The sequence below is a fragment of the Oncorhynchus clarkii genome, chromosome 32, assembly GCF_045791955.1.
Source record: "Oncorhynchus clarkii lewisi isolate Uvic-CL-2024 chromosome 32, UVic_Ocla_1.0, whole genome shotgun sequence".
NCBI lineage: Eukaryota > Metazoa > Chordata > Actinopteri > Salmoniformes > Salmonidae > Oncorhynchus > Oncorhynchus clarkii.
In genome coordinates this window covers 29,190,862-29,262,950 of record NC_092178.1, presented here as the reverse complement: position 1 = coordinate 29,262,950, position 72,089 = coordinate 29,190,862, and the positions used below count along the sequence as shown (strand labels likewise).

At 42.4% G+C, this 72,089-nt stretch overlaps 1 protein-coding gene across 1 annotated transcript; it reads right to left on the bottom strand.

The window, feature by feature from the left end:
* Positions 1–30,806: 30,806 nt before the first annotated feature.
* Positions 30,807–63,950, bottom strand: LOC139392377 (teashirt homolog 1-like). The gene is made up of 2 exons (XM_071140330.1): positions 62,983–63,950; positions 30,807–34,511 (listed from the first exon to the last, which is right to left on the bottom strand). Exons 1-2 carry the CDS (start codon positions 63,020–63,022, stop codon positions 31,072–31,074), a joined length of 3,480 nt encoding a protein of 1,159 aa, XP_070996431.1. The 5' UTR covers positions 63,023–63,950; the 3' UTR covers positions 30,807–31,071.
* Between the last annotated feature and the right edge of the window lie 8,139 nt (positions 63,951–72,089).

Sequence of the window (72,089 nt, the reverse complement as noted above, 5' to 3'; positions counted from 1 at the left end):
GGGAAAGTGGCTATTGAACATATTTACCTTGGACTCGTCAAAGGTCAAGGTTTCTAATTGTCAATGCAATCGGAGTCGTGTTCATTAGGCACCGTAATGGAAAACATCTTGCAACGGAAAACTAAAATGAGCCTTTCTTATTGGATCAGTTACTTTCTCCTTGTTTCAGTCCGTTTGGTGCCTAATGAACATGACCCAGGTCTCTTCAAGCAATAGGGCATTACCAAAGATAAAATGCAGCATGTCTGTTAATTATAACCTCAGTTAAAGGCCCCAGAGGTTTTCCTGGTCAAGGTCATGTACAGTAGTCATGAGAAAACCCTGGCCTTATATGCTGTAAGCCAAGGATCATCAACTAGATTCAGCTGCGGGACAATTTTTTTCTGGAGTGGATGGTCGGAGGGCCGGAACATGATTGCAAATTGGCCCAAACAAATATGTTTGACTAAAACATAAGCATTTCAAACGTTGCTTACATTTGTATACAATCATGTGTCTGTCTATTATGCGTGGGAATACTTGGGAACAGATTTCTCAAATTAAAATAACTTGGGGCTGGCTGATTTCCTGGTGTTTTTACAGTCTTTTATGTCCAACAATGAAAATTCCACACAAAAAAAGTTCATTTTTCTTGCTCAGAAAATAAAACCGAATTCGGCCCACGGGCCTCCAGCTGGGGATGTATGGGGATATTAAGATGTCTCTCAATAAGCAACATGTTATACATTCATTTATGGACATAACTCTAAATATACACGTCAGCCATAATGCCATCTTGGGGTATAGAGGATATTCTCTCACTGAGGTACAATGCAGAATAACAAGGTTTGTGCCCAAGCTGTGACATCAGACAGTAATTTAAAGCCGGAACACAACATGACAGCGTCCTCTTAGGCGCCCAGCACAAACGGTAAAACCCCTTCTACAGGACATGTAAAAAAAACTTCTACAGGACATGTAAAAAATAAACTTCTACAGGACATGTAAAAAAAACTTCTACTGGACATGTAAAAAACCCTTGTACAGGACATGTAAAAAAAAACTTATACAGGACATGTAAAAACCCCTTCTACAGGACATGTAAAAACGGTAAAAAAGCCTTCTACAGGACATGTAAAAAAACCTTCTACAGGACATGTAAAAACCCCTTCTACAGGACATGTAAAAAACCCTTCTACAGGACATGAAAAAAAAACTTCTTCAGCACATGGAAAAAAACCTTCTACAGGACATGTAAAAACCCCTTCTACAGGACATGTAAAAAAAACTTCTACTGGACATGTAAAAACGGTTAAAAAAAAACGTCTACAGGACATGTAAAAACCCCTCCTACAGGACATGTAAAAAAAACTTATACAGGACATGTAAAAACGGTAAAAAAAAAAAAAACTTCTACTGGACATGTAAAAAAACCTTCTACAGGACATGTAAAAAAAAAAATTCTACAGGACATGTAAAAACCCCTTCTACAGGACATGTAAAAAAAACTTCTACTGGACATGTAAAAAGCCCTTCTACAGGACATGTAAAAAAAAAACTTCTACAGGACATGTAAAAAACCCTTCTTACAGGACATGTAAAAACCTCTTCTACAGGACATGTAAAAAAAAAAAACTTCTACAGGACATGTAAAAATCCCTTCTACAGGACATGTAAAAACTGTAAAAATAAAAAAAACTTCTACAGGACATGTAAAAACCGCTTCTACAGGACATGTAAAAAAAACCTTCTACAGGACATGTAAAAAAAAAACTTCTACAGCACATGTAAAAAACCCTTCTACAGGACATGTAAAAACCCCTTCTACAGGACATGTAAAAAAAACTTCTACTGGACATGTAAAAACGGCAACAAAAAAAAACTTCTACAGGACATGTAAAAAACCCTTCTACAGGACATGTAAAAACTGTAAAAAAAAATGTACTGGACATGTAAAAACACCTTCTGCAGAACATGTAAAAACTGTAAAAAAAAAAACTTCTGCAGGACATGTAAAAACCCCTTCTACTGGACATGTAAAAAAAAATCTACTGGACATGTAAAAAACGCTTCTACAGGATATGTAAAAAAAACTTCTACAGGACATGTAAAAAAACTTATACAGGACATGTAAAAACCCTTCTACAGGACATGTAAAAACTGTAAAAAAAAAAAATGTACTGGACATGTAAAAACACCTTCTGCAGAACATGTAAAAACTGTAAAAAAAAAAAAACTTCTACAGGACATGTAAAAACCCCTTCTACTGGACATGTAAAAACTGTAAAAAAAAAACAAACTTCTACAGGACATGTAAAAAACACTTCAACTGGACATGTAAAAACGGTAACAAAAAAAAAAAACTTCTACAGGACATGTAAAAACCCCTTCTACAGGACATGAAAAAAACCCTTCTACAGGACATGTAAAAACTGTAAAAAAAAAAAAAAAATGTACTGGACATGTAAAAACACCTTCTGCAGAACATGTAAAAACTGAAGAAGAAAAAAAATTCTACAGGACATGTAAAAAACCCTTCTACAGGACATGTAAAAACTGTAAAAATACCTTCTACAGGACATGTAAAAAAAACTTATACAGGACATGTAAAAAACCCTTCTACAGGACATGTAAAAAGAGCTTCTACTGGACATGTAAAAAACCCTTCTACAGGACATGTAAAAAAAAAACTTCTACAGCACATATAAAAAAAACTTTAAAAAAATATATATAATGGACATGTAAAAACCGCTTATACAGGACATGTAAAAAAAACTTCTACAGGACATGTAAAAACAAAAAATCTACAGGACATGTAAAAAACCCTTCTACAGGACATGTAAAAACCCCTTCTACTGGACATGTAAAAAAAAAAATCTACTGGACATGTAAAAACCGCTTCTACAGGATATGTAAAAAAAACTTCTACAGGACATGTAAAAAAAACTTATACAGGACATGTAAAAACCCTTTCTACAGGACATGTAAAAAAACTTCCACAGGACATGTAAAAGCCCCTTCTACAGGACATGTAAAAACCCCTTCTACAGGACATGTAAAAAAAACATCTACTGGACATGTAAAAAACCCTTCTACAAGACATGTAAAAAACCCTTCTACAGCACATATAAAAACAACTTCTACAGGACATGTCAAAACCCCTTCTACAGTACATGTAAAAAAACCTTCTACTGGACATGTAAAAGCGGTAAAACCCCCTTCTACAGGACATGTAAAAACCCCTTCTACAGGACATGTAAAAAAAAACTTCTACAGGACAAAAAAACCCTTCTACAGGACATGAAAAAAAAAATTCCACAGGACATGTAAAAAACCCTTCTACAGGACATTTAAAAAGCCTTCTACAGGACATGACATGTAAAAAAAACATCTACTGGACATGTAAAAAACCCTTCTACAGGACATGTAAAAAACCCTTCTACAGGACATGTAAAAACCCCTTCTACAGGACATGTAAAAAACCCTTCTACAGGACATGTAAAAACTCCTTCTACATGACATGTAAAAAAAACTTCTACTGGACATGTAAAAAAAACCTTCTACAGGACATGTAAAAAAAACTTCTACTGGACATGTAAAAAAAAACTTCTACAGGACATGTAAAAAACCCTTCTACAGGACATGAAAAAAAAAATTCCACAGGACATGTAAAAAACCCTTCTACAGGACATTTAAAAAGCCTTCTACAGGACATGTAAAAACCCCTTCTACAGGACATGTAAAAAAAACATCTACTGGACATGTAAAAAACCCTTCTACAGGACATGTAAAAAACCCTTCTACAGCACATATAAAAAAAACTTCTACAGGACATGTAAAAACCCCTTCTACAGGACATGTAAAAAACCTTTCTACTGGACATGTAAAAACGGTAAAACCCCCTTCTACAGGACATGTAAAAACCCCTTCTACAGGACATGTAAAAAAACCTTCTACATGACATGTAAAAAAACTTCTACTGGACATGTAAAAAAAAACCTTCTACAGGACATGTAAAAAAACCTTCTACTGGACATGTAAAAAAACCTTCTACAGGACATGTAAAAAACCCTTCTACAGGACATGTAAAAAACCCTTCTACTGGACATGTAAAAACGGTAAAACCCCCTTCTACAGGACATGTAAAAACCCCTTCTACAGGACATGTAAAAAAAACTTCTACAGGACATGTAAAAAATGTAAAAATAAAAACTTCTACAGGACATGTAAAAAACCCTTCTACAGGACATGTAAAAAAAACTTCTACTGGACATGTAAAAACGGTAAAACCCCCTTCTACAGGACATGTAAAAACCCCTTCTACAGGACATGTAAAAAAAACTTCTACAGGACATGTAAAAACTGTAAAAATAAAAACTTCTACAGGACATGTAAAAAATCCTCCTACAGGACATGTAAAAAACCCTTCTACTGGACATGTAAAAAACCCTTCTACAGGACATCTAAAAAAAACCTTCTACAGCACATATAAAAAAAACTTTAAAAAAATAAATATATATAATGGACATGTAAAACCGCTTATACAGGACATGTAAAAAAACTTCTACAGGACATGTAAAAACAAAAAATCTACAGGACATGTAAAAAAACATTCTACAGGACATGTAAAAACCCCTTCTACTGGACATGTAAAAAAAAAATCTACTGGACATGTAAAAACCGCTTCTACAGGAAATGTAAAAAAAACTTCTACAGGACATGTAAAAACCCTTTCTACAGGACATGTAAAAAAAAACTTCCACAGGACATGTAAAAACCCCTTCTACAGGACATGTAATAAACCCTTCTACAGGACATGTAAAAACCCCTTCTACAGGACATGTAAAAAAAAACATCTACTGGACATGTAAAAAACCCTTCTACAGGACATGTAAAAAACCCTTCTACAGCACATATAAAAAAAACTTCTACAGGACATGTAAAAACCCCTTCTACAGGACATGTAAAAAACCCTTCTACTGGACATGTAAAAACGGTAAAACCCCCTTCTACAGGACATGTAAAAACCCCTTCTACAGGACATGTAAAAAACCCTTCTACAGGACATGTAAAATCCCTTCTACATGACATGTAAAAAAACTTCTACTGGACATGTAAAAAAACATTCTACAGGACATGTAAAAAAACCTTCTACTGGACATGTTAAAAAAAATTCTACTGGACATGTAAAAAACCCTTCTACAGGACATGTAAAAAAACTTCCACAGGACATGTAAAAACCCCTTCTACAGGACATGTAAAAAAAAAATCTACTGGACATGTAAAAACCGCTTCTACAGGATATGTAAAAAAAACTTCTACAGGACATGTAAAAACCCCTTCTACAGGACATGTAAAAAACCCTTCTACAGGACATGTAAAAAAAACATCTACAGGACATGTAAAAAAAAACTTCTACAGGACATGTAAAAAAAACTTCCACAGGACATGTAAAAACCCCTTCTACAGGACATGTAAAAAACCCTTCTACAGGACATGTAAAAAAAACATCTACAGGACATGTAAAAAAAACCTTCTACAGCACATATAAAAAAAACTTCTACAGGACATGTAAAACCCCTTCTACAGGACATGTAAAAAACCCTTCTACTGGACATGTAAAAACGGTAAAACCCCCTTCTACAGGACATGTAAAAACCCCTTCTACAGGACATGTAAAAAACCCTTCTACAGGACATGTAAAATCCCTTCTACATGACATGTAAAAAAACTTCTACTGGACATGTAAAAAAACATTCTACAGGACATGTAAAAAAACCTTCTACTGGACATGTAAAAAAAAATTCTACTGGACATGTAAAAAACCCTTCTACAGGACATGTAAAATCCATGTAAAAAAAACTTCTACATGTAAAACCCCTTCTACAGGACATGTAAAAAACCCTTCTACTGGACATGTAAAAACGGTAAAACCCCCTTCTACAGGACATGTAAAAACCCCTTCTACAGGACATGTAAAAAACCCTTCTACCTGTAAAATCCCTTCTACATGACATGACTTCTATGGACATGTAAAAAAAAATTCTACTGGACATGTAAAAAACCCTTCTACAGGACATGTAAGAAAACTTCCACAGGACATGTAAAAACCCCTTCTACAGGACATGTAAAAAAAACTTCTACAGGACATGTAAAAACTGTAAAAATAAAAACTTCTACAGGACATGTAAAAAATCCTTCTACAGGACATGTAAAAAACCCTTCTACAGGACATGTAAAAAACCTTCTACAGGACATGTACAAAACCCTTCTACAGGACATGTGAAAACCCCTTCTACAGGACATGTAAAAAAAAAACTTCTACAGGACATGTAAAAACAACTTCTAAAGGACATGTATTTTTTTTTTTATATAGGACATGTAAAAAAACTTCTACAGGACATTTAAAAACCCTTCTACAGGACATGTAAAAAAAAAAAAAACTTCTACAGGACATGTAAAAAACCCTTCCACAGGACATGTAAAGAAAACTTCTACAGGACATGTAAAAAACCCTTCTACAGGACATGTAAAAAAAACTTCTACAGGACATGTAAAAAACACTTCTACAGGACATATAAAAAAAAACTTCTACAGGACATGTAAAAAAAACTTCTAAAGGACATGTATTTTTTTTTATATAGGACATGTAAAAAAAACTTCTACAGGACATGTAAAAACCCTTCTACAGTAGATGTAAAAAAAAAAACTTCTACAGGACATGTAAAAAACCTTTCTACAGGACATATAAAAAAAAACTTCAACAGGACATGTAAAAACCCATAGACTGTCAGTCAGGTGAGAGGCCACCGACTCTCCCCAAGACAATACATTGTGATATTTTTAAAGAGGGGTGGCTATCACCAGGGCTTTCTCAGCTTCCCAAATGTTTGATCTGTGGAGACTCATTGCTTAGCCCTTCCTTCTTTCACCCACCCCTTTGCACCCCACTGCGTCCACCCATCTTCTCCAAATCATGATATGTCCTCGTCTACTCCAACCACCCAGGGCAAAGACATCGGACAGACAACAATTAACTATAGGCTCGAAATGAAGCTTTCTGCTTAGTTGACTGAATACTGTTCCAGGGAGGTTGAGCAGCATTCCCCTGACTAACTAGGGCTGTTACAGTGAGGGGTGGGGATAAAACATTAAACTGACACCTCCATTATCCCTGGGTGTAAGTTAATTCATTTTTGTATTTTTTATTTGTTTTGTTAAGTGTGTTGAGACGTTTTATAAATACACTAGCTAAGGATGCTAACACTGCTGTGTTAGCTATGCTATCACCACAGTGTTAGATAAGTGGATCATTTTGCATTGTCATGTCATCAGGTTTTTCATTTATGATTCAAATTTGGGGGATTTTTTCCTCAAGCTGTACAGTCTTAGTGGCTTGGCACTGGCCATAAAACAATTCAACCTTGACCCCCTGGCACTCAATGACAAAACGGGCTTTAATGGTGAATTCTGTCTGAGCGATAATCATCCCTCCGTTTAATACCTCTTCAAACTTGTGGCAGCCTTTTTTCATAAGCCTTTTTTTCACCATTTCAATTAATGAGTCCATTTTTTGGCAGACAACATTAAGGATATATACTGAACAAAAATATAAACCCAATATGTAAAGTGTTGGTCCCATGTTTCATGAGCTGAAATAAAAAAAAGTGTATTTCTTATAAAATTTGTGCCCAAATTTGATTACATCCCTGTTAGTGACCATTTCTTCTTTGCCAAAATAATCCATCCACGTGACAGGTGTGGCATATCAAGAAGCTGATTAAACAGCATGATCATTACACAGGTGCACCTTGTACTGGGGACAATAAAAGGCTTGAGGGACCGTGCAATTGGCATGCTGACTGCAGGAATGTCCACCAAAGCTGTTGCCAGAGAATTTAATACCCATCTGTCAGGGATGTAACCTTCTAACCCCATCCCTTGCTTTCAAGTCTCCTCTCAACACCCTAAAAAACAGCAGAAACAAGATACAGAAGAATATTTTTGATCGAGAGAGATACTTAACAACCTTATTACTAGTGGCAGTGGCCTTGCACTGTACTGTAAACCCAAACAGACAGAGTCAGGTGCGGTGCAGCAACCACGACCTGTCGGATCCGTCCACCATCCATAGTCAGGGTATTCACTCTGCCTTTGAGTGAGAAAGATTATATTAGCAGAGTTGATTTATGGACAACAGAAAGCTTGTGTGTGTGTGAGTGTGTGTGATTCCGCTGTGATTCCAAGCGTTCCCAGTCATTCCCAGACGCAAAGCCTCTTGATACTCTGTTAGCCCTGAGGTGTAACGTTTAATAATATACTGCTTCTGTCACTGCTCTCTCTTTTTTCTCGCTCTCTGTGCAAATACATTACATTCAGCTACAACTTTCCAATATTTATGTGAGTGGAAGGATAGAAAGGAGAGAGAGAATGAGAGAGAGAGAGAATGAGAGAGAGAGAGAGAGAGAGAGAGAGAGAGAGAGAGAGAGAGAGGGAAACTATACATTGATTAAAAGCCTCAGATAGTCCATCCAATATTGCCCTGAAGAACATCAGTTATTTTGCATTCTGACACAGCGATTGATAACTGGTAAATGTGTGCGGGAATGACAAATGCAGATAGAAACAGGCTTTGACAAAAATGATAACAGCATCGGTCTCGGGGGGCGACGGAGGTATGAGCGGAGGCTGTTTAAAATATTTAATCATTTTATGAAGGCTGCAAGATGTTGTTTGACCCTGGAGGAGTGTGAATGTCATGCGGATCATAAATTGCCAAGACTTTGAAGTAAAACAGATCATGGGGGGGGGGGTGTATTACAATTTTATAGATGGTACATTACAATTTTCATCTATTATTTTGTCTGGACCCCTGTCTTGAGGATATAGAAAATAATCTATTCACAGGCAAGATGCGGAAAGGGCATGATATGAAAGCTATTTGCACTGGTGCTATCGTTATCAAATATTAAGAACAGAGTCAATACAAGGTTGTTGTCCGCTTTCTAGCCAATAGGCAAGATGGTAAGAAAAAGACACAATATATATGTATTTGTGACAAACTACAAAGCAATCTGAAAATGTTAACAAAACAGGAGGAATTTCATTCCACTGGGGTGACATAATTACTTACAATATTGAACTTCCAGACATGTCAAGCCATATGGCACATGGCGGAACCCTGCAAATGAAAACAGTGGGAAATATTAAAGAATTCCAATCCCCCTTCCTCCCCACCTCCCCAATTCCAAAGACCCCTATAAGTGAACAGGGTCATGTTCATTGAGGTTTGCATAGGAAAACATTTTGCAACGTGAAATGAAAATGAGCGTTTCTTATTAGACAAGTCCAGGAAATCCTTCCCTGTTTCAGGCAGTTTTTTTCCCATTTGGTGCCAAATGGACATGATCCTGATCTTTATCTTGTCTAGCATGGTATTTGGGGAAATTAGCCCCCGAAACATCGTCCATTACAATCCTCTTATCAAAGTCTGATGTCTGAGAAGCAACAGACAATTAAGAGGTGGCCACTAATGAAGGAGATTAAGGACTCATATTAAAAACATTAAGGAGTGAAGGAGTTCTGTACCTTGGGTACAGACAAAGGAGATAATACATACATTTGCCAAGTGTTGACATGGCAAAATGATGTACCTGTTTTCGACAATGAATTAGACCGTCCAGTAAATCATACATTGATGACAATGTAATTACGTACTTGGATTCCAGACTTTATGATTTGTGTGGAGAGAGAGAGAGAGAAGGGTAGACGCAGGAAAACCTGGCTCCCTGTAGAGGAAAGGCTCTGCAACCACTGCACAACAGCAGAACCTGAGACGGAGCTGCATTTCCTGACAAAATGTCAAAAATATAAAACAATTAGAGACTGGCATTTTCCCAAATTTGAAACCCTTATTCAAAGACCTCTCTGATGAGGATAGGCTACCCGTCCTGTTGGGGGAGGACACAGAGAGCTGTGGGTTGGCAGCGCACTACATTGCTGCTTGCCATAAGTTGAGGGACAGTGTCTGAACGGACCAATCAACCTGCACATGTACTCTACTGTATGCTTATTGTTATTGTTGAATGTATGGTTATTTTGACCCTCATTTTTATGTATTTATATTGTACATATCCAAAATAAGCGTTTGGCAATATGTACATTGTTACGTCATGCCAATAGAGCAAATTGAATTGAGAGAGAGAGAGAGAGAGAGAGAGAGAGAGAGAGGGGGAGAGAGAGAGAGAGAGAGAGAGAGAGAGAGAGAAGGAGAGAGAGAGAGAGAGAGAGAGAGAGAGAGAGAGAGGGGGGGGGGGGGGGAGAGAGAGAGACAGAGAGAGAGAGAGGGGGAGAGAGAGAGAGAGAGAGAGAGAGAGAGAGAGAGGGGGGGGGAGAGAGGGGAGAGAGAGAGGGGGAGAGAGAGAGAGAGATAGAGAGAGGGGGAGAGAGAGAGAGAGAGAGAGAGAGAGAAAGAGAGAGAGAGGGGGAGAGAGAGAGAGAGACATTAATAAAGACAGTTAAACTGGAAGGTGCGTCTGAAAGGCATGTCACCACATACAGCACCGCAAATATTAAAGAGGACTCAACGTCTTGAGCCGGGTTCAGGAGACACTTTACAAGGATTTGGCTTAGCCTCTTAAGAACTTAATTGACAACTGAGACCCAAACAAACACTTCCACAATAGTTACCCGTCAACTGTTCAGGACACCATCATTGCAAGTTAGGTATTATTTAAGTTTAGGAAGGAACATTTTAATGGACTATTTAAGTCTACTTTTCCTTCATCTTAATTTAATCCTGTCCAGTTTGTAGCAGTATTTGGGTGAGCACACACAGAACATTTCTAATTAATTTCAAACATCAATTGCAAATGTAATGAATGGCATACATAATTGCAAATGCAATGGCATATATAATTGTTTAATCTTGTAAACCAGGGTTTGGTCCCAATTCCATTTAATTGCAGGAAGTAAACTGGAATTTGATCAACTGAATTGACTCAATTGAAATGGAATTGACCCCAATCTATTTATCATCATTGTTGTCTCTCCTCTGTACCATCCTTTTTCCAAGACACGGGAACATTCCCCGGTGCCAATACTCTCTGTTTCTCGCCAGCAGCCCAGTTTTGTAGCACTTGCTGTGCCAGTTGGTGGCGTTTGTTGGCCCTTCTAGGTGCGTACACACATACTGTGTCCTTGAAAACGTTGTGCTCTTTCCACTCACACCTGCAAAAGCTGTCATGCTGGCTCTTGTCACATGTCTCCTAATGTTACTACACATGCTGTGGAAGGTCACCGAAGAGGAGAGGCAGACAAGACAGTCGGTCGTACACCAAACCTATTTACAGGATGAATCAGACCAGGTTTTAATATGGTATGTGTTTTCTTTCAAATACTTTAGCTGTGCTTTATTGAGCTTGCCTGGTGCAATGGAAATACTGGAATAGTACAGAAAATGCCAATCAATCTTTATAATCTATGCTATGGCAATGGGTGGTGAATTGGTATGGTGTTTGCGAAATCAATTAGATTTCTGATTCAATGACCCAAATCAAAAATACTGTAGACAACTTAATATGAACTTCTAGGTAATACTATTGAGCAAGACAAAGGGTAATTTATTAATTTTCAGTTCAATCTTTACACTACTGTTTGTATTAGACAGTTTCGGTTCAGTATTCCTCTTTGAATTCAGCACATTAGGGCCATAAAGCCAAAGCAAATTGTTCCAATAACTATAATCCAACACTGGTAGTAAAGTATTGCCTGTCAGTTTTTCATCATCTTAACTCTAATTTGATACACCCCAAAGTAATCTCCAATTTAAGCTATTTCGAGACTGCAGAGCTTCTTCTGAGAGAGAGAGAGAGAGAGAGAGAGAGAGAGAGAGAGAGAGAGAGAGAGAGTACACACAATCAAAAGTTCAAAATGTACTCCAGGCATCTTCAGTATGACGCACATTGCATTTTTAGAACTCCATCACTTACAGTAGGAGGACAACTCTACAACTTCACAGCCAATCCCTCACCCTTTTCTCTATTACCTTTCTTTCTTTCCTCTCATTCCATCTCCATCTACGCTTCACACCTTCACACGTCTCAACCTTTGTGCTGATACTCCATGGATCGACAGCAAGACACATGTATAGCATAGCTAGCTGACAGAAACATACTAGATGGGTGTTTTAGAGGGAAAAATAACCCCATGCACTCCACGACCAAGTGCCTTTAACCAGTCAGTAACACAGCCGGGTGCCATGGCAGCCCCATGCCCTTAATAGCGGCAGCTGTCAACGCAGACAAGGTTGCTGAACTCGAGACAAGCCTGTCAAGAACTCTGGGGCTGTGACTAGCAGAACCACTATTGAATGTAAACATGAGTAGCCATTTGTACAAGCTGGGTGGGTTTGGCTGAGAAACGACCATCTTTCTTTCAAAGCTGGCTCGAAGCCAGACCATAGTGCGGTTTACTTATTGACATGTCTAGGACTTGGTCGGCTTGTCTTAGTTGTAATTTACTGTTCTGAATCGGTCTGACTGAAAAATGTGTTACACTAGTCAAATGAGTGACATCAGGGGTTTGTTAAGAAGGTTCAAATATCCAAAACAATGCAGGTAGAAATCCTACGTCTATTCTATCTGAATGGTCTGTGACGTGGCACTCTTGAATTAGCCCCGTGTTTTAGACGGTTGTTCCTATGTGCTATCACAATGACTTTAGTCTTGTATAAAGAGCTAAACCATTGGTGGAAGTGACTGGTGTCTTTGCTTTGTTTCATTGTCCAGGGACAGCTTTCTACAGTTGTATTGCCTACACATACAAGCGCCACCTTGTTTTTACGGTGTACTGAACGTAACAATTTCAAATATTTTACTTTTACAGTTCATATGAGGAAATCAGTCATTTGAAATAAATGTATAACGCCCTAATCTATGGATTTCACTCGACTGGGAATACAGATCTGCATCTGTGGGTTACAGATACCTTATTAAACAAATAAATCTGCCTCACAATGGGTATTTTGTGCATTCAACTTACCAATCCACAAAATGCAATTGTGTTCGTTGTCCGTAGTTTATGCCTGCCCATATCATAACCCCATCGCCAGCATGGGGCACTCTGTTCACAATGTTGACGTCAGGAAACTGCTCTGCCACACGACGCCATACACATGGTTTCGGTACATACAGTAGTATCTGACATACCTTAATGTGGAATGGCAACCCTAAAACACCAATGACAACATGACGGTAAGATACTTCATATTAATTCCACAAAAAACATAAATTGTTTGCTATCAGTGTCTTCCCAGGGACAGGCGTTAAGCACAGTGACGCAGACAAAGGAAAGGAGACGTTAAATTAACGGGAATTGAGGCACAAAGATAAGTGAGAAGGGTATCAAATAAAAAAAAGGGTAAATAAAAATGCATGAAAATTGATTTGAAGTGGTGTTAGTTCCAATACAGAAAACCTAAAAAAAATGGGCTCACAAAAACGCCTCAGCAAAGCAAAATGGTACCATTAACAATATAATAGGATTATAGTTTATGTTTGTTTGTTATGGTGGATAAAGGAAATCGGGGTTAAGAGAAAAAAGCTTAACTCCACTCTGTTATCACTGCCTTGGAAAATTAGCGGCAGACAGAGATCATTTGCATATTCATTTATTGTTTTCGGAATTCACCTCTTTAATTAGACCTAGCATAGCGAACTAGCTATTGCCACCTATTTCAGCCAAACAGGCTGTAATAAACACGTACAAAAATCTGCTGCTTCTGGGGTGTCACTTCTAAATACAATTTATCATCAAACGTTTATGAATTTGCACGCCAATGATCAGAACTTGAGTAATGTGTGAGTGGGAGGTGATTTCTTCATGAATAACATCAAAGTTGAAGTGTGGACACTTAACACAACGTGGTTAAAAGAGGCATTATCTTTGAGTGTGTGTGTGTGTGTGTGTGTGTGTTTGTGCTCATGTGTTAATGCGCATCTTAAGTGGATAATTAAAAAGCCAAGTGGAATTGTCATTTGATTTTAATTATCGTGTACAACTTCTGACAGTCCTCGATACAACGTTACCAAAAAAGGCATATGGCTGAATACAAGAGGATAATGTGACAGGCTGTTAATTACAGACTTGGGTTATCATCATTCTCTGGGGATAAACATGGTTTACACCACTACACACCTACAGTAAATAGAGGCTGAGGACACACAGGCCGGAATTCAATTGTAGCAAAGGGAGTTTCAAAACACAGCGAAAGTAGACAAGAAGTAGATGCCTATACATGCCACAGCACGCAAAATGGCCAGAATGAACGCAAGTTGGTCAGGCTTGTCTTACATATTCAAGCCCCACCAATGCAACTAACTCAAAAACATTAGTCAAGTCGTTTTCAGATTCGCCATCTCCCTATTCAGCTGCACTTACTGTACAAATCCACACAAATTGTATGCCTACTGATGAGCTTTAAAGGTACCCAGGGCTCAGGGTAGATTCATCCTCTTGGAAACTGCAGATTCCATTGCTCAGATCCATTTGCATCCTTCGACCCCTTCGTTACACATCGCTGCTGGTCTAACTTGCTAGCGCTCTGTGGAGCTGCTATCAGAGGATATGACGGTCATTGATCTCAGTCTCTGGTGGCTAACCCGTTCTCCATTAGTGCTCCCCTCACCCGTTCTCCATTTGGGCTCCACTCACCATGTCGACTTTCCCCCACCATGGTTCGTCAATGTAATGACCTCTCTGGGCTCGTTTAGGAAAAAGCTGTGTTATCGAACATGACCGCATTTTCTCAGGTTTAAAATACAGACCTTGGTGAAAATGTAACCCCCCACACCCACCCAGCACCCCCAAGGCTTCCCCTGAAAGAGAACGATGAAGAGGGGCCTGGAGAAAAGAGAACGAAAAGAGGGGGGAGGTGAAAAAAAAAAACAGAGTGAGGCCGGCTAGACATCAGAAGATGGATATGATGGCAGGCGGTTTTGGCCTGTGCGTCACTCCACATCGCCTTGGCTACTGATCTGTTCTCCCGACACTGCCCGCCGAGCACATTTCCATCAAACTGATCAAAAAGCTCATCTGATGGCTCCAGGCACTGCTTGCTGTTAGGGCTTCATATTAACCATCTCCCAGACAACTAGGGTGGTGTAACACAGTCCTTTGAGTGTCCATGTATTATCAGAGAGTGAGATTATTGTTCTGGTGTGTGTGTGTGTGTGTGTGTGTGTGTGTGTGTGTGTGTGTGTGTGTGTGTGTGTGTGTGTGTGTGTGTGTGTGTGTGTGCGTGCGTGCGTGCGTGCATATACACCAGCGTTATTGTTGTTTGGATCTGAGTGTGTCATATTGAAAGCAATTAGTACAGCGAACAGGCCCCAAGGTGCGTTCAACCCGTCTCTTATCTCTCTCTCTCTCTCTCACACACACACACACACACACACACACACACACACACACACACACACACACACACACACACACACACACTCACTCACTCACACACACAACACTCTGTCTCCAGCAGACGAGGCTATGTGTGCTCCTGATGATAATGGTAATATTACAAGGCCCCAAGCAGAGGATTGGAATGGGCCTTGGTAATGACCCATTAAAGGAGAAGGAGAGTGGCAGCCATCTCTACACACTCAGTGAGCCATCATCATACTGTACACCTGGCATTAGATTGCAGTACCCTTACATAGCATACCACTGCTGTTTTAAAGGGGAGGGTTATGAGTACTAGTTGTACTGTAGGCTGATACGAACACTGATTTTGTTTGTTTTACCACTACAGAGTCAAATGGACGCACTATAGGGGTTTCGCTCTCTGATGACAGACCCTACATCCCAACAACCACGCACACATACACAAGCACATACACAAGCAGGCCGACACGCACACTCACACACACACACAATCACAAAGGACTACATTGAAATAACACAATAATCGCAACTCCATAGCAGCAGACAATAAGGTTCATGTTAAATCGATAGTTGCATGAATCAAAGGTAATGTTTTTAGCCTGTAAACGAAAAGGTGTTTAGCTGGCATCAGCTGGTAAACTTGCAGTAGCACGGATCAGTAAATTAATGGGGCCAGTACTTCCTCTATGACATCATAGAGTAATCAACTAAATTCATAGGTTACAACTCCGTCAAGCGGTCACGTCATTGTCACGTCATTGTTATGAACGTTCTTAAACCGCCCTCTGCCAGCGGCGCCATAGTGGTTCCCAAAAGTCTTGATTAACCCAATCATTCTGGACGGAGGCTAACTACTGTTTCATCTATACTGTACAAACATATAAACGCAACATGTAAAGTTTTGGTCCCATGTAATACAGTAATACATGACAGAAGACTGAAATAAAACAAAATCATTTGACATAGAAGAAATACATACATATATATTTTTATAATGTTTATTAATTATAAAATAATGGAAAAATGTTACTAACATTCCACCGATGAGGCCAGTAGGTCATTTGAATGCAGGAACGGGCTACATGAGCCATCCTCGATCTGAAACACGTCTTGTAGTCTTAAACACACCAGAAATCCTAAGTGAGGAAGCAAGGCCAAAAAGAGCTGGTTCAAAGATCCGTCTCATTTGCAAACGACTCATCACTAGAGTGTCAGCTATTGGCAGAGTGCAAGGTCAGTGCACTGTCCACATTCCCAACACATACTCCCGCACATGTAAAAGGGACATTCAGCTAGTTTTCTGAACTTTACACTGGATTTCTTAGTTTAAGTTGCTAGTAGACCACGGGGCAATTCGATAGCTTCCAATCAAGTTTTCAGGAAATGTTTTAACTCATAACAATTAAGTAAAATATAACATCCCATTACTTACATACACATACCATTTTTTTTCCCCCGATACATTGGCCCATAGAACTGATTTCAAAATGTAGGCTTTTTCGCAATGGTGTTGTGTGGCACTTCGTGACATATTTGATTTGTTGGCTCTCCGAAATGTGGCGTGTGTGTATATAAATAACAGAAGTGACTCGCCTATCAGTGATGTGTGTGTGTGTGTGTGTTTGGGGGTTGTGGATTTTTCCTCTGCATTGCTGTCTCGTTCCCCGCGTTCCCGCTGACATGTCTGATCAGAAAGTGATGACAGCCTATGATTGTCAAACAGCCTGTCGCTGAGTGACAGGTTGGCTTTGGCATACGCTAATGCTCTCCCTCTTTCCCCTCTTCCGCCTGTTTTTTGACACATCTCCTGGCAGTCGGGGTTTGGCTTAACTCGGAGTGAAAGTTATAAAACACAACAACAACAGACACACAGGCAGTGAGTGCACCACCAGTTGAACTCAATCGCTGTGTGTTGTTGTGCTGGGGGGAGTCGCATTCAATGTCGCACGTCAAAGTTCCCACTGTTAGGTGAAATGGAAGCCAGCGAAGATAGTGACACTGTGGAAGTCGCAGCCTGGGCTGGAGACAGAAAGACGGGTTTGGCGAGTGTCTTGCTCAACTCAAAATATGGCCTATACCCATCAAACTCAATGACTGGACAGCTAGGATACGTGCAGCACTTTCTAATAGTCAGTACAGAGTGTATTCCTGGATTGTGCACCTCCAGAGATGTCCACCATAACAAATATTATAAAAAGTGACAATGCTTGTGAATAATAACTGCCATCACTCGTTTCATTATTTAGTGTACCGCCCTACAGTCAAACAACCCTGTGTGCAGTATGTCAATGTCAACAACAATATGTGGTTAAAATCTGCTATGCTAATACAGGGGGCTTAACTTAGTCAATTGTGCTAGTCTTTGCTTTATATAGAACTGGCCATTGCATTGCTTCTAGTTATAACCAGGGCACAGTAGCTTCACTATCCAACCAGCTACAAGGAGGAGGATGCATAAATTAGAGTGTATCCTTCAGAAGGACTTAAGCCCCTCCCCTAACCCTAACACGGACGATGGAAGAATGTTTTTTTTTATAGAGGAATCCCAAAATATAAGTGGTAAAAAGAAATATAGCTGGTTGTGCCAGAAGATAAGTAGCTGGTTGTTTTTAAATGCGTGCACGCTTTTCTCCTGTGGGAAAACAACAGCTGATTCAAAGGGGGTGTTGTGGATTTCAAAACGGTTCCACGAAAGGGAGCCAATAGGACACACAAGGTTCCTTATTAGGAGGAGGCTATCGAGTCAAGGAGGACACTCCACTGTTTGCCAATTAACTTATTGACACTTTCCTCGACCACTCAACCGCTTATCGGTTTCCGGGTCACGGAGGAGAGAAGGACGGAGTAGTCGAGGAGAGAACCTATTTTTGCCCAATTGAGAATCTCAGCATCTCAGCATCTACGGGAGTAAGTCACGCCCACCACCCTTCTGATTGGTCCTCTGGTCAGCTGGGACTCTATGGTCAGAAGTGGTTTACTCTACTCATCTCCTCTCCTCACCTCCTCCCCTTCATCTTCACTGATCTGAAAACTAAGATTTGTTGTCTGCTCTTTAATGTCAGTACACATGAAAAAGCACAACGAACGTCATTGAAAGACATATTTTTTTATAAAGCACTTCCAAACGGGGACTTAAAATCAGCCGGCTATTTGCAGGGGAGCATCCCTGCATTTGATTAATCCATTCTGCTGTAATTGTGTTCAAGCTAACAACAACCTGATCACCTGGGAATCTAATTGACATGAAAAGTAGGTGTGACAACGTATTCTCAAAGTGTGACAAACTATAGGCCTCTGTCCCCTGCAAACTTTGTTGAAGTCAGCTCTGCTGCTGCCGTCGCAAGATCTGGGACACAGCAAACTCTCGGTGGAAATGTTAGGTAAGACAAAAGTGACAAGCCAGCATCCATCCCCTCTTCAACATGTCTATTTATATTTATATTCATATTCATGAGCTATCGGACCATCGTGTAGCCATGCATTTAGTGTTATTGCTAGTGGTGAACTTCAGCCTCTCCCCTGCCACCTGACAGAGAACGACGACTCTAGCTGAGTGACAAAGGACCAGCAGTTCCGTGTGCTAAATCATCGACCCTGATGTAGGTGCGGCAGAAGGGAAGGAATTTCATCTGGGGGATTCTCCCCTTCACTTTGGGCATTAAGTGGATTGTTTGTTCCCCTATTAATAGATATCTTAAAGACATACAGAGCCTTCAGAATGTATTCACACCCCTTTACTTTTTCCACATTTTGTTGTGTTACAGCCTGAATAAAACAAATATTTAATTGAGGTTTTGTGTCACTGATCTACACACAATACCCCCATAATGTAAAAAGGTAATTATGTGTGCGGAACATTTTCTAAATTAATAAAAAATGTCATGTCTTGAGTCAATAAGTATTCAACCCCTTTGCTATGGCAAGCCTAAATAAGTGCAGGAGTAAAAATATGCTTAACAAATCACATAAGTTGCATGGAGTCATTCTGTGTTCAATAATAGTGGTTAACATGATTTTTGAATGACTACCCCATCTCTGTACCCCACACATACAATTATATGTAAGGTCCTTCAATCTAGTAGTGAATTTCAAGCACAGATTCAACCACAAAGACCATGGAGGTTTTCCAATGCCTCGCAAAGAAGGGCATATAATGTATATTTTGTAAAGGAGATGTTGGATATCCCTTTGAGCATGGTGAAGTTATTGATTAGGCTTTGGATGGTGTATCAATATACCCAGTCACTACAAAGATACAGGCATCCTTCCTAACTCAGTTGATGGAGAGGAATGAAACTGCTCAAGGACTTCACTGTGAGGCCAATAGAGATTTTAAAACAGTTAAGAGTTTAATTAATGGTTGTGATATGAGAAAACTGAGGATGGATCAACAACATTGTAGATACTAACCTAAATGACAGAGTGAAAAGAAGGAAGCTTGTACATAATACATAATTGTACAAAAGATTCATCCTGTTCGCAACAAGGCACTTAAGCAATTCTGCCAAAGTTGTTGCAAAAAAAATAAAAGTGTTATGTTCAGGGCAAATCCAGCACAACACATCACTGACTACCACTTCATATTTTCAAGCATGGTGGTGCCTGCATCATGTTATGGGAATGCTTGTCATCGGCAAGGTCTAGCGAGTTTTTTAGGATGAAAAGGAACAGAATACAGCTAAGCACAGGCAACATCCTAGAAGAAAATCTGGTTCAGTCTTCTTTCCAATAGACACTGGGAGACAAATTTAACTTTCAGCAGGACAATAACTCAAAACACAAGGACAAATCTACACTGGAGTTGCTTACCAAGATTACATTAAATGCTCCTGAGTGGCCTAGTTACAACTTTTAAAATCTTTGGCAAGGCTTTCTAGCAATGATCAACAACCAACTTGACAGAGCTTGAAGAATTTTAAAAACAATAATGGGAAAATATTGTACAATCCAGGTGTGCAAAGCTCTTAGAGACTTACCCAGAAAGACTCAGCTGTAATCGATGCCAAAGGGGATTCTAACATGTATTGTCTCAAAGGGTGAATACCCATCTAATCAAGATATAGTAGTTGTATTTTTCATAACTGTTTAAAATAAATGTTAGAATATGTCTTCCACTTTGACATTACAGAGTATTTTCTGTAGATTGTTGACCAAAAATGACAATTCAATCAATTTTAATCCCACTATGTAACACAACAAAATGTGTAAAAAGTGATGGGGTGTGAATATTTTCTGAAGGAACTGTATGTGTCTGATAGTTGCCGTCAAACTGTCGGCCGAGTTCCGCAGTTGTGCCGGTTAATTTACGGCCTCCCATTTGAACTCACCTCGTGACCCTGCAAAAAGAAATGAGCATTGGGTCTGTGTGGAGAAGTCGTGAGCTGTAAGATACAGTTTGCTTAACTAAATCACTAACATTTTCCTTAATATGGGAAAGCACAATATCGAGGAATTTGCACTTACCTTCATTTCGGTTCAAAGGTCACCCTCTGAATTGTAATGATGATCTCAGTTCTCATCATACACTCGTCTTGTTACCCTTGATGAGGTCATAAGGAAGCCTCTCCAGTCCCCACAAAATGACCCTTCCCCCTCTAGAGTCTTGTTACTACATCAGAGAGAGGAGAGCCAACCATGTACATGACCCCAAAAACCATGTACATGACCCCAGGTATACATTATGCATAGATAGACTGATGGATGAGGATGGAGAAGAAACAGTGTACCTTCAAAGTGACATGACGGCCGACAATGTCAATGATGTCGGCAGCACCAGCAGCAGTGATAGATATAAACGTTTCTGAATCAATTTCAAATCGATAGGACATGTCTGTACATGCTGTGAGTGCATCCGGCTGGACGCAAGTGAGGTTTAGTCTGCTTCTCAGCATGGATGCATGACAATGAATCACTATTATCGTTGACTTTTGTTTTGTGTGTGATGGATATTGTATGAATATTTTAATGTTGCGATTGTCGCTCTCATGACAAGTGAATGTTATGAACATGAGACCGACTGGGACTGCAGAGGTAGAAGTCATGACCATTGCTGTTCCGATAGGGAAACATACTGTAAATTTGATCAGTCAGTGTTGTTGTTGACTTTGAGTTGTTGTTGACTACCAATAAGGACACTGCAGTTATGGAAAGTGTGTATGACTACCTATCTAGACCTTTGAAGTAGAAATCTCTATCCCCCATCTCCTCCCATCATCCCTCTGGAGTCCCTTCCCTGCGAGAATCCACCTGACAGCGCTGCTGTACATAGAAACGCCTTCACCTCTCAACATTATGCGGATGCATCGTCCGTGGGTCGAGTGAGCCTCCTCCGACATGTGTCAGCAGCTCGCAGGTTTTTGGCTAATGATGCCGCACTGGCTAGACCGCTGCCCCTCCGTAGGCTCCCGCAACCAGGAAACAGCCGTCTTGCTGATTAAAAACAACCCCCCCCCCCCCCCCCAAAAAAAAAAGCAGGAGAGAACATGAACCACTGTCAAGTCGGACTTGATGAGGACACAAGATCTGTGTCACCTGAATTCACAGGCATAATTATGACAGCCAAGTTGTGATCGCCTGTCTGGGACGTGTCACTTTTTGGAGTTTGCGCTTATTCTCATGCAAATGTCAGGAATCAGGATTGGACAGAATGTGAATGAGACTCCACACGTTACGGGACCCACCACAATGTCCAAGGCTTATATACCAACCATGTGACAGTGGTTTCTCTTGTACCTCGGGGGGTTGGGAAACACATTGACATTAAAATCGGCAACCTGTGCCAGGAATAGTCTCAGGTAACAAGGGAATGTCGACAGAACCTCGGGCTTCGAGAAAGAGCGAGCCATCTCTCTTCCTCAGGCCCTAAAGGACAAATCTACATGTTCCTATACACAAAAGGGGAAAGAGCTATCTCTGTTATTACTAATGTACACAGGTGACTTTTTTCCTTCTCTTATCAATTTAACATTTGATTGCTAGAGGAATCCCACTGCAGCAGTAGTAGCTTTTGTTGCCCATGGAGGCCCTATGCAATTACAGACTGAAGAAATATCATTCAGCCTTGGTGCAATTCAATCATTTAGTCTCGAATGCATGGAAATGTATACTAATCTTACCACAATGCATGTGGACTGAGGGAAAAATACATAAATTAGACATAAAATGTATTTCTTCTCATTGTTTGTACATGATATGGTATATCCCTATCCGTGAGATGGTATATATCTCATCAGTCAGAAAGGATATAATGGCTTATTGAGTCATTTCAAGGTAAATTATAAGGAACAAAAATATAAACGCAACATGAAACAATTTCAAAGATTTTACTGAGTTACAGTTCATATAAGGAAATCAGTCAATTGAAATAAATGAATTGGGCCCTAAACTATGGATTTCACATGACTGGGAATACAGATATGCATGCCTCTGTTGGTCAAAGATACCTTAAAAAACTTAGGGGTGTGGATCAGAAAACCTGTCAGTATCTGGTGTGACCACCATTTACCTCATGCAGCGTGACACATCTCCTTTGCATAGAGTTGATCAGGCTGTTGATTGTGGCCTGTGGAATGTTGTCCCACTCCTCTTCAATGGCTCTGCGAAGTTGCTGGATATTGGCTGGAACTGGAACATGCTGACGGACACGTCGATCCAGAGCATCCCAAACATGCTCAATGGGTGACATGTTTGGTAAGTATCCAGGCCATGGAAGAACTGGGACATTTTCAGCTTCCAGGAAATGTGTACAGATCCTTGCGACATGGGGGAGTGCATTGTCATGCTGAAACATGAGGTGATTGCGGGGGATGATAGGCGCGACAATGAGCCTCAGGATCTTGTCACAGTATCTCTGTGCATTCAAATTGCCATTGATAAAATGCAATTGTGTTTGTTGTCCACAGCTTATGCCTGCCCATACCATAACCCCATCACCACCATGGCGTACACTGTTCACAGCGTTGACATAAGCAAACTGCTCGCCCACATGACGCCCTCCACGTGGTCTGTGGTCGTGAGACTGGTTGGACGTACTGCCAAATTCTCTAAAATGACATTGAAGGTGGCTTATGGTAGAGAAATGAACATTCAATTCTCTGGCAAAAGCTCTAGTGAACATTCCTGCAGTCAAAACTTGACACATCTGTGGCAGTGTGCTGTGTGACAAAACTGCACATTTTAGAGTGGTCGTTTATTGTGCCCAGCACAAGGTGCACCTGTGTAATGATTATGCTGTTTAATCGGCTTCTTGATATGCCACACCTGTCAAGTGGATGGATTATCTTGTCAAAGGATAAATGCTCACTAACAGGGATATAAACAAATGCACATAATTTGAGAGAAATACGATTTTTTGCACATATGGAACATTTCTGGGATATTCTATTTCAGCTCATGACACATGGGACCAACATATGTTGCGTTTATATTTTTGTTCAGTGTACAACAGCATTTAGACAAAATAAAGGTAAAATAAAAAGTTAAGCTATTCAACAATGAAGAGGTATGCTTTCAGTTACTTCCAACAGTGACTGATGCCAAAGCGAAGATGCTATAGCCTGTCATCACCACACACCTGCGGGCATCATCAAGAAAAAGTGTTTGATAGATTCAAAAACACAGTTTGGCAGCCATCATTATTCTCCAAAGAGAAGCTTTTGTCACATCTCCATTCTTCAGGAGCGTTAGCCTGATGAATAGCGGCTGAGCTCTATCTCTGAACACAGTTTACTTCTGACAGGGACACGACACTTTACAAGATGGCTCTATTTCTAGCAATGGAAGGAACACTGTCCGACATTAACTTTTTTGTTTTTGTTTTGAGACTTCATTTCCTATCTTCAGGCCTGAAGGCCAGGAAATGGAAAAGGATAGATCAGCATTACTCAACAGGCGAACTGTGGTGTGAATTCGAACCCAGAAGAGGCTCGCTCATAAGAGAGGCACAGGTCCTGACAAAAAAATAAAATAAAAAAGGTGGTGATTTGTTACTACTGTACGCCAATAAATGACAATATCCACGGAACCTTTGCCACAGGAAATGTGTGGGACCGGACCTTCTCAAATGGTAGTTGAGTACCCCTGGGATAGATGATGGAAGTTAGCAACTAATAGTCTACAGTATGATTGGATCATAGCAGCAATGCAGTGTACAGTTTAGGACATCCCTACTCCCTATGACGTACAGTAAGTCCCTACTGAGATATAGGTGAAGTACATGTCGTTCAAGGATTGTAATTCTTATGTACTTTTACTTGCACTCTTGCAGGTGTCTTGAGTGGAACAGAGAAATATAAGATGAGTGACACGGGGTTGTTTATATTATTTCCACAGTTTCCCTTTGTATTAATTTTGTGAGGAGGAAATGAACGTACAACGATATGTCTGCCACAAGTCGCAAGACTTTACATTCACTCACCATGTTTCCAGCCACAGTTTTTATGCAAGTAAAGGAATGCCATGTAAAGAAAATCAACAGCTGTGATGGAAACCGGATGTTTCGGTACAAGGTTATAAATCCCTACAGATCATTTGTTCGTTCGACACATTGGTGGGACCTTTTATGTGTCTGTAAAATTCATAATGCGAGATATTAAGGTGGAAATGCCTTTACGCGCAAATATTGATATAATAACCATCATATCGATGACATGGTGTGTGGTGCTCCGACTAGGACCTAGAAAACCATACAGTTTGTTAGGCTACAGATTAAAGAAATTGTGATGAACTTCGCAGGGTGATGAGTTTAATGCTCCTTTACAATAAGTATCGAGGGTCTTATTCTGGTGACATAATGATCGATGCTTGACTGCAGTTTGACAAATACAAATATTCTTATCCATAATAATCTCATCATGTAGACTAGCCTACCTGCACAGCCTACCTGCACTGTAGGCTATCTGCGAGCTGTTGGGTAGAGCACATGTACTAAGACCAGAGGAGGCACATTTGCTATTTAAAGCAACAGTTCTTGTGACAAAACTATCGGTAGAGTCGATAATTTCAATGGAAACATATTTCACTTTTTATTTTGTATTCGATACATGAAAACTGAAGGAAAAGCTTTCTGTTTTGTGTGCACTACTTCATCATCACACCCTACTGGTGGGAAATTGCGCATATTTTTTTGATGCATATTTTTATTTTTATTTGCATGAAAATCTGTCACCAATTGGATGGAAACATAGCTACTTTCTCCAATTGTCTGGCCACCAAATACATCATGGAATGATATTTTCAAAAATAGGCAAATTCATTTGCAGTACACTGCAGCACTCTGACTCAGGGCTTTTCCTTTCAATTATTATAAATCGTAAACAAATAGAATTCATCATGAGGCCGTTTGCTGTAAACACCCTTTTGCTTAACATCATATGTATGCCACTGCCTGTGTGTGTGTGTTTTGTCGGGTACTATTGGTGACATCTAGCCAATTAATTTTTCTGGTTATCTTTAAAGCAAAGAAAGAGGAATCGCAAGAGAACAAACAAAACATTGGCTGACTGATTGAGGGGCTGTGTTTTTGTGATGACAGCTCCTTTACAAAACGGGCAAATGAAATCCAGAAAAACATATATTCATATTTCCCGTGGTTGAAAGCAATGCTGGTCCATGTTAAAACTTAATTCTGTGATTGGGCTTTTCTGTCACGTGTAATGCCTTCAGAAGGTATTCACACCCCTTGACTTTTACCACATTTTGTTGTGCTACCACATTAATTTAAAATGGATTAAATGTAGATTGTGTGTCAATGGCCTACACACCTATAAGGTCAATGTGGAATTAGGTTTTTAGAAATGTTGCGTGCTTATGTGCTTAACAAGTCACATAAGTTGCATGGACTCAACCTGTGCAATAAAAGCATTCAACACATTTTGTTTTTATGACTACCTCATCTCTATACGCCACACATGCAATTATCTTGTAACGTCGGCTTCCAGCTCACACCCTCAAACATGTTGGTCCCCTGAACGCAGTTTACTCTCCTGATCCCAATCACCTGAATTCTAATCACCTGTTCAATTCTTTGCACCGGCATCACTGTGAGGTATTGTTTGTTTTGTGACACACGTCTTTCTGAGTTCCCCCCCCCCCCCACCCCCTTGATTTTACTCCTCCCGTGTATGATAGTTTTTGCCTGCCTCGCTAATGATGCCTTTAGCCTATTGGATTTCCTGTTATCTACCCATTGCCTGGACTACGTTACTAGCCTTTTCCCTGCCTGTACTGTTGTCCTTTTGGACCCTCTGTGTATGACCAACTGCCTGCTCCTAGACCCAGCTACCTGCCTCCTCCTGTTGTCCTTTGCAATAAACACCTGCTGCGCCATGCGCATGAAACCAGCTCTCTGTCTCCCCTTGTGTTCATTACATATCTGTAAGGTCCTTCAGTCAAACAGTGAATTTCAAACACAGATTTAACCACAAAGACCAGGGAGGTTTTCTAATGTCTTGCAAATAAGGGCACCTATTGGTAGTTGGCTAAAAAAAAAGCACATATTGAATATCATTTTGAGCATGGTGAAGTTATTAATTACACTTTGGATGGTGTATCAATACACCCAGACTCTACAAAGATAGTCATCCTACCTAACATCCTACATAACTCTTTTGCTGGAGAGGAAGGAAACTGCTTAGGGATTTGATGAGGTCAATGGTGGCTTTAAAACAGTTACAGAGTTGAATGGCTGTTATAAGAGAAAACTGAGAATAGATCAACAACATTGTAGTTACTCCACAATATTAACCTAAATGACAGCGTGAAAAGAAGGACGCCTGTACAGAATAAAAATATTCCTAAACATGCAACCTGTTTGTAAAAAGGCACTAAAGTAACTGCAAAAAATGTGGCAAAGAAATTAACTTCATGTTCTGAATACAAAGTGTTATGTTTGTGGCAAATTCAACACAACACATCACTGAGTACTACTATTCATATTTTCAAGCATGGTGGTGGCAGCATCATGTTATGGGTATGCTTGTCATCGGCAAGGACTAGGAAGTTTTTGGGGATAAAAATAAACGGAATAGAGCTAAGCACAGGCAAAATCCTAGAGGAAATCCTCATTCAGTCGGCTTTCCAACAGTTACTGGAAGACAAGTTCAACTTTCAGCAGAACAATAACCTTAAACACAAGGCCAAATATACACTGTAGTTGTTCCTGAGTGGTCTAGTTAGTTTTGACTTAAATCACCTTGAAAATATAGGGCAAGACCTTAAAATGGTTGTTTAGCAACTTGACAGAGATTGAATAGTTTTAAAAATAATGTGTGAATATTGTACAACCCAGGTGTGCAAAGCTCTTAGAGACTTACCCAGAAGGACTCACGGCTGTAATCACTGACAATGGTATTAGTTATAAAATGTATTGACTCAGGGGTGTGAATATTTGTGTAAATTAGATATTTCTGTATTTCATTTTCAATACATTTGCTAATATTTCAAAAGACAAAAATCACTTTCTCATTATGGGATATTGTGTGTAGATGGGTGAATCAGTTAATCCATTTTGAATTCAGGCTGTAACACAACAAAACAAAATGTGGAATAAATCAAGGGGTATGAATACTATCTGAAGGAACGGTATACGTGCAGCATGTGATACCAGACCATGAGTTCAAATGGCCTTGAGTGTTTGCTGGAGCCAGCCTTTAGTACCAGATGGTTTGCACATTTGGGACTGTTCCATTGTGCCAAGCAAGCTCAATCAAGCCCAGGTAAAGCATTTTTAATTAAATTCCAGTAGATAGTAGACTATACCACTCAACCAGCAACTTCTTTACACAAAGGGAACTTGGTAAGTGGACCCCACGTCTACCCAATCAGTGACTAAACATAAGCCGATACATCATTTCATAAGATACTGTACCTGAACTTCTCCCAATAAATGTTTTCCATTTTAGAATATTTCCACCTGTTTGTACCAACTGAACAAACCCCATATATTCGTTTTTCAAAGCAGTGTTTACCCCCAATGTTTATGTCCCATGTCGACTCAACTTTTCTCTGTGACTTAAATCCCTTAAATGTGTTTTTTTCCTTTTATGACTTCCAGGTACCGACTTCCCCGGCTCCTTATTGTTTCTCTCTAAAGTGCCTCAGGCGAGTGTAAAAGAGATGTGTTGGGTGGCAGTACTGTGTCATCTTAAATACCTTCCGGAAGAAACCTGCCATGCCCCCTTTATCGAGTTCCCAGGTGCCTCAGAGAAATTGGAGGCTTAATTCTATAATACATCTGAAACTGTTAAGTCCCTCACAAATCCTGATTTTAATGACAATGTCCTTTATTCTCTATATTTTGGCAAGAGAAGTGACTAAGCCTACTGTATATACCCATGTCCAATGGTAACTTAAATTTGAAGCTATTCCTACTGGGATTAAATGTGCTGAGCGTCAATTCTCTGAGTTCTGTTTTTCTTCAAATAGTCAGATGCCATTGGCTACTGATCTCTGAACTTGTGGAGGACAATTGCTCTGGCCTATCTGTGATGGCATAGAAACTCACTGTAATATACAATGTGTATGTTACATTATCTAATGAAATCATTGGATTGGGCAGAGGACATTAGATTTTGCTATCATCAAAACAATAAATTGAGTTCTCTACCGGTCACACCGGTGTACCTATGATACTATTTAACCAATGATTTATGGCACATGACATACGCAACACTATACTATGACACCTGTCATTACCAATCCATGACATTCAAGAGATTCATAGTATTATTTGATTGACTGATGTGTACGGTTTTGGGAAACTATTTGGCCGTTCAAGTAAAAGAGAGTTTGAGATTATATATTCTCTCTCATACCCTGTATTGATTTTTTTTCTCTGTGGCCCCCTGTGTCCACAACACATAACCGTCCCGTAATTGAGTTGAAAGGAGTAAACGTTTGATTCCTGAGGTCCACGAATCCCCCTGGAATCCAGTGTGTTGTGTTCGAGGCAAAGCTATGCAAATCTGCTTAACTGTGCCTCCCGATGTTGCCGTCTGCTCTGCAGGTAGCTGCATTGTGGCCTTACTTATGATTACAGCGATTTACATAGTCTAAGCGCTAGGGCCGCTCTAAGATCATTAACAAAAGGGGAAGGCCGTCACCAGAAACAAACTGCTATGAGAAGACAGAGAAGCTTAACAGGCGCTGTTGTGCCAAACCCACAAGTTTCTCCACTCAGTTGTCAAGTGAATCTCTTCAAAGTGCAGCTTGTTGTTTGTGGGTCCCTGTGACACATTACCTTGTTTCTGTGACTTCGTTAATGCTCATTGGTGTGTGTCATCAAGAGGCTGACAGACAAAAACACACCATTTGACAGTCAACAGGAGTGTCTCTAAATCAGTGATAGACAAACTACATATGAAAGGTCATGTCTTGACCACTTAAAACACAAAACAAATTCTTAGGGTCAGGTTATCTTGAAGTCGAGAATTTACATATCCACTACGAATAAATAAAAGGTATGTTTTCCTCCATGATGCTACATAGCCTTATTGGAAAAAAACTCAAATTTAACAAAGCAGAATTCAGGTTTAGAGTTTATTTTACAATTGCAGAAAAAAAAACAATACTTTCATGATTTAGAGGATAGAATTCTCAACAGTATTAATGATAAAACATTGAAATGTATAATTTATTGTGCATTGCATGTTTATTTTAACATACAGTACCATGCATCAGAAGAGATGGGCCCGTGTAGTTATATTTAACCATGTAAACCACAACGAAGGACTTACTTTTCATTGAAAAAGGACATGTTCTGGCTCTACAGTATATATATATATATATATACTGTATATATTTATACCTATATACAGTACATAGTTATTTATTTTTTCCATATTTTCTATAAAGTGACAATAGAAAAATGCACACAGTACAAAGAATGTTGAGCGCCTGCAAATAGCAAGATATGATTACATACATTTACACATACTTGCTGATCATTTATATATTTATCAGTTTTAAAACCTCATTTACAAGTTGAAACTGAAGCGGCACACAATAATAAAACGGGTATCAAAGCAAATATGGCAATACCACCATTAAATAATACTTGATTAGTGAAACAAATATGCAGAGAAAAGCTGAACATATTCATGAGTATTCTATTCTTTCTGCAGTTTGTCATTAGGCCTACATATCATCCTTTAACATGTTCTACCCCATATGCAATTTTGAGGTGATCAGGAGGAGTGAGAATCTAAACGTTGAAATATCAGTGCCATTTGAGTTTATTTTAACAATCCTAATGTGTACCTCTTCATAGTAGCCCAAGTGCAGAAATCCTTCTTACTTTTTCTCTTAAAATGTATTTCCAATATGATTCGTTGAAAACAACAAAAAACCTTCATATCAATCATATTTTTTCAGAATTTGTGTGTTTGCGTCAATTTTTTTTTTTTAAACGTTGGTTTAATCTTAATTCACTGAAAAACATGCACAGACAAAAGATCCTAAAGGTCATAGAAACGACCCGCTAAATGTGTGTTGAAAAATAAAAAGACAACTCAAATCCAAAAACAGAACATGGCCCAGTTCTATGACAGCAGTTACTTCGGACTGATTCCACAAAGTCTCAGTTGAGATGCAGTGCAGTATTGAGATATAGTGCAACGGTTCAGTAATCAGTCATGCCATCAGCTTCGTCCACCCCATCTAGGCTTTATCAAACTTTTCTAGTTCAGTGACAAAGACGAGGTGGTCCTCCGGCGACTTGCCGTGCGTTTTGCTAAGGTGAAGCTTGACCGCGTGCTTGCTGACAAAGGTCCGATTGCAAAGCGTGCACTGAAATACAGCGCCCGAGTCTTCCTCGGTAAGTCCCAGGGAACTTAAAGTCTTCTCTGTTATCATTCTGGTAACTGCCTGCTGCTCCCTAATGTGATCTATTGAAAGCTTGGAGAGGTCCTTCATGCTAAAGCCTAAGTGGGACTCCAAATGATTTATGTAAGAGGAAGGAGTCCTAAACTGAGAGGCACAGTCACTGCACAGAAACAGGGGCTGGCCCGAGTCAATGTTCTTCAGGAATTTTGTCCCGCCTGTCCGCCTCAGCTGGTACTTGACGTTGGCCAGCCAATGGGAGATAGTGGTCAAGGAGAGACCGGTGAACTTGCAGATGTGGACCCGCTCCTGGGGGCCTAGGTCAGTCATGACGAACTTGCCGTCAGACGTTTCCCGGAGACAGGAGGTAAATTGGGCCTGAAGGATGAGGAGGTGCTGAGGATTCCAGTTGGACTGCCGGCCTTTCCTTTTCTGGACTGCAGAGAGCTCCTCCAAGCCATCCTCGAAGGCGCTGTTGTCCGCATCAGATTTCTCCGAGATGGAGGACGGAGTGGAGGATTTGGGCGTCAGACGGCCAGTCAGGTTCTTGACCATGTCGGAGATGTCCATCAAAGCATTTTGGGATGACAGAGATTCAGACAAGCTTGAGAGGATAGGTCTGTTGCTGTTATTGGTATTACAGTTGGGAGTGCTGTTTAGTGTAGTGAAGGTGCTGTTGCTGTTATTGGTATTACAGTTGGGAGTGCTGTTTAGTGTAGTGAAGGTGCTGTTCGCAGTTAGTCCGTTAGTGACTTTGGATTTCGTCAAGTCCATGGGCTGGTCATTGTTGTCATAGAATGGATTGATTGACTGAACCGGTTTGACCTGAGTGGAGATGTTCATGGGCTTCTCCAGCATGTTGTTACTGATCTTGTACAGCTTCGACAGAGGGTCTAGATAGGGGGTGGCCGTCTTTGAGGCCTTTCCCAAGTGATTGTTCATGATGGACTGCAACGCACTGAGGGGGTTGACAAAAGGCTGCTCCGGTGAGTGATCAGTGATGATTCCCAAGCTGTTACAGCTGTTTCTAACTGCCGTTTTTGGCACGTCTGTTCCGTTCTTCATTGACAAATCTGCTTTGTTGTCTTTTGCCTCTCCCTCTCTGCTTCTAGGCTCACTCTGATCCTCTACGGCAATGTTTTTCACTGGCTTGTTGAGGCTATCCACCTTGGGTGAGCCCCTCCTCTCCTTGGACAGTGGAGAGGGTGACTTGGCAGATCTTGCTTTGAATTTATTTTCGGAAGTCTTATCCTCCTTCTCCTTCTTCACAGTGACCTTCCCTGTGACTTTTTCCACCAGCTCTTCCATGGCCAACACATTGTTCTTGTGGCTTGGAGGTGGGGAAGGGCTGCTCGGAGAGTGGATCAGATTGCTGGAGTCAGAGGACATCATCTTCAAGCTGCTAGTGCTGAACAAGGGTTGAACCACCTGGACACTCTGCATGGAAGACTTCAAAGACCCATGGAGCTGGTAGGCAGCGTGGATGCTAGGGTAGCCAGCACCACCCCAAGTGGGCGTGCCAGTCTGGGCCTTGCTGATTGCACTTGACACAGTGAACTCTAAGGACTTCAGGATATCCAGACCTCCTTTGGGAGTCTCCTCCAGGTCTTCCTCTGTGAGATACTTGTAATGTCCAGCCTTGCCAGGTTTCTCGCATTTCTCAGTTGGATCCTCTTTCTCCTCTTTGATCTTCTTCTCTGGTTCACTCATCTCCATGTTCTCCTCATGCTCCTCCCCTTTCTCTTCAGTGGAGGAGGAGTGCAAGGGAGGAGAATCAGGCTGTGACTTCACATTGGACACCGGGAGTCGTGTAGAGGTCGGAGGGAGAGGAATGGACTGTATATTTTCCTCAACCACGGGGTCAAACACCAACTGCTTCCCCTTTTTGGACGCCGAGTTGGTCACTTTCAGAAAGTGTCCTGTGACCATCATGTGGGCTGTCAGTTGTTGCAGGGTGTCGTGGGAACTCCCGCACTCCATGCATTTGAGGATCTGGGCCTTACGCGCCTCAAACTGCCAGGTGTAACTGGCGCCATTTTGGTAGCCATAGCGGTTATTTGCTGTGACATAGGGGTTAACCACTTTCTGGTCTTTTGAGGTCTCTCCCAGGTGTACACCAGGTGTGTTGTGGACAGACTCTGGTGAGCATGGGGACACCAAGTCCTGAAATGCTCTTTTTCTGGTAGGGGGCACCAGCTTTGAGACGAGGGCTGACATGGGTTCTTTTAGAGGCACTTTCTGGTAGTGTTTTGTTTTGATCATGTGGACGCTCAGGTCCTGCAGGGATTCAAATGAGTGTCCGCAGTACATGCACTTGAGCACCTTTTGAGCGTCCTCCTTGCCTTCCATCTCCATGAGGGAGCGCTTACGGGGCTTAGACCACCTCTTTCCCCGCTCCTCCTCCTTGTCTTTGTTGTCATCACGGTAGTGGCCCGACTCACTCATGTGCACCGTGAGCCCCACCAGTGTGTCATAGGCTCCGCTGCAATCCTTGCATCGGAACTTGCTGGCACCGGTGAACACCGGGCCGTAGAGTTTGTTGTTCTGCCGGTACAGCTGCACAGTGCTGAAGAGGCTTGGCTCGGGGAGGAGATTGTATGGTGTATGCTGAAGAGTTTTGGCCAAAGCAGCTTGGTGCCAGTCGTAGGCCACTCCACCGGTGCTGCCAGTGTTGGTAGTATTAGCGGTGCTTGTAGCACTAGCGTTGCTGGTAGTGTTGGCAGGGGCAGAGGTGCCACTGCTGCTGTTGGTGTGGTTATTATTGTTCACAAGGCTGTTAGCATGACTGTTAAGGATAACGTTGCTCCCCTTGTGGCTGCTTCCATTGCTGTTGCTGATCACACTGCTGACCTTGTCGTTGTTACTTCTCAGCATGTCCATCGTGATGCTGGACCAAGAGGCTTCAGAAATCAGGTTAGCATAGACGGCTTTCATCTGCGCCAGGCTGTCCTGCAGAGACAGGCCGTTGGGGACCTTCAGGTGTTCTACTTCTCCTCTGACTGCCTCCTCCTCCTCCTCCTTATCAAGTCCGTCCTTGGAGGGAGTACTCTGGAAGTCAATAAGCTGGTCGCTGGTATCACTGAGCGGAGAGGCATAGCCGGCGTCCGGGTTGGTCCCATTGCTGATTGGGGAGTTCTGGAAGCTGAATCGGTCCCCGGCATCGTCATCCTCATTGCAGAGGTACTCGCCGTCATGGCCGTCTAAGGAGAGGCCGTCGTCCTGCAGGTGCTCCTCATCGATCTTGTCATCAGCCTTAAATTCCTCCTCGTCCCCGTAAGCTGAAAAACACAAGATGAGAGGAAAAAGGGACATCAGCCAACTCATCGGGGCAGAACATCCCATCAGATGTGTATAGAGATTCTTGATGTGTTTATCCCGTAATGCGTGTCTGTGTTTAACGTGTGTATACCCTGCATGTCTGTGTCTCTGAGTGTGTAAGAGGGGGTGGGTGCAATGATTCTTAAGATATTTTAGTCAATAGTCCTGGCGGAGGATGCTGCTTTGCAATTATAAAAGTGGCAAACGTCCATATCTTGACGATGATAGATAGTCCCCTACACTGTGCAGCCTAACGAAGGCATCAAACAGTATGGCTCAGCAAGGGTAAAGGAGAACACAGATGAGCAAGAGGAATATTTCCCCTTGAGTTCAAAAACTAGGGACACAAGCACAATTCTACATGATGGAAAACCGGTTCCCAAAGCAGCAGATGCATATTAATCAACAGCGAGAGTCCACTGCGTTTGACAAAAAAGGTCAGTAGCCTACATTCAGTATGTTAGAACTCTCGTGTTTGTTGCTTTGTCGTGCTTTTATGTTTCAACTGCACGCTGTCATACACTCTATATGGATGTATATTGTTGAATGCAAAGATACAAAAGAAAGTTGACCGTCTTAAATCCTATCCATTTCAAATATCCAAATGATTAGACTGCCCAGGAAAACAAAGGTGACCCCAACAGTCACAAGCCAGTTCATGTACTAAAATGGCTTCCTCTCTTCTAGATGGAGGGCACAGACTCTCTCTGACTTTGAACCAGTCTCTGCTGCCACTGTGCCACTCACACCCTGCCCGTGACGTGTGACATAGCGATAGCGGGTGAGCGTGCCAGGCCCTCGGCTGGGATGGCACAGAGTTGTCATTGGCAGTGGAAGTCCTCACAGTATGACGCGTGGAAATTGCCGGTGGACATGACATGCCATGTTGTCACCGTCCATGCTGTACTAGTTCTCAGGGAGTCAAGTGTGCCGGCTTGCGGGGAGAAGGGAAACAGTGTTACCCACAGGATGGGGAGCGTGAGTTCTGTGTATACTTTCTCCACACAGAATGACTGTCAAGGTTATATCAAGGTTCCTCTACATTTAATCATAGTACTTTTTAGTATTTTTTCAAATCAGAATTGAGGAAAAACTACACATTTGACCTATATGTTTATAAAAATACATGTTTTCTTCAATACCAAAAAGATGATGTAGTCCTTATGTGGTAGTTCATCAGATAAAGGACGATTAAATGTTTTAATGGGTAACAACAGCATAGCTATGGTATGTGGCTAATGAAATAGCATTTTCCTCTGGATTTGACACATTTTAAGTGTTGCCAGCCTCGAAAAGAGAATAATGGAACTCTTTGTCGGGGCACAAGATGAGAGAAAAATGCTCCACCCATACCATTTACTTAATGACCATTATGGAACAGGACCGAGCACTTAACAAGGCACTGCCTGTGTTGATCAGCTGCCTGAGTGGTTATCTTTAATGGCAGACAAACAACATGTTTGTAGCTATGCAGGAATTATGGCAGAAATGTTACTTTGAGAATAAGCCTATAAACAGTGTCAACTGTCTCTCAAGTGTAATTCCAGGCCCTCTGAACTCCGAGACAATGTCAGACATCAACTTTCTCTAAACTGCACTAAGTAACAAATTAAGAGTTGTAGAGGAACGTATTTCCAACTGTCAAACCTGTTAGAATTTTGCAATATTATGTAATGTTTCATTCAATATGACAATGTGCTGCATGGTAATCATGAAGGAGAAATACATTGAGAAAAGGACAGAGAGAGGGAGCGAGAGAGTGAAAGAGAGACAGAGACAGACAGATGGAGACAGAGCTCGGGCAGTTCACCTTATCCTCTCCCATAAGATGCTTGTCCAAGGTGCCAGTATCAGTCTCTAGCGAGGAGGCAGATGTGCTGTCAGCTCCAGAACAGCGTGTTGCCGCTCAGGCCCATAATCAGAGAAGACATAATACCTGATGTTTGTGAGCTGCCATTTACTGCTGCCTGGGAAAAGCTGGAGGGCCATAAGCAACTGTGACTACGGTGTGTGTGTGTCTCAGTCTCTCTGTGTCTGCTGGTATAAATGTGTATGAACATCCATCGCTGTGCTAGCGTGTACTGAATATGTGTAGACGTACACACAAAAGATAATACTACACTATTGCTCACATAATACCTGCAATCTATCTGTCCAATATTACAACTATGCCTACCCCAGAGCCCGACATTACACCCTTTCAAAAAGAATCAAATTCAAGCCAATGTCAAAAATAGTCGTGCATTGTCAAGAGCATCCCGTATTTCATTTCATTAGAGCGTTTGGTTGAGTACCTCAAAGCACTGAAAACTCCCCCATCACGCTTACTCTCTCGCTGTCTCTAAATAGCTCATCACACTAAAGAACCCGCACCCCCCCCCCCCAAAAAAAAATTTCGTCTCCACTATAGTTACCCGTAGCTCTTAATGAGTGGAATGGGTAAAGAGAGACAGCTTCGACAGAAAAGACAGACAAGACAACCTGACATCTCTTAAAAATAAAGTCAAGTCTTTTCCTGCACACACCTCAGCCCAGACCCCCCCCCCCCCACACACTTCCCCCGACATCCCCAGTCTGCTGCCTCCACCTCGACAGCCATCAAATCAAATCAAATCGGTTTTGTCACATGAGCCGAATACCGCGAAATGCTGACTTGCAAGCCCTTAACCAACGGCGCAGTTCAAGTGTCAAATCATGTATCAGTGTCAGGTGTTCGGGTCAGGGTGGTGGGTGTCAAGTGTCCACAAAACGAGCCTTTCTTTCTAAGCGAAAGAAGAAAAAACAACAACATAGAAGTCAGACATTTTTTCCTTCTTCTCTCCCTCCTCTTTTTTTGCCATCTGTGGGGAGAAAGAGCTCCTGGTGCCACCGGCGGCTAATAAGGCAATCAGAGATGGGGAGATGCTGACACTACTCGTTGAGCCGCCCGCTTTCAAGCCTCACTCAGAACAATGGAGAGAGGGGAGAGGGGGGGGGGGGATTACAAATGGGGCAGGGAAGGAAGGGGGATGCTGTTGTGGTTGTCAGTCAAAGAAAATAAGAAATAAGCCCACGTTGTGCTGTCATGGAGAATGGAAGAGGAAAAGGTTTGTAACAAAAAAAAGGTGCATTTAGGAGTTAGCTGACAGAGGTGTGAGCAGGAGTCTGTCTATGGGTGGGTCTGAAATGGTAGAGGGGAAAGTATGTGAAATTGACTGTAACCTGAGGCAGCAAGACACAAAGTAGAAGGTGTGCATTTGTATGTGTGTTTGTGCGAGTGAGGGTTAGTTTGTAAGCATTTATTCCTATCCATCCACCTGGTGTGCTAGGGAGATATTCTGTGTGCATCTATCCATCAGGTGTGTCCCTGTGTGTGTGTGTTTGTCTCACTACATTCATGCGCTTCTTGTATCTGACAACCCATGTGTGTGTTTGTCACTTAAGTGTTTGTGTCAGTGTCAATGACATGTGTGTGTGTGTGTGTTAGTATGTGTGTGTCAGTCTGTGTGTGTCAAACACAGAGGGGACGCGTGACGGATGTGGAAAGAAGAGGGAGAGCAGGCCATCTGCGTCCAGAGACGAGCCTGTCACTTTGGCCCGGGCTTCCTCCAGACAGGTGACACCTCGGCAGGACACTACCGGGCCTTTGCTGTCACACACACACACACACGCACACACACCACCCCTAAGTGTATAGTACATAGATAAAAACAGACGGACATTCTCACAGTCACTCACACGGAAACATGTACAAGCCTTCTCTATGCCAAGCTCCAATCTGCGATACAATACTACATTTATCGGAAAAAATTGTCATCCGTTATAGCTAAGCATAAAAATAACCTTTGTACTCTCACAGTACTGTTTCCGCATTGTGTCTATGGCACAGAGTTTGTGATACTATGCACAATGAATTCCCAACTAGCTGTGCTTTCTCTCACACGCACTACTGCGTTGACATTCTCAAAAATGACATCGGAACAACTTGAGAATCAACTGCTTCAAAACAAATTAGGTGGAAATGAACTTTTGCTTTCCGAGAGAACCGGCAGTTTCTCTCTCCATATAATGTTAGATTAGAACGTCTGAAAAATGGAGTCATTTCACATACTGTATATTTCTCCTTGCTCGTTTCTCTTGTGCAAATCTGCCACTTAAACCCATAATGCTATCTGTCATGGGACGCTGAGGCGACACCATTTGGCTGGTGTCAAACTTAACCAAAGCCTTCGGGAGAGAAACAACGTGAGACAGGGAGCGAGTGCAGTTGAGCGAGAAGCAGCACCGCCGAATTGCAACTCACACACATGCCACACACACACACACACACCCCTCTCAACTCTCCTTATTTATTTACTCTGTCTCTGAGAAGAGGACCAATCCCGGCAGTCATTTGTGGTGCTAATGTCCAATTCCGCCTGCTCTCACTCCTCTGATTTAGCCTGTGTCGGGCTCTCTGCTATTCCAGACGGGCAACCGAGTCGCCGTTTAGACGCCCTTCAAAATGGGGGCTGAAACGTTGCGAGTCGTATTCCTTTCTCCCTGCTTCGCTTTGTCACCGGCCCCTCCGCTGTGATGGCTTTGGACAGGCCTGATCAGTGTGTGTCATTTGACCTGCATGGTGTGTGTGTGTGTGTGAGGGAGGGAGACGGGGACAGTGGGACAGGCTGTAAATAAAATGACATTATTATTTCCTCTGTCCTATCATGTAGAAAAGCCAATTATGGTAATGCAGAGCATGTCAGGGAGAATACAGCACCATCTCATTCTCCCTCTCCCCTTCTCTTTCGTCGTCTTCTTCTCTGGGACAGCCACTGCTGCACATGCCGGGGTGGTGTGATCCTGTCTGTTCCAAGCGCTAGTGGGCCCGATGCTAAAGCAAGCTGGCGTTTAGGCCTAGTGCCTACGTTCCCTAAGACTGAGGAAAAACAGACCTTTTCATTTACTTCTGTGTGTAAAAGGGTCGACAGCGTAGGCTTCATTTCGAGATGATTCTCAGTTCTCTTTGTAAAAATAATAAATAAAATAAAACCCACAGGGCATCCTATTTGTTGGGCATTTTATTTACTGTAATGGTGAGGACATCTTTGTTTTGTTCTTTACTCTCTCATGACTGCTGATGGTATACAATCTCCTTTAAGAAATAATGAAGGTATTATTCAGCAAGCAATGTTTGAATGCTATTTCGGGTGTCCAAACCAATTTGCCCCTCAATATGCCCAGGCACAACCTATAGCAGGGAAGAGCAATCCCAGAACCCGTCCCTGCATGAGGCCTTTTGCTAGGCCGTCATTGTAAATAAGAATTTGTTCTTAACTGACTTGCCTAAGCAGGGGTGGGGCTTTGATATTCTGAGGCTTGTTTTACACAGACTCCACCCACCTCTCTGCAGTATAACGCCCCCTCCCACCTCTATAAGGTGACATTGATTTGTGTTGCCGTGGATTCTGTGGAGTGGTTGCTATAAATTAATATATGCTTTTCCCTCAACTTCCCCTTAGAAAAGTCTGTTCACAGTTCCACGCCCCCCAATCCCCGCCGCCCATGTGGAATAATTAACCATATGGCACAATACCTGCGGGGCCTCCAATAGCTGGTGTACTGTTCCAGCAGGACGTGCAAATTTACTCGGCTTTCCAAATCTTCATGAGGTGGAGGACAACAATGTTTGCTACGCAACTGAGTGCCCGTGTTCACTTTTGACAAGACATGTGAAATGTCGGATAAAGATAATAAAGATATACATGAAAGAAAAAAAGTTGTATTAAGATGATTTGATATGATACACCTTTTATCAAAGGTATAATATATTTGTGCCTTCTCATCCACCTTTCGAACAGGCCCCCATTCACATCGACGCGGCTGTAGTGGAGCGGGTCGAGAGTTTCAAGTTCCTTGGTGTCCACATCACCAACAATCTATCATGGTCCAAACACACCAAGACAGTCGTGAAGAGGGCACGACAACACCTTTTCCTCCCCAGGACACTGAAAAGATTTGGCATGGGTCCCCAGATCCTCAAAAAGTTCTAAGGTGGCACCGTAGAGAACATCGTAACCGATGGCAACTGCATCCGACAGCAAGGCGCTACAGAGGGTAGTGCAAACAGCCCAGTGCATCACTGAGGCCAAGCTTCCTGCCATCCAGGACTTATATACTGTCTGTGTCAGAGGAAGGCCCAATTGTCAGACCCCAGTCACCCAAGTCATAGACTGTTCTCTCTGCTATCGCATGGCAAGCTGTACCAGAGCGCCAAGTCTAGGACCAAAAGGCTCCTTAACAGCTTCTACCCCCAAGTGATAAGACTGCTGAACAATTCATTCAATGGCCACCGGACATTGACCCCCCCCTTTGATTTTACACTGCTGCTACTTGCTGTTTATTATCTATGCATAGTCATTTTACAAATTACCTTGACTAACCTGTACCCCCCGCACATTGACTTGGTATCGTTACCCCCTGTATATAGCCTTGGTATTGTTATTTTATTGTGTTACTTTTTATAAAAAAATGTACTCTAGTTTATGGAGTCAATATTTTCTTAACTCTATTTCTTGAACTGCATTGTGGGTTAAGGGCTTGTAAGTAAGCATTTTACGGTAAGGTCTACACCTGTTGTATTCGGCGCATTTCACGCGTGCGCACACACACACACACACACACACACACACACACACACACACACAATGTAATGTCCACCCTTATGCAAAGCGTGGCCTACTTCGTCGTAGGTCTTTGTTTAAACCCTAAGGTTGTGCAGCACAATTTCCCTGTCATCTGCGAGTACATTAACTCGCAGGCCACAGCCAAATTATGCTAATGGCCTGCTAAAATGGGTCATATACTGTAGACCGTGCATTTTACATTAGCTTCAAACAATAGGGTAAGGGGAGGGGAGGTGACAGGACTATTGGGTTGTGGAGGGGGGAGTTCTATCATCTCTGACCACTGTGACATCCCCATCCAGAAGAGGGAGATAAGTCCGACATGAAGACATTACTAACGGTTTACTCACTGCATGTCTTCCACCACACATTCTTAGTCATGGGAAAAGTTACCAACCGTGACCAGCCGTTACCTAATTTATTATTATTTATTCTAATAAATAACACATTTTAGGGGGTAGATCAGCTTTAATATTGTAGCTTCTAACAATGCAATTGTCTACATCACTTCCAATCACCCAAAATATATATGCACATACATACAGTACCAGTCAAAAGTTTGGACACACCTACACATTCAAGGGTTTATCTTTATTTGTACTATTTTCTACACTGTAGAATAATAGTGAAGTCATAAAAACTATGAAATAACACATGGAATAATGTAGTAACCAAAAAAGTGTTCAACAAATCAGCGGTCCAACTCATACCAAACCACTTCAATTGGGTTGAGGTCAGGTGATTGAGGAGGCCAGGTCATTTGATGCAGCATGCCATCACTCTCCTTCTTGATCAAATAGCCTTTATAGGAGGTGTGTTTTGGGTCATTGTCCTGTTGAAAAACTAATAATAGTCCCACTAAGCACAAACCAGATGGGATGGCATATCGATGCAGAATGCTGTGGTAGCCATGCTGGTTAAGTGTGACTTGAATTTTAAATAAATCACTGACAGTGTCACTAGCAAAGCACCCCCACAACATCACACCTCCTCCTCCATGCTTCACTGTGGGAACCACACATGCGGAGACCATCCATTCACCTACTCTGCGTCTCACAAAGACATGCCGGTTGGAACCAAAAATCTCATATTTGGACTCATCAGACCAAAGGACAGATTTCCACCAGTCTAATGTCCATTGGACTTGGTCTTTTACCAAATATGGCTATCTTCTATATACCACCCATATCTTTTCACAACACAACTGATTGGCTCAAACCCATTCACTTTTCACAAGGAAATTGATAATTGATATGCATTCCAGGTGACTACTTCATGAAGCTGGTTGAGAGAATGCCAAGAGTGTGGAAAGCTGTCATCAAGGCAAAGGGTGGCTACTTTAGTAGCACACCTTTAAACTATTACGAACAAGCAGCATGAAACCTTAAAGTTCACTGATTCAGCAACAAACAAAAAAAACACTAAAAAATGTCACAAAAAAACTTCTGGTAATCACTCATTTTAATCCCCTGCTCTTCGCTCCTGCATTGCAGTACATGTCTCTCTCCTTCCCTGTTCTCATTTTCTCCTTTCTCCCCTCCTCTGTTTGTCCATGTTCTCTGGGAGCCATCTTTGAGCAGCCATAGCGACGGGTGCAGTCTATAAATCACCTTTTCCCTCCACTGTCAACTCCAGGCTGCTCAGAGATGAGACAATGGCCATTATATCATAAGCACTGCAGAGCCAATCCCCATCTAGCTGGCTGCTGTTAAAACCTATGCAACTACAAAGTCCCAAGGTTTCGCTAATGTTAGCGGAATGTTACTGAACATAATGGACTAGTATAGCCTCTGCCCCCAATATCACTGCTTCTCTGAAATAATGCAACCAAAAAGTCCTAACGTTTTGCTAATGTTAGTTGAGCGTTAGAGTAGCCTATGACTCCCACCTGGTAAAGGTTTGGGAGAAACTGACAGCAAGGTTTGGCTATTGTAGTTAGTGAAGCCTCTGCGTCGTCTAGTAATTTCTGAAGAGCTACATTTAAAAACCTATGGATTTGGAAAGGTTAACAAAGTCAATATCGGACTGCTTCTAGAGCCACTAGAAGCGCTCAGGTTTCGCTAAGGGTAGGACTCCGCCAAACATGTTCTAGGATAAGCATTTCCTAAGAGCACCTGCAGTGACATCCTTCCCAATTATCTGTGGCATTAGTAGGGCCAAATTGAATCATGTGGGGACATTATTTGTATCACCATCTACCTATTCATTCCACAGGTATTCTTTGACTTCAAGGAATTCCAGGGAGCTTGGCGAAATCCAGTCCTTAGTGTTTCTATCCAGTCATAGTCTTTTCTCTGCATGAACTAAACCTAAAAACACATTAAGACAAACTGAAATCCACATGTACAAGAGTTTTCTCTGGGGAAAAAAAGAAAACAAAATAGGGCCTGTCCCTTTAAATCTCCCTCTGAAGTCACCTGTGTACAGCCCCCTGACAGTGGACCTTCCCTGGCCCAAACAACAGCTGCTCCCATCTCCTAGCAACAACCAGTTGATGGATGACCCCAAAGATGGATAATTACCATAAATCACTCTTTCTGCGTAGGAGAGAAAATGGCGAGGGAGAGAAAACAAAAGGCTTTCCATGAACCCTGTTGCATCATTCACACTTTATTTGGTTGAACATTTCCCCATGAGGAAGAGAAGTTAGACGGTTACTATCTCCCTGATTGGATAATCACCGGTTGCTGCCCAATCGGCTTGGCCATAACAAAAATGGCAGCAAATCAAAAAGGGACATTAAAACTTGTGTTGGACAGATCTTTGCGAGTTTCTCGAAAGTCAGAAGCAGTGTTTTTTTAGGGCCACATCCAGTGAATAGAGGCTGTAAAATGAAACCTGATAAGATGAATCGCGTAACAAAAAACTGCACTAGAGGAGGAGAGACAAAAGAAAACAAAGTGGACTGTGAAGGGAGAAAGGCAGCATGGGGGAGTGAATAGTGGTGAGAATGATGAGAGAGGGGGGGGGGGGGGGGGGGGGGGGGGGGGGGGGGGCAAGGAGAGGCCATGACCTCACCAGTTCTGTCTGGGTCTGGTTGCACAATAACCCATCAATCAACCCTTCCCTGTACCCTCAGTCCTCCCCTATATTCACATGGGCTGTCTGCTTTGTACACCGCTGAGGAACAACATGCACACACACAGGACACACACACACACTCTTCCCTGAAACGGACCCTGTGTCTCTACGGGGAAAAACCCACACAGCCTGTAAATGAGTCAGATCAGAGACAGCAAAGCTGGATGCACAGGCAAACACATGTACACAGGCAAACACAGTGATTGCCAAATCGAAGTCACTGATCACATGAGAACATAGTCTTCATTCCACAAAACAATGTCAACTCCATTCACATAAATGCAAACAGCGTGACAGAAAATGTATCTTGTTACAGTATTGCACTGATCTGTGTGGTCAAACAGCCTCATTTATACCTTTTAAGTAAAGAGTAACTGGAAAGTTCCGCAATGAACAAAAAAGGGGACAAGAAAGAGTAACAATTCTGTCAGTCCACACTGGAGTGTGCGTGTGTTTATGTATGTGTGCTTGTGTTTATGTATGTGTGTGTGCGCGCAAAAGAGGTGGGGGGCGTGAGGCCTTTTCCTGATGGCCGTGACAGTGAACTGACAAAAGAGGGAGGCAGAGGGGGAACGAGAGAGGCCCTGAAGGAGGAGAGACACTAAATCACAAACTGGCCTCTCACAGAAGAAACCACGTCACTGGGGATCAATACCCACATCTCTGATTGTGTGTGTGTGTGTGAGTGTGTGTATGTGTTGTGTGTGCGTGCGTGCGCCTGTTCACAGTGGTGTGTGTTGAGATTTCCCAGGGTAGGGACATGACTCTTAGTAAACCATCCATAACAGCTTAGGGGAGAGAGAGAGGGGAGGAGAAAGAGGACAGACAGACGCAGTAAGTGAAGGAATGTGCATGGTGAGAAATGGACAGAGTGACAGAGTGAAAGAGTGAGAGAAGAGAGAAGCAGTAAGTGAAGGAGTGAGCATGGTTAGAAATGGACAGAGTGACAGAGTGAAAGAGTGAGAGAGAGAGAGAGAGAGAGAAGCAGTAAGTGAAGGAGTGAGCATGGTGAGAAATGGACAGTGTGACAGAGTGAAAGAGTGAGAGAGAGAGAGAGAAGAGAGAAGCAGTAAGTGAAGGAGTGAGCATGGTGAGAAATGGACAGAGCGAGAAAGAGTGAGAGAGCGAGAGCGCACGCGAGAGAGAGACAGGAAACCATCGCTCAACACAACATAATATCGTACTGAGGGCAGACTATGGAGTGCTAGAACATTCTAGAAATGGAGACGAAAGAGAAGCTTACCTCCCTAGCAATTAAACTTTTGCACAGTCTCTGAAAGTGCCCTCTAACCAAGGGAATGGTGACTGTTGGGTTGATCTCAGAACAGTCGTGAAGAGAAATGTGTGTGTGTGTGTGTGTGTGTGTGTGTGTGTGGTGTGAGAGAGCGCGCAGGGAGGGCAGTTAGTGAGTGATCCCTGTCAGTTTGCATGTGGCAGCCAAAATAAATTAGGCTTATGAAGACAAATTAAAAAGGGGGCCAGGCGAGTGACTTGGTGGGAGAGATGGAGAAGAGGAGGGGGAGAGTAGGAGAAGAGGAGGGGGAGAGTAGGAGAAGAGGAGGGGGAGAGTAGGAGAAGAGAAGGGGGAGAGTAGGAGAAGGGGGAGGATGGGCGGGGTTAGGGATGGGTGCATGTGAGATAGAGAAAAATAGAGAAAGAAGGAGAAGAGAGGGAGGGATATGTAGAGGACAGAAGGAAAAGACACGGACAGCTAGGAGAGACTGAGTGTCCGTATGTATTCCATCTGTGTATCGTACAGACTTTACTTTCTGTGCTCTCCATCTTCCTCGGTCTCTCTCCCTCTCTCCCTCTCTCAGGCAGTGTCATATGCGGTCCAGTCTGTGTAGTTTCCCAAGGCCTGGCCCCTCCATGATAAATGACACGTGTCATTCTGTCAGCCCCTGCCACTGGAGCTGAGAGGCCCCTTAGTGATGTATGACCCGGCCAAGCTGGGCTAAAGGAAATCAGGGCCATTTTGGCAGCGAGTACCAAAAGACCACAGCCCTTTATACGAGACCCTGTGTGTGTTCCTTTATATGAGACCCTGTGTGTGTGTGTGTGTGTTCAAACTTTGCAAGGAGATATTTGAGAACACACACTATCTGATACACACACCTTGTAGGAACGTATGCGCGCGCCCGCACACACACAGTCTAGAAAAGTACATCTCTTACATAATGAATAGTTCCACTCGTTCCATGAAACCCTATCCAATCTCCCTCCATCCACCCCAGAGACACTGACTTCATTTAATATACTGAATACCTCCAAATTGGACTGTTCATTTTATATCTCCTCAAGGGGAGTATAAGTACATGTGGGTGTCTACCTGCATGTGTGTGTGTGCGCGCGCTCTCTCTCTCTCTCTCTCGAGTGTGTGTGGTGCAATAGAAGCTGTCAGACATACTAGCAGAGGGAGACAAATCATAGTCATGGTCTTTCCAGCTGTTTCCCAAATGTGGTGTGCAGGGGAGAGTGAAAAGGCTTTACTTTGAGTTTTGTTGCTTGATGCTTCCCAGAGCCAGATAGCTGACAAACCAAGTGGAATGGGACACTGTGGCACCACACACACACACCTGGTCTGTCAACACCCTGCGCAAGCTGGAATAGGAACCAAGCTGATGCTAGCATCACACCAATGCATAGTGCACACACAGACACACGCACACCGACATTCAACAGAAGACTGAACAGAAGTACAAAAAAACTACAACTGGGACATTCGATAGAATATCTTATTGCGTAATTCACAATTGTAAACGGTGAAAAAAGTTCCGTATTGCACCATAACATACAATCTGGTGTACCTGACAGATTTAAAAGATATCCAAATGAAGGACCAATGAAAAACAAAATACTTCACTGACAGAAGTCTCATCAACCATCCACACCTGCCATTTTCTCAGATGTCTGAAAAATCTAGTTGCCAGACTAAAACACACACAACAATGCACGGGTGTTGTGGGGACTGCGGTGGTAGTGGGGGTCGTGAACTTTGGATGACCCTATTTGATTGGGCGCTGGGCTGGGCTGAGACTCCGGGGGAAAAGGGAGAGAGAGAGAGAGAGAGAGAAAAGAGAGTCATTAAGGAGTGAGTGATGAGTGGCAGGCATGGCTGACCTCCTCCAGGCCTTTTCTCTCTCTCACACCCTCCCTCCCTCCCATTTGCTCCCTCTCCCTCTCTCTCTTACTGCTTCTCTTTCACTCCTCCTCTCTCACTTGCTCCTCTCTCCCTACTTTCAGTTGCTTGCCTTTTTTCCATTCTCTCTATCCTGCTCATGCTCTTTCTCGCTCTCTCCTCTATGGCACTCTCCCACCCAACCTCCCCCTCACCGTTTCTCGCTCTCTCCTCTATGGCACTCTCCCACCCAACCTCCCCCTCACTGTTTCTCGCTCCTCCTCTCTTTACAGTCACTCTGCTCAGCCCCTTTCTTCCTCTTCACCACTCCCCCTCTCACATCACGCCGTCTCCCTCTTTACCTCTTGTCTATTTTTCCCCTCACTGTCCTCCCCAAGACGTAGACACTCTATCCCTCTATGCTGTAATGCACACTCGCACTCACGCAGGGCTAATAGCCCTTCCATTATTGGCAACAAACAGACAGTGGATATTTCAAATTCTCTATCACCGGATTATCACTGCCACGACCAAGTGCGATTAAACATCATCTGCAGAGCCGTGAAACGTCACACTTGCGTGGTGTGTTTGAGCTCTACTACATTTTAGTTGGGAGTGCGCAGCGTCAACACTCTACAAATCACCTTGCGTCACATTGTCTGATCAAACGGATCCCGTCAAACTCGCACTGATAATTGGGTAAATTATAATTTGTTTCAATCCAACCAAAAGCATCTATAGTCAATTAACCTTTTAACGTCTGAGCCGGTGTCCTCACAGGCAGACACATACTGGAGGCGCCAACAACGAACCGGGGCAATGATTGCCGGATGACCAGAGATATTAAAAACACGGATGTTTGAGTCAGCCACAATAGTTAGCCAATGTTCAACTTAGCTAAATCACTGCCTGACTCTAGCTGTCTCGCTCTCTCAGTGTCAGACAGACAGAATTCAAATCATTGCAGATGGCTTGATTCGTTTTCCCCGCTGTGGGAGAGATGAACAGACAGAAGGAGTAGAAGACAGAGGGACGTACAGACAGACCACTTGAAAGACAGTCAGACAAACACAAGTCATCAGACAGGCTGTATGAGCGATTGAGTGACAAGACAGACATGGGAAAGAGAGACAGACATATAAAGATCCACTGAAAGGGCATACAGACAATTTGAAAGACCGAGTCCGAACAACGCACAGTAGGCCTTACGAACAGACAGAGACAAGTCTTAAAGACAGACTGTATGACAAACTACGTGACGGGGCAGACATGACACAGACAGAGAGACAGACCGAGACGGGGTCTGGAGGGTCTGGGGGCACCCCGCTGTTCCCTAAGACAGAAGACTTAGAGTCGAGCTTAGAGTCCCCCACAAGTGACTGACACTGTCTGAGTCTGCATTGGATCAAAGAAAGCTTTCGGACCATTTTGTGGCCACATGTGCCATCGAAAAAAACCAGACAAAAAGCAGTAAATTGCTCTCCTCCTTTCCCTCTCCAAAACCTATTGAGATTGTACAATGAGGACGTATGGCGCTTCATGACCATCGACAGTGCTAGACCGAGGAAAGGCACATATAAAAACGGGTTTGCCAGAGTGCTGCAAAGGACACAAGCTCACTGAGCCGAAGAGAGAAGTGCATTACACTCTCTCCTTTTGTCTTCTAGTTCATATTCTTACAACAGGCTCGCTGGCTCTGCGCGGTTACACCTGAGGGAGAGAGAGAAGGGGATGAATAAAGAGAGAAAGAATAAGTGAGAGAGTAGATTAAGCCAGAGAGGTAGACAAAATGAGAGAGAATGTGAGAGAGAGGGGACAGAGGTAGAAACGAGAGAGACAAATAGGGAGAGAGAGAGAGAGAGAGCAATAAAGATGAGACCGAGACTGTGACAGAGAGATTGAGGAAGGAGAGAGAAATGGAAAAAGAGAGAGGGAGGTGAGGCTTCAGCAGAAAGCCGTGCAACCTGCCCCGGCGTCTGGTCCAGTCTCAAGGACAAACTGTCATCTGTGGGCAGTATCCATTCCCAGATATCTTATCTACAGGGCCCAGTAAACTGTTGTCCGGGAAAAAATTATATTCATTGCTTTTCTAAGACCCTTATCGGTTAAATAAACACTCCGCGGGGATAGAAATACCCCCCCCCCCCCCCATCTCAATGTGCTGAGACCAGCTTTTATCCATCAGCTCGCAGCAAAAACAGCACCAATTTTTATTTGTCTTAAGTCGTGATATACTGCGAACGCAGATATAGAGCCGCGGATTTATATCGAAATGCCCCAAATCACAAGCAAAGGGAGAGAAAGATGAGTAGCGTCGCAATGTAAACATCTCAACCCCAACAAGTAAGGTAGGGAAAACAAAAACGCAAGGGGATCACACATTTCAAGTGAAACTTTTACGAGACGAACGATACAACAACGTCTTGTAAAGCGGTACGTTTGACTTCTCTGTCAAATGTGTTGTTGTCACGGGATGTTTCTCCAAGTATGGCAGTCTTGTCACACATGCTTATGGCTTGTTGATACCCCTGGTGCGTCTGGAAAGCCTTATAGATGCAAGTCTGTGTAAGTCACTGATTAGGGGTTCAACATACTATATTTCACTGGTCCTGGCTAACTGAAATGCACTTAGACAAAGTATTTTGGGACTAATCTTCTGGACTAAAGGCCATTTTAATGGAGATTCTCAATTGAGCATTCTTTTTATTTGAGGAATAGGCTTAAATCTGGGTTTTGGGGGAAAAAAATGACCTTTGCTGACACAGCAATGTGCTCTGAGTGATAGGAAGAGAATCTGATATTTGATCAATGCTGAAGCCAAATGAATCCAAGGAATGTTCTTCCACAATTTATTTGGAGCACTAAAACGCCAACACCCGTCAATCCTTAGCGCAAAGACTATCTAAGCATGAGGAAACTGCTGCTGATGTCATGAAACTTCTCAAGTGTCAATTGGCTGTTCATTACACTAGCTAACAGGGAACAATGTTGCCATCTTCAAGTAGTCGTGAATACATGCTACCCTATCAAAAGCATCCATCCAGAGCACACACACACAGAAATGACTACCTGAAATGGGCCTGTATTTCATTCTCCCCCTCCCTCTCCTACCCTCAGCTTGCCCAAGGGTGTTAGGGCTCCTCAGCGTAAAATGGGAGGCCTGTGATAAGAGAGAGAGTGTATGAGAGAAAGAGAGAGATTGTTCTAGACCCCACTGCCTCTAAGGAATCATATATCCACCTAGCAACAGCTGTAGGACAGTGTGTGTGTATCCATGCGTGTGTGTTGATGTCCAATACATATCCACCTGGCAACAGAGGCAGGACAGAGTGTGCAGGAGTGTGTGTGTGTGTGTGTGTGTCTGTGTGCACATGTGTAGTGCAGACACATCTAGTCAAGGGCTAATAACAGCGCGGCGGGAGTCGCTGGCCCTCGTAAATCAATGGGGAGAATAATTGCTAATACACTGGTTATTGATTAGCGAGGCTACCCCGCCGCCCGACGGCTCAATTTCAATGGGGGTCTGTGGCTACGTGCTAACAGTGCTAACACAGTGACAAGGGTAAAGTGTTATTTCTCTTGCACGCAACACAGCTGGGCTGGGTGTTTTGTGGTGGGGGGTAGTAGATATGACTGGGGGCCTCGCCAGTAATTCTTAATTGACACCTGTCAGGGTAATGGCGGCAGTCACAGCTGCCGCGGGAGAATTTCTCCCCACTCCTGTTCATCTGTCACTTTTAATACCTTTTCCTCGCAGTCCCCAGCCCCACACTCTTTCACTACTTTTTTCCACTCTCTTCCCTCCACTCACCCTTTAATTCACTCTACTACATTAGTGTCCAAAGATTCTGCTAAGGTAATAAAGAGGATTTTTATTTGTGTGATTTTGTTTCGTTTTGTACAGAGAGGTTGAGATAGGAAGTGGGAAACAGGCAGTTGATAAGTTAGGGGAGGAGCTACACAAAGTTCCTGGATGTTGATTTCTTCTGAAAGGCAGTTGGATATCAGACAGCTGCTTTTTGTTTCTTGCTAACTGGTCATTCAGATTAAATATAATACATGCTAAATATGGTCCATAAAAAAACATTGGCTGAAACTCACTGTCCAATATATAAAATAAAACATTGCGCTTGTGCCAAATGCACTAAACGAGCTCTTCACAGCTTTATCAATCTTTTACTCATAAAATTGTAATGGTTTGTAAAAAACAAAAGAAAAATTAATCAAACTCTGTCGCGTACTGGCCGTGTCAGAATACCCAAACTAGCGTACTACATACTAAAAAGGCATAGTATGCACTCATCGTCGCATACTATTTACGTTTTGTAAAAAAGCCACGGCTGCAGAGTACTACTTTACCACGGCTTCACATGTATAAAAGTGGCTACGGCTTCACATGTATAAAAGTGGCTACGGCTTCACATGTATAAAAGTGGCTACGGCTTCACATGTATAAAACTGGCTACGGCTTCACATGTATAAAACTGGCTACGGCTTCACATGTATAAAACTAGCTAGCTAGTTTCAACATGAAGTCGTCTATCAACAACCGCAAGCTTATTAGGTATAGAGCTAACTTCAACAACTGCTAAATCACGCAGCTAACATTAGCTACAGTATTTAGCCACAGTAAAGACACGTCAGGCTACTTTTGGAAAACTATAGAATCTCTAAGCCCTCCTTTTATCCGGGTTGAATTCATTGTGGGTGTGAATTTCACAAAAAAGTTGACAATTCATTCATACTACATGAGAAGCCGAAATGAGTATGACATCCAGACATTTAAAGCATTTTCGAAAAATCACATACCATTTTTCCTCATTCTCAAACGGCCTACTATTTAGGAGGCTAGTATTTGGACACGGCCACTGTAATTCAGTACACAGAGAAATCCTCAGAGTCTGTTTGCTTTAGCTAATCGACACAAACAGAGGACTGCCTAACATCATACACCATTTCCAAAAACACCATGTGGACTGGCACTTATCAGTTAGATGACTCCGACACAGGTGCGCACTCTCCCTCAAGCAACGCACACAAACCTTGATGTAAGCTCAGAGAAGACTAGAGTGAGAGCCTATAAACTACCTTAATCCTCTCAAGTCGAAGGAAACATAGGAAAGGAGGAAAAACAATAACACACACACACACAAACACACACACAGTGTGATGGAGGCTATTCAGACAGGGACTCTCCAGAGTACAAATTGACCTCAGAGTGTACTCCGGACTTCCACTCTCCCTCCTCTCCAGGTCATGACTCTTCCTTTCTTCCATTTCCTTTTATCGTCTCTGTCTCACTCTCTCTCCGTCTCGGTCTCATGCTGTTAGTAATGAGTGGACAGATGTATATCACACAGTACCAGTCAAAAGTTTGGACAAACCTACTCATTCCATTTTTTTACTATTTTCTACATTTTAGAGTAATAGTGAAGACATCACAATTATTAAATAACAAATATGGAATAATGTAGTAAGCAAAAAATATGTAAACAAATCTAAATATATTTCTTCAAAGTAGCCACTCGTTGCCTTGATGACAGCTTTGCACACTCTTGGCATTCTCTCAAACAGCTTCACCTAGAATGCTTTTCCAACAGTCTTGAAGGAGTTCCCACATATGCTGAGCACTTGTTGGCTGCTTTTTCTTCACTCTGCAATCCAACTCAACCCAAACCATATCAATTGGCTTGAGGTTTGGTGATTGTGGAGGCCAGGTCATCTGATGCAGCACTCCATCACTCTCCTTCTTCAAATAGCCCTACATAGCCTGGTGGTGCATTGGGTCATTGTCCTGTTGAAAAACAAATGATAGTGGGACTAAGCACAAACCAGATGGGACGGCGTATCGCTGCAGAATGCTGTGGTAGCCATGCTGGTTAAGTGCGCCTTGAATTCTAAATAAATCACTGACAGTGTCACCAGCAAAGCATCCCCACACCATCACACCTCCTCCATGCTTCACGGTGGGAACTACACATGCAGAGATTATCCATTCACCTACTCTGCGTCTCACAAAGACACGGCGGTTGGAACCAAAAATATCAATTTTGGACCCATCCGACCAAAGGACAGATTATCCATTGCTCCTGTTTCTTAGCCGAAGCAAGTCTCTTTTTCTTATAAGTGTAATTTAGTAGTGTTGCTCTGGAGAAATTCGACCATGAAGGCCTGATTCAAGGAGTCTCCTCTGAACAGATGATGTTGAGATGTGTCTGTTACATGAACTCTGTCAAGCATTTATTTGGGCTGCAATTTCTGAGGCTGGTAACTCTAATGAACGTATCCTCTGCTGCAGAGATATCTCTTGGTCTTCCTTTCCTGTGGCGGTCCTCATGAGAGCCAGTTTCTTCATAGCGCTTGATGGTTTTTGCGACTGCACTTGAAGAAACTTTCAAAGTTCTTAATTTTCCGGATTGGCTGACCTTCATGTCTTAAAGTAATGATGGACTGTAATTTCTCTTTACTTATTTGAGCTGTTCTTTCCATAATATGGATTTGGTCTTTTACCAAATAGGACTTCTCTATGCCACCCCTACCTTGTCACAACAACTGATTGGCTAAAACGTATTAAGAAAGAAATTCCACAAATTAACAAGGCACACCTGTTAATTGAAATGCATTCCAGGTGACTACCTCATGAATAGTTTTTATTTATTTAACTAGGCAGGTCAGTTAAAGAACAAATTCTTATTTACAATGACAGCCTAGGAGCAGTGGGTTAAGTGCTAGAGCAACAGATTTGTACCTTGTCAGCTCGGGGATTCGATCTAGCAATCTTTCAGTTACGCTCTAATCACTAAGCTACCTGCCACCCCCTGAAGCTGGTTGAGAGAATGCAAAGTGTGTGCAAAGCTGTGATCGAGGCAAAGGGTGGCTACTTTGAAGAATCTCAAATAACATTTATTTGTTTAACACTTTTTTGGTTACTACATGATTCCATTAGTGCTACTTCATAGTTTTGACGTCTTCACTATTATTTTCCAATGTAGAAAATAGTCAAAACAAAGAAAAACCCTGGAAACATTTTGACTGGTACTGTATATGCGAGAAAGGCAGAATAAAACTCCCTCAGAGTGTGTGGAAACTCAGCTCTCCCCGGTTGCGTAAATGCTTGTTAAACCTAGGGATAGTTTTACCTCGGCGGCGCTTCAGAGGCAGACGCCTTTACATCGTCACTCTCTTGGCACTCTTTTAATCCAGGCATATTTTTTTCACCACTCTTTCTTTTCCATAAGAGCAGTCATCGATCTTCATGTGTCACTTAACCTCCATGTAGATGAGGAAGGGGAGTATGTGTATTTGTGTGTGTGTGCGCGCACACACACACACACACACACACACACACACACACACACACACACACACACACACACACACACACACACACACACACAACTCTTTGATTTCCTATAGGCCCCCTGGCTGCAACCCCAGATGCAAATTGAAACTATTTGCGTTGAGGAATAAGGGGGCAAACATGACTATCGACTACAAGAGTCAATATCAACTGGTAATGAAACTTTGCATATCCTACACTATAGCTTGGGTAATGAGACAGTGGCAGCTGCACACAGACTGACGCACATACTACAGCTTAGGTTAAGAGATGCAAACACACACACACAGCTTATCATAAAGAGAAGCCACGTCTGATAACCTGCAATGTCTGACAACCTGCAGGGCTGCCAAACGTTTGGTCTGAAAACACAGGAAGAGAAACACCAAAAGTAAGCAACACATAGCTTACATCCGTTCGTAATGGAACCCCCCACTATATGAACAAACTGTACGGGCGGAAGACCGGTATCAAGGTGATGCAAGACAATATGCAATGCAACCTATGCAATGCACTGACGCCTAAACCATCCCTGTTATAGGACACTTCTACAAGACTCATGGAAACTCAGCTTAGGTCTGAGGCTAACCCGCAGCCATTATCTAGCAGTGTTATTTTGCCTCTGCAACTTCGAATTGATTAGCCAGGTAGTCCATTTGTCTGCTGCCCCCCCACACCCCTTCTAAATAATTGAGTTAATACTGCGACTGGAGGTGTGTGTGTGTGCGCGACCGAATGTGTCTGTGTGTGGGGACCCGGGCTAATATCAACTTGATTACATCAAGGCAGCTGCGGAACTTGACACTTGCTGAATTTGTCAGCATTAATCGGCGGGGCCCTGTCACTAGATCCGTCAGCATCCCAGATAATTATGGAGTCGGGCTAATGATGCCGCTAGCCGGCTTGACGTCGAGCGAAGGGAGGAAGCTTAACTTTTTTCCCCCCGCGCTCCCTCTCTCGTTCGGTTGATAATTAAGAGACTCATCTCCTTTTGACTGAGGAGATCATCACTGGAAAAGGTGTGATTTTATGGAAAAGGTGTGATTTTATGGAAAAGGCGTGATTTTATGGAAAAGGCGTGATTTTATGGAAAAGGCGTGATTTTATGGAAAAGGTGTGATTTTATGGAAAAGGCGTGATTTTATGGAAAAGGTGTGTTTGTTGGTCGCAGTTTCTTGTTTGTCGTTGAGGTGATGAATAAGTATCTGGTTGAGGTGATGAATAAGTATCTGAATATTATGGAGTTTATCCTGGGTAGGTCGTACATAACATTTTTGCGTGTAGAGGTATAGAAGATAATTGTATTGCAAATCAACACGTACTGTATTGCAAGTGGCAAATGGTACTATTACAACAAGACAAGGCCTCAATATCTTACCACCCTTGGAGAGAATCTCAGCATTGGTGATGACGTGAAATGTGACATTCTGCGCTCTTGTAGTACAGGTTGCATCAAAGTACAAATATCAATATTTTGATTACATATTTAAGTAGCATTTGCAGACAGTGGCAAACGGTCAGTTTGTGTCACCCATAAGCTCTAGTGTGAAAATCCACTTTATATACACACAAAAGCATGTGGACACCCCTTCAAATGAGTGAATTTGGCTATTTCAGCCACACCCATTACTGACAGGTGTATAAAATCAGGCACACAGCCATGCAATCTCCATAACCAAACATTGACAGTAGAACGGGCTTCCTGAAGAGCTCCGTGACATTCATCATGGCAACTTCATAGGATGCCACCTTTCCAACAAGTTAGTTTGTCAATATTCTGCCTGGCTAGAGCTGCCCCGGTCAACTGTAAGTGCTGTTATTGTGAAGTGGAAACATCTAGGAGCAACAACGGTTCAGCCACAAAGTGGTAGGCCACACAAGCTCACATACCGCAGAGCGCTTAAGTGCCATGAGTCATGTTAAAATAGGTTGTCCTCGGTTGCAACACTCACTATCGAGTTCCAAACTGCCTTTGGAAGCAACGTCAGCACAAGAACTGCTCGTCCGGGAACTTCATGAAATGGGTTTCCATGGCCGAGCAGCCGCACGCACACAAGCCTAAGGTTGAGTAGGAAAAATGGTATGGGGCCGTTTTTCATGGTTTGGGCTAGGCCCCCCTCCTTAGTTGTAGTAAAGGGAAATCTTAACGCTACAGCATACAATGACATTCTAGACGATTCTGTGCTTTCAACTTTGTGGCAACACTTCGGAGAAGGCACTTTCCTGTTTCAGCATGACAATGCCCACATGCACAAAGCGAGGTACATACAGAAATGGTTTGTTGAGATCGGTGTGGAAAAACTTGATTGGCCTGCACAGAGCCCTGACCTCAACCTCATCGAACACCTTCGGGATTAATTGGAACGACGAGTGCGAGCCAGGCCTAATCGCCCAACATCAGTGCCTGACCTCACTAATGCTCTTCTGGCTGAATGGAAGTAAGTCCCCGCAGCAATGTTCTAACGTCTAGTGGAAAGCCCTCACAAAAGAGTGGAGGCTGTTATAGCAGTGAAGGGTGGGATCAACGCCATATTAATGCCCATGATTTTGAAATGAGCTGTTCGACGAGCAGGTGTGCACATACAGTATATCACAAAAGTGAGTACACCCCTCACATTTTTGTAAATATTTGAGTATTTCTATTCATGTGACAACACTGAAGAGATGACACTTTGCTACAATGTAAAGTAAAGTAGTGAGTAAGCTTGTATAACAGTGTAAATTTGCTGTCCCCTCAAAATAACTCAACACACAGCCATTCATGTCTAAACTGTTGGCAACAAAAGTGAGTACACCCCTAAGTGAAAATGTCCAAATTGGGCCCAAAGTGTCAATATTTTGTGTGGCCACCATCATTTTCCAGCACTGCATTAACGCTCTTGGGCATGGAGTTCACCAGAGCTTCACAGGTTGCCACTGGAGTCCTCTTCCACTCCTTCATGACGACATCACGGAGCTGGTGGATGTTAGAGACCTTGCACTCCTCCACCTTCCGTTTTAAGATGCCCCACAGATGCTCAATAGGGTTTAGGTCTGGAGACATGCTTGGCCAGTCCAGCTTCTTTAGCAAGGCAGTGGTCGTCTTGGAGGTCGTTATCATGTTGGAATACAACATGCGGCCCAGTCTCCGCTGGGCCGCATGTTGGCATTCATGGTTCCCTCAATGAACTATAGCTCCCCAGTGCCGACAGCACTCATGCAGCCCCAGAACATGACACCCCCACCACCATGCTTGACTGTAGGCAAGACACACTTGTCTTTGTACTCCTCACCTGGTTGCCGCCACACACGCTTGACACCATCTGAACCAAATAAGTTTATCTTGGTCTCATCAGACCACAGGACATGGTTCCAGTAATCCATGTCCTTAGTCTGCTTGTCTTCAGCAAACTGTTTGCGGGCTTTCTTGTGAATCATCTTTAGAAGAGGCTTCCTTCTGGGACGACAGCCATGCAGACCGATTTGATGCAGTGTACGGCGTATGGTCTGAACAGGCTGACCCCCCACCCCTTCAACCTCTGCAGCAATGCTGGCAGCACGCATACGTCTATTTCCCAAAGACAACCTCTGGATATGACGCTGAGCACGTGCACTCAACTTCTTTGGTCGACCATGGCGAGGCCTGTTCTGAGTGGAACCTGTCCAGTTAAACCACTGTATGGTCTTGGCCACCGTGCTGCAGCTCAGTTTCAGGATCTTGGCCTAATTTTACCCCCAATTTCATGGTATCCAATTGTTTTTAGTAGCTACTATCTTGTCTCATCGCTACAACTCCCGTACGGGCTCGGGAGAGACGAAGGTTGAAAGTCATGTGTCCTCCAATACACAACCCAACCAAGCCGCACTGCTTCTTAACACAGCGCCATCCAACCCGGAAGCCAGCCGCACCAATGTGTCAGAGGAAACACTGTGCACCTGGCAACCTTGGTTAGCGCGCACTGCGCCCGGCCCGCCACAGGAGTTGCTGGTGCGCGATGAGACAAGGATTTCCCTACCGGCCAAACCCTCCCTAACCCGGGCGACGCTAGGCCAATTGTGCTTCGCCCCACGAACCTCCCGGTCGCGGCCGGTTACGACAGAGCCTGGGTGCGAACCCAGAGTCTCTGGTGGCACAGCTGGCGCTGCAGTACAGCGCCCTTAACCACTGCGCCGCCCGGGAGGCCCCCGGGTCTTGGCAATCTTCTTATAGCCCAGGCCATCTTTATGTAGAGCAACAATTATTTTTTTTCAGATCCTCAGAGAGTTCTTTGCCATGAGGTGCAATGTTGAACTTCCAGGGACCAGTCAGTATGAGGGAGTGTGAGAGCGATGACACCAAATTTAACACACCTGCTCCCCATTCACACCTGAGACCTTGTAACACTAACGAGTCACATGACACCAGGGAGGAAAAATGGCTAATTGGGCCCAATTTGGACATTTTCACTTAGGGGTGTACTCACTTTTGTTGCCAGCGGTTTAGACATTAATGGCTGTGTGTTGAGTTATTTTGAGGGGACAGCAAATTTACACTGTTATACAAGCTGTACATTCACTACTTTACATTGTAGCAAAGTGTCATTTCTTCAGTGTTGTCACATGCAAAGATATACTCAAATATTTACAAAAATGTGAGGGGTGTACTCACTTTTGTGATATACTGTACTTTTGGTCATGTAGTGTAACAAAGCTTCTCTGGACACATATGTAAAGAAAAGTAGTACTCTCTTATATAAACGGCACTTGCGTTACATAGGCTACCGATTGATTATCTCTGGCTTGAAAATACATGTGGTACAGAAAGCCTACCTTGGACTTGAAAGTCACTCCAAATTAGAGCGTCTTACAAAAATAAAAACACACCCAAAATGAGAATGAAGCACCCTCCCGGAGATCAAATGACTGCAGCAAAAATTGCTGCTGCTCGAATTGCACCGCATCGAACGGAACTGCCAAAACTAACAGATGCAGCTATGTTGTTCCAAATGGAGGAGAGCTTGATGTATAGTAAGTGGCCATTATAGCAACAAGGTACAGCGCCCTCCGAGGGGCTAGAAATCACCACTAAAGCAGAGACCTCCATTTTAACACAGTGATATTCAATCGCCTTTCAGTAAAATTAGGCTAGTTGTTTTCACATTCGTCTTTCCCTGACTGTATTGTGTGTTTGTGTCAAGATTTTAATTTCACTTAAAATATGTGTTTTGAGTTGTGTGTGTGTGTGTGTGTGTGTGTGTGTGTGTGTGTGTGTGTGTGTGTGTGTGTGTGTGTGTGTGTGTGTGAGTGTAAGAGTGTGTGCGTGGGGGTGCATTTTTCAGTAAGGAAGGAGTCTCTGTCACACAAACACACAAACTAGTTCTTGTCACAGTGTATTGATGGAGACCACCATATGTCATGCACGGGAAATAACGGAAAGACGACGCCTGCCAACTTTTGATTGAGCATCACTGCCAGTGATGCATGTGCCTTTCACTAAACAGACAATTAAATCAATATTCAAAAGCTGGATGGGAGTCGAGCAGGGAGACGATGGTCGGTTAAGTGCACAAGCTGCTGGGTCAGATAATTCAGCAGCCTTTTGTACATTTCAGTGCATGGTAAAACTAGGCTAAAGCATGCAATATATTCCCCTCCTGTTACGTGTACACATTGGATACGTGCATACTATAATGAAGTGCATTGCCGTTTACCAGTCCCAAATAATGTTTTTGCTCTGGGTAGTTGCATGGGCCAATTTAGTACATCGATTCACGACATTCTCCAGCCATTGTATATATTAGGAGTTGACTTTAGCTGACATGCGTAGTGACAAAAACCCTTGTGTGACACCCTTTTCATACGTTACCATTTTTTTACTAGTTTATCCATATTACGTACTTATATCAGAATATCCTCACATTTATATCTCTGCAGTCACGATGAAATCACAACCCCACAGAGTTCAAAGTCTCTCCTTCCCAACCTGCTTAACTTCACATTTCCAAATACTGTTTAATATTCTAGAACTGTTTTGTTCAGCAGCAGTCGGTAATGCCTGAACTTCAAAGGCAGTTTTCTCATTAGGTGACTGGTGGAAATCCCTGTCAATCATTCACTGTTCTAAGAAAAAAAAACACCTCCAAAATGACAAGCTCAACTCTGGTCTTCTTTCATGATACTTCATAAAAATACCTAAGTGTCAAAGAAATCATTGTGCATCTCACCAAAAATATACACTATATAAACAAAAGTATGTGGACAGCCCTTCACATTAGTGGATTTGGCTATTTCAGCCACACCCGTTGCTGATAGGTGTATAAAATCGAGCACACAGCCATACATTCTCTATACACAAACATTGGCAGTAGAATGGCCTTACTGAGCAGCTCAGTTCAACGTGGCACCGTCATAGGATGCCATCTTTCCAACAAGTCAGTTAGTCAAATATCTTGCCTGCTAGAGCTTCCCCGGTCAAATGTAAGTGCTGTTATTGTGAAGTGGAAACGTCTAAGAGCAACAACGGCTCAGCTGTGAAGTGGTAGGCCACACAAGCTCACAAAACGGGACCGCCGAGTGCTGAAGCGCTTAAAAATCATCTGTACTCGGTTGCAACACTCACAACCGAGTTCCAAACTGCCTCATGGACACAACGTCAGCACAAGTACGGTTCTTTGGGAGCTTCATGAAGTGGGTTTCCATGGCCGAGCAGCCGCGCACAAGCCTAAGATCACCATGCGCAATGCCAAGCGTCGGCTGGAGTGACGTAAAGCTCGCCACCATTGGACTCTAGAGCAGTGGAAACACATTCTCTGCAGTGAAGAATCACACTTCACCATCTGGCAGTCCGGCGGACGAATCAGGATTTGGAGGATGCCAGGAGAACGCTACCTGCCCAAATGCAGAGTGCCAACTGTAAAGTCTGGTGGAGCAGGAATAATGGTCTGGGTCTGTTTTTCATAGTTCGAGCTAGCCCCCCCCCCTTCCCTCCCGTTAGTTCCAGTAAAGGGAAATCTTAACACTACAGCATACAATTACATTCTAGACAATTCTCTGCTCCCAACATTGTGTCAACAGTTTAATTAAGGGAAGGCCCTTTCCTGATTCAGCATTACAATGTCCCCGAGCACAAAGAGAGGCCGTACAGAAATGGTTTGTCAAGATCGGGGTGGAAGAACTTGACTGGCCTGCCCAGATCTCAACCACATTGAACACCTTTGAAATTAATTGGAACGCCGACTGCGAGCCAGGCCTAATCACCCAACATCAATGCCTGACATCACTAATGCTCTTGTGGCTGAATGGAAGCAAGTCCCATTAATGTTCCAACATCTAGTGGAAAGCCTTCCCAGAAGAGAGGATGCTGTTACAGCAGCAAAGGGGGGACCAACTCCATATTAATGCCCATGATTTTGGAATGAGATGTTCAACACACTATCAAAGCGGAAAACAAAAAGTGCACTCTGCATTGGCTACTATAACCTCAAATATAATCTAGGTGAGTAAAATTTTTAGAGTAGCCTAGTGAATCGGGACAGAGCAGCCTAGTGAGTTTGGAGTAGCCTAGGGAGTGTGGAGTAGCCTAGGGAGTCAGGAATATTGTCAACGTACTCTTAAGAGTATTGAGGTGTTACTTTCTGATCTTGACACGCCCCAGCAGCCTCCCTCCGCCTCCTTCCCTTGTCCCTCCCCCTTGGTCATTAATCGCAAAGTATTTACCCCTGCTTGGGAACTTTGCTTTCAATTAGTCTTTTCTCCTGCTTCTCGACAGGGGCCAAAGTTGTCCTTTGAGTGGCTCAAGCTGTCAAGCGCATGCGTGTTTCCATGGTGAATGATTTACTGATTATTATAAGGAATTAATAGATCAAAGGCAGTCGCATGACAGGCGATCAATCAGGCATCAAATCAAGGATGGCAATCCACGAGTGGAATACAGAGACTCAAATACTAGATAAAATGAGCGAACACACGTCCAATTGCATTAGGTCTATTATCTCTGTGTGCGATCGTTCAATAGGCCGATGGGGTTTGACAACATATATGTGAATGAACCTGTGACAGAAAACTGGAAAGTATTTCCATGATCTACAGGCTGGTAAATACTTTTTTTCTGGCCAATTTGAAAAAAGGTGTAACATTTATCTCCTTTTGGTTGTAAGCTAAATGTGTATAACAGAGAAGGTCCGTTATGAATGTGTCTATTTAGGGTTATTTTAAATAAGGATGGGAAACGGCGAACTTGAGAGGATTTTTACGGGCAACTTGAGGAAATAAGACTTCAGGGTTGTGCTTACCTACGGACCGCCTTGGCGCTTGCTGCTTTCTCCTCGGCATGCTGCTGGTAGACTTTCCGCTTGACTTTTCATGCAGAGACCAAAATAAAAGACGACCCAAGAGGAAACCAGTGAAACGAAATCAAAGCAAATATCTCGTCGTTTTGTCCTTCTCTTCAATAGAATCGGAATAGAAATGTCGATTCCCGTTATTTGACTGGCAAAGGAAGTCTGAGCGTCGGTGAAAGTATTATTTTTTTAAATAAAAACCTAATTAATCTTTCCGCAATTGTTTGGCAAATGTCAAGAACCCAATAGCATATCTCTAAACAAAAATATGTTTCTCTATGGATGTTTTGAGTAGAAACAGAGTAATAACTCATTGCATGATGATCAAAAATAGCAAGACCTCCGTTTAGGTTTCAGTATAACCGTGGAGAACGTGGACAGCAGCCAAAGCCTCTTCAATCCCGCCGTGCTTCCATGACAACAAAAAAAAGGATTCCACCCCTAGAACAACACTTTATAACCGATTTTCGCGTAGAAAGTAACAAAGAAGTCTTTCAATGTATCACAAACTTCCACGGCGATGGATAACGTTCCAAACTGTTTCTGCACAGGTGCTGTTCGGTTGTTCAATCTCTGCAAGTCGACACAAAATGGGAGAGAGAGCTGGGATATGGACATTAGAGGGTTATGTCAATCAGTCCGTGTCAGTCAGTCAGTCAGTCATGATAGCCACGGCAGAAAGCTCAAACGACTATGCCGCCAATAAGCTACTTTCTGTCTCTCTTCAAGCGACCGAAACACCCAGAGCTCGATTCGGATAGCCTATTCCGACGATACTCACAAAAATGATGTCCTTTCGGCTTTCATGTGGACAGTTGATGTATTACTGCTCCAAAGACTTTTCATAAACAAGCGAAACGCCAACAGCTACTCCACGAAAGGATACGAGTGTGGACCTATTGCTTATGTTTTACTCCAGATGGCGAAGCGGGGGTCTCGTCTCCGCAGTGAGAAATATGTATCGCACATTGGGGGGATGCGCGACTGATCAGACAGGCTCAACTGATAGACAGACACATCGAGTTGCCTTTCCTGCCTCTCCGTTACTCCACCCCTCTGGAAGCGTCACTCTGACAGTCAGAGCCCACCGTGTCAATCTTTTTAATTGTTCTGTTTTTTTCTCTCCATTATTTTCTATAACAGGATTATAAAACAGCCCCTGTCCAATGCAGTGCTCTGCTGAATAAAGTGTCTTCACGTCCATGCATTATGATGGTTGGTTTTCAAATTCGTTTTTAGCATACGAGACAATAAGCCAACGCGTAGGCCTATGTCTTAGGTTATTACTGTCTTAGGTTAGAACTGAAAATAAAAAACAAACAGAAAATAACAGTGACAGGATATTCTGTAGGCTATTCTGTTCTGCTATTATTTTCTCTTCAGAAATGCATTCTTTCTTGAACTTTTTAGGCCATATATTAGATTGCAGAGCTTCTGTGAAGGTATTTAGCATTTTTACCTCTTCAGTGACACCCTTAAAAATGGGCATTGAAAGTTGCAGATTGATTCGCTACACCTTGCTAAGAAGTGACTACTTCGCATGGGAAGGGGAGGGGCGCCGAGTGCACAAGTCCACTGTGACTGCAACGGTGCACTGCACTCCATCCCTATTCAATACTTATTCATCAATTTCTAACATTCACTATGTTATTAACATGCTGATACAACTGATTCTGCCCGACCGCATCGAGGAAGAGTGGCTATTTGTACAATAACTGATAGCCAAGCTGTTGAAAGTATTCTATACCTACGACATCAAGAGAACCCCAATTGACCGTGCAGTTAGTTTTCCTTTTATTTTTTTATGAGATGCTCTTTGGCTACTGTGTGAGTGCATCTGTTACCTAATGCACTTTTGATGGCGCTAAATAGGCTAGCCTATAACTTGGGTGACATTGAAGCTGTGTTACGTTGCACAGCAGTATATACGCACCTCTCTACCCATCACCCCATGCAGCGGATATTTGGGAGAATTTCCCAGCGCAGCCCAGCTTCCATCACCACCACGGCCTCTGGTTCTTGCAAATGCACCAACTCTATACAAATTCTCGGGCGCATGGATGTGTCTTTGAGAGACGGATTAACTTTCCAACGCCCGGGCGGGCGGCCGGCAGACGAACCTTGCTTAAAACTGACCCTGGGTGAGTTCTCGGAATTTGCACCATATGTTAGCCTCTATCTGTTCAAGTTTCACGCCGCACGACTTCACTCCTTTTTTATGTTAGATATTATTCTCAAGTCAAAAAGTAACAAATTATTAACCAAGAGTCTACTGTCATCGTTTTACCCACTAAAATAAAATCCTTCTCAGTGTGCGACATTCTTGAGACATTGCCAACGTGTTATCAAACTGATCATACGTGGTTTCGGAGGAGGCTAATAATGTGGCAATATTTCTAAGTACCGCCCCAACATCTGTCTATCTACCCATCCCTCCATCCACCTCGGCATGCCTGTCGCGATTGATGTTTCTTACGTCACTAATCTTCAATCAGATAGTGAGTGCATCGGGATGTAGAGCTGACAAGGACAGGCGAGGGTTTTATGCACATTATGGACAGAGCACGGTGTTATAGCAGCTTTTTCATAGTGAATAGGCCTCCTGAGTTTTTAAAGATTATACGACTTCTCAAGCCGCGTTTACAGTTGTAAGTGTTCAGTTTTACTATTGGAACATTTTAATTGTAATTTCATATTCTTAAGCTACATTATTTTACACAATTGTTATTTGTATTATTATTTTTGTTGTTAATATTATTTTGACAGTGTAATTTGACATAGGATACCCAAGATATGTGTTAAGTTAACACTTTTTGGTCAACAGTCAAAAACAATTAATATATGTTTTGTGTTACTTAATATAGATGTTTACCTTATGGAATTCTATACATTTGATCCGATGTTGAACCCTGCAACCTTTCACCCTGCCTTAGTTGTACAGTGTGCAGTTTAGCATAACAGCAGCGTATTATGTTGTCTTTCTTGTTTGGATTCTTTCTTTCTATAAGCTATTGCTTGCATTTTTTGTGTGTGTGTGTAATTTAGGTATAGACCAGTTGACATAATTTAGAAGTTAGAATATTAGAAATATGACAAACTATTCAACCAAAACTGTGTAGCATAGTGTATTACATGTATTGTGTAGAGCTTAATTTGTTTCCCGTTATTCACTAGTGAATGCTTTGACGATAACAGAACGCCACGCAAAATGTATTTTTCAAGGCAAAAACCTGTCCAGAAGAACTTTTACCACGGGTTCATAATGGTTCATAGTGAATGAAAACACTTCTAGACAATGCTTTCCTCCTCATGCTTAATAACAATGCAGTTAAACTTTAACTCAAAGTGATTGTCATTTGACATTCCCGAGGAACTTGCACAAAATATGCCTGATAAATAATTTGTTTAATTTAGAGTTCATACTTTTTTGTTAGCTAAAAAGCCCTGAGTGTATGAGATTTTCCCAATGCATTGTGCTGTATTCAAAGTAAGATGTCAAATAATTAGGTCCTCCTTGTTCTCCTGTGTTTTTAACTTTCATAATATGCATGGCATTGAAAATGTGTTATAATATTTATGCCACGATCATATGGACTGAAAGTGAAGCTCTGCAATATTGTAGGCCTATATTTTAATTAAGGTGCTATTTCAGATTAGTTTATTATGGAAAATGTATCTAGATACACATATTATCTATATTTGTACACACCAAAGTACACATCGTGCTGTTTGCTTTCTTGTCAGCCCAAAGGAAGGCAGTCACATGCAGCTCACACATATATACATACATACATGCACATTGCAGATGCATGCTTGCAAATACATGCACTGGTATACAAACACATACCTATGCATGCAAACACACACGCAATCACACACACAAATACACACAAGTGGTGTTGTCCGTGTGTTATGGCCCCATAAACTTACATCATAACTATAATTGTTGCTGAATGACCCTGATGACTCAACACAAACGCCCTATCACATAGGGTTCAACTGGAAAACAAGATGGTGGCTGCTCTGTAAGTCCCTAGGGATTTTTCAATGGGAGATGTGTTTAGGGCCATATATTTAAATAATGTAGCAAAATCTCACGACCAGTGCACAAGCCTAACCTCTGGTAATATGTGAGTCTGTCTGTATGTATTTTCTGTAGTGTCCACCACTATTCACAAGTTGCCATGGTGAGCAATGCTGGTGCATTACTCCTAAATCATTACATGTTACTGTATGCTTACAATGTCATTAAATATCGGGTATAACTTATTTGATGTATTTTTACCTTACAATATTATTACAAAGAAGATTCCACAATACCATAGTAATAACATAGCCATGAAATCTACAGGACACAAAAAAGCAGACTTTGAATTCAGCTTTTTTATTAACTTTGAATAGAACTAAAAGCAGCCATGCTGACAGTACTTTACACCACACTATTCATTCTATCATCAACCTTGGAAAGATCAAAATAACTGAATCTTTGAGAAAGAACATGGTGATTCTACAAGAGACATGGCTAAATGCAGAGTCAGACGGCACCCTGGTGAGATCATTGCTACCATTGTCAGTAACAACACAGAATGAAAATTGGAGGCCAGACCATAACTCCCTGGAATATTCTTGGAATTGTGTTGCAGTTCCTTGGAAGTGGGTGTCTGAGGACAAGTACGGCATATCCGGTGACAAGATTGAAGGGATTTTTTTATATGATATTTATTTTTGTGGTGCTAGCACCTTTGAAGACATGATTTATTTCATTTTACTATTTTTTTTCCTCCCCTTCCTTACAGCCAGTCATAGTGAATCAGTGCATTATGGTCCAAATTGCTTCCAAGCTACACAATCCTAGGACGCCTTCACACATGTCCACACACATGTATGTCAAGATCTTACACATTTGCAAACAATAACATGGCATAGTCCCATTTCCCCCATCACATATCAAGTACCTTTTCATACTGACACAATGACAACGCGACGACGAGTCACCATCGTTTTGTGTCACCGTGGTCTCAGTTTCCTCTATGTTGAAAAAAACTCCCTTCAGTACCTGTGAACATGTTCATGTAGTTGTAATGTACTGTATATTTGCATACATTCTGTTCTTTTGTCTTTTTTCTTTTTTTAGATTGGTTAATGTGAACACGCTCGGAGGGTATGGATGGTGTACAGTGATACCAGTGAGGATGAAGCTACCATTTCATCCCTGATTTTACATACTACATCGGCTGAAGGCCCAGTGCAAGAAGGTGAGGGAACAATCCTAAAGTAGCCTACTGTTTACTCAAACAAACAGCCTCATCCCATTTGTGATATACAAACTAAATGTATATGGATTTTTATTTTTAAGCTTTTATTGATAAGGTTAAGGATAAGATATTTAGCCAGAGCTAGATTACTCTTTAACCCCTTAATTTTATAGACCCTAAATGTAAGTTGGAAATGGGTAAGATGGCAATGTAATATCCAAGAAAAGTTTCTCAAACATGTCAAGAATAATAATGGAAGTTTTTGTCCAGAAAACTCTTGAAGCTTATGTCTACAAGGCAGAATATATGTTTAGCCAATGTATTTATTTTGTCACTAATTGACACTTGATTGACAAATTTAACTTTTTTTATTACATGTAAAGTTTAGATACAAAGTGTTATGTCTATATTTATTCATTATTACATTTTTTTAGCAAAGTTTCTGACAAAATGTTTGAGTGTGATGCTTCTTTCGACCTGCTATCAGAGAACCTCATTGTCAGTCACACTAAGAAACAGGGGCGGACTGGAGATACAACTCACCACTATAAGTGTGCCGCTTCTCTAGCCATTTTGTTTAACTCCCTGCTGTGCTGCCCTATCTGTCTCAGCATCTTCTCACTCTGTGCTTCTTCTTGTTCTCTGTCTGCCTGCCTGTCTGTCTGCCTGCTTAAGTTTTATAGGTATACGTTGTAAAAGCCAAGTGAACAACATAGGCTATATTGTAAATTAGTGCCTGTCATATGTGTTCTGCAGCAACACTAACCACAAGTTTTACTTACTATTACAGGGCCCCAGACTAACATTTTCCCCTGGTGTCACTAACTTTTACAGTTGATGGCACCAGCCCAGGATTTGGTTGGACCCAAATCATGAGTAACCGTCTTGTAAAGTAATTCACAGTTCTTTATTATTTATTATACTTATTTATTAGACTACTGAGGGATCCAAACTATGTTTTATCTAACACTTCCAATCAGGAATGCATGATTCAAGATATTATGATGTTCAGGCTAATCCAGTGATGGTCATGGAATTTTGGATCGACAATTGGACTGTAGTTTAGAGCCGGGCGATATGGCAAAACATCCATATCGCGATAAATGGAACATGTTTTTGTGATAATGATAAATCAGGGATATATTAAGAGGTATGCTAGAGCTGGGTGATATGGGCAAAATGTTATTCTGTGATAAACTATTTTGCTCGATAGCAAAAAATACAACAAGATATTTTTTTATGGACAGTTACTTTAAATTAGCAGCAGGTCTTTAGTAAGATACCTGCTATGGTAGCCTATGATTGAAAAAGTAAGCTATTTCATCTAACATATCCCGGAAATGAATTATTGATATTTTGATATGTAACCTGTCAAAATAGGATCCAGAATGATCCAATTTATTTCAGACTCTTCAGAGAATTTGCCGACATCTTTGTGCATATTGGCCTATTGGCTACATTATTCACCACCTGAGGAAGTGGGAACTCAAAACACTTTGCTGGATTGCTAAATCTAAATATGATATTGTTGCTATACACTGAGGGTACAAAACTGAGTGCTATTTCCATGACATAGACTGACCAGGTGAATCCAGGTGAAAGCTATGATCCCTTATTGATGTCACTTGTTAAATACACTTCAATCAGTGCCGATTAAGGGGATGAGACAGGTTAAAGAATGACTTTTAAGCCTTGAGACAATTGAGACATGGATTGTGTATGTGTGCCATTCAGAGGGTGAATGGGCAATACATAATATATAAGTGCCTTTGAATGGGGTATGGTAGTAGGTGCCAGGTGCACCGATTTGATTGTGTCAAGAACTGCAATGCAGCTGGGTTTTTCACACTGTATTAAGAATGGTCCACCATTCAAAGGACATTAAGCCAACTTGACACAACTGCGGGAAGCATTGGAGTCAACCTTGTAGAGTCCATTCCTCAATGAATTGAGGCTGTTCTAAGGGGAAAAGGGGGTGCAACTCGATATTAGGCAGGTGTTCCTAATGTTTTGTACACTCAGTGTATAGCCATGCAGCACAGGATGCTGCTGAGGGGGGGAAGGCTCATAATAATGTCTGGAACGGATGCTCGGTTCCAGCCATTATTATGAGCTGTCCTCCCCTCCGAGTATTTGATACCGTTCCCCTGATTCCGACTCCAATCATAACCACATGCCCGTCCTCCCCAATTAAGATGCCACCAACCTCCTGTGCCATCTAGGCTAATTGATTAATCTATCAGTAAAGGTAGGGTAATGTCCTACAAAGACTTTCCAGCGCTAGGCCTAGGCTACTTGATGTTGGCCTATTCACTGCAAATGGTGCGCTCTACTGCCCCCTATGGCGCATCAAAACCACCCTACAGCCTACTTCTATTGTAAAGGGGTGTCATGAACTCAATATTAAGAAGTGAGAAATAAATCATATACTCACAGAAAGCTGTGACTCTCCTCTCTGTAACTAGAACAACAGTAGTTGCTTTGAAAGCTGTAATTTGAGCATTATTGCATTTTGAGCAACGTGATATGCGTGTGCTTCCAGTAGCGGTGTGTGGGTAAAATCACTGGGGAAGCCAGAAAAAAAGCCATAAAAGCCATGTGCTGTGATAATTGCGTTGTTTGCATTATAACCTGTTAGTTCACATGCCTTGCGACAGTGATATATATAGTGCATTCGGAAAGTATTCACACCCCTTGATTTTTTTCCACAGCCTATTTGTAAAATGTATTAAATTGTTTTTTTTTCCCCATCATCAATCTTCACACAACACCCCATAATGACAAAGCATAAGTATTCAGACCCTTTACTCAGTACTTTGTTGAAGTACCTTTGGAAGCGATTACAAACTCAAGTCTTCTGTGGTGTGATGCTACAAGCTTGGCACACCTGTTTCTGCAGATCCTCTCAAGCTCTGTCAGGTTGGATGGGGAGCATTGCTGCACAGCTATTTTCAGGTCTCTCCAGAGATATTCGTTCGGGTCAGTTTGTTTGGATCAGGTTTTCACGGATTGCTCTTTCTTCTGTTTTCAATGATCTCTCTCTGTCCTTTGCTCCGTTCATCTTTTCCTCGATCCTGACTAGTCTCCCAATCCCTGCTACTGAAAAACATCCCCACAGCATGATGCTGCCACCACCATGCTTCACCGTAGGGATGGTGTCAGGTTTCCTCCTGACGTGACGCTTGGCATTCAGGCCAAAGAGTTCATCTTGGCTTCATCAGACCAGAGAATCTTGTTTCTCATGGCCTGAGAGTCTTTAGGTGCCTTTTGGCAAACTCCAAGTGGTTTGTCATGTGGCTTTTACTGAGGAGTAACTTCCGTCTGACCATTCTACCATAAAGGCCTGATTGATGGAGTGCTGCAGAGATGGTTGTCCTTCTGGAAGGTTCGCCCATCTCCACAGAGGAACTCTGGAGCTCGGTCAGAGTGACCATTGGGTTCTTGGTCACCTCCCTGACCAAGGCCCTTCTCCCCCGATTGCTCAGTTTGGCCGGGCTACCAGCTCTAAGAAGAGTCTTGGCGGTTCCAAATTTCTTCCAATTAAGAATGATGGAGGCCACTGTGTTCTTGGGTACCGTCAATCCTTCCCCAGATCTATGCCTCGGCACAATCCTGTCTCGGAGCTCTACGGACAATTCCTTCAACCTCATGGCTTGGTTTTTGCTCTGACTTTCAACTATGGGACCTTAGTTAGACAGGTGTGTGCCTTTCTAAATCATGTCCAATCATTTGAATTTACCACAGGTGGACTCCAATCCAGTTGTAGGAACATCTAAAGGATGATCAATGGAAACAGGATATACC

Bases quoted from the DNA above. Each gene is read 5' to 3' on its own strand.
- LOC139392377 (XM_071140330.1), bottom strand. From the start codon at position 63,022: ATGCCGAGGAGAAAGCAGCAAGCGCCAAGGCGGTCCGTAG. The intron at 34,512-62,982 runs GTAAGCACAACC...TGTGTTTTTCAG, and splicing joins AGCGCCAAGGCGGTCCGTAG to CTTACGGGGACGAGGAGGAA.